Source organism: Antechinus flavipes, chromosome 4 (genome assembly GCF_016432865.1).
Source record: "Antechinus flavipes isolate AdamAnt ecotype Samford, QLD, Australia chromosome 4, AdamAnt_v2, whole genome shotgun sequence".
In the NCBI taxonomy this organism is placed as follows: Eukaryota; Metazoa; Chordata; class Mammalia; order Dasyuromorphia; family Dasyuridae; genus Antechinus; species Antechinus flavipes.
The window spans coordinates 382,365,761-382,429,936 of NC_067401.1; the positions used below are offsets into that span (position 1 = coordinate 382,365,761).

Consider the following 64,176-nt stretch of genomic DNA (forward strand, 5'->3'; position numbering starts at 1 on the left):
CAAATTGTGTGATTATCCCAAATTAAAAGAGGCTTTTAGCAATATCTAAAACCGCTATAATTGTAGGCTCTGTCTTCAATTTAACAAACATTTAAGCACATATGATGTTCAAGTCACTAGAGATACAAAGAAATAATCTTTGTCCTTGAAGAACTTTCATTCTTTAGCGAAGCAAGATTTAGAAACAAAGAATAACAAAAATATGCACAAATAACAGCTAATTTTCTCTGCATTTTTTTGTTCAAAACTAAGCTCTAAAAGCCTAGATATGTCACATTAACCTATTTCATTGTTTTAATTAGTATTCTCATCATAATTGCATTTCTATTAGACCACTTTCAAAGTGTGTTGACATCTTGTGTTTATAGAATGGTGAATTTTTCTTCATTTGGTCAGGGCAAATGAGTCTACTAGACAGTTCCATGTTCTATATGTCACAAAAGTCAGTGGTAAAAAGAAAGTCCAAATATTCACTAAAATATTTATAGCAGTATTTTGGGGAGTAGTAAAGAATTGGAAATAAATAGATGCCCATCGATTAGGAAATACCTAAACAATACATATGCTATGTGATATATGAATGTAATGAAATATTACTTGGCTATAATAAATGATAAATATGATCAATAGAGAAGTTTGGAAAGACATGAACTGATGCAGAGTGAAGTAAGCTGACTCAAGAAAGCAATATTAAGACATGACTGCAACAATAAATGGAAAGAGTAATAACCATAAAACAAATGAAAATTAATATTGTAAACTTACAAAGAACAAGCATAGCGCCAGAGAAATGAGAAGATACTTTCCCCAGTTCCTTTGCAGAAACAAAAGGTCCACCAGTGTTGAATATTTTTAGATTTTTTTTAACACAATGATTTGTTGCCCTTTTTTCTCTTTTTTTCTTTTAAAAATATTCTTATATGGGATTGCTGTCTTGGCGATGGATAAATACAAGGAAAATTTGATATCAACAAACATTTAATTTTAAAATGCAGCTCAATAATCATATTCAAACTGGTAGTATTTTACATATAGGCAACTCTGTGTGTGTGTGTATGTGTGTGTGTGTGTGTGTGTGTGTGTAAGAGAGGGACACAGAAGACAGAAATGTGATATACATCACTAATTGATTTGCACATAAATTGAATTTAAGTGAGGCAGAGTTGGGCAAAGTCACTGACTTTACTCTGTCTTCCAGAGTCATCACAGTCCAGTAACAAGATAAAATTAAGACAACTGGTGATGGCTCAAGTTGTAGTGGATGATCTTGCTATTTTCTATCTAACCAAGTTCTAAGCATTCTACAGCATCTAATTCAGTCACCTTCTTGGCCATTAGAACAAATTGTTCTCATTTGCCCATTCCATCAAAGTGTTCAGATGCTTGAGATATATATCCCCTAACTCACCTAAGGTTTGATGCCTGTCAGTTACCCTGAACCTTGTTTAGTCTGTCAAAAAGGTTTCCTGGAGTATGACCACTGTGCACACTACAGCTTCTTTGAATCACAGGTAAGAAATGGGTAGATCAGGTGGACCAAAAGTGAAGAGCAGTCCTGAGAAGGGCTCAGCAATCCATCACACCAGAAGCGATAATCTTCCCTGAATTCACCTATATCCCACCTCATCTAGTATAGTCAGAGAGGATGAGATTTTAATGTATTAACAAATTGTAACACCTTGTGATCATTTTATGAGGTTCAAACACTTCTGTGAGTTGAATAGAATAATTCAATTGGCTGAAGAAGTAAATTAGCCACATCTTTATGGGTTTTAAATAGCTAAATCCTGAATGAATTTCAGCAGTCTTAGAGCAAAAGAGATTGCAGACTCGGGAGCACTGTATGAAAAAGACCTCTGTAAGAGAAGAGATTGGAATTTCAGGATTTTTCTCTCCTTTTTTCTTCACTTGGTCATGGAGTTTAACAATAGAATGGGAGACACTCAATCAGAAGTTTAAAAATTCAGTGAAAGAATTCAAGACATACCTAAAGAAGCAAAAAACAAGCATTCTAGACAAACAAGCTAGAGGAAGGAGCTTTGAGAAACAGAGCCCCAGCAGTAGAAAAAAAGCTATGAAAAGGAACAAACTCAAAATACTCAGCTAAGCAACACATCCAGCAGAGGCAATGAACCCAAATGGAACTGAATGGAAATTCTATAAAGAGAAAAAAGAATTCAAGGTTTCTGTAATACCAAGATTTGTGAACTGCCTTTGCTTATATGTGTGTTTTGCTACGATTGAACTCAAATTTCAGTCTACTCTTCCCATGGATACCATGTGTATTTTTGAGAGAGTTCCCCATATGCTTATGAGAGAAATATTTTCTATTTTGTTTTTTTCTCACTATGCCAAAAGGCATTTAACAAATGTCTGTGCTAAGAATTATATTATCTTTAAGATGATTGTTAAAGGAAAGCATACTGGTGAGAGCTCGTAAGCTATAATAGTAGGAGTAAAAAAGCCACCTGAAAGAACCTGAAAGTAGGATGAAGGGGAGGAAAAGAAGGAAGAAAAGGAAGAGGAGGGAGAAGTGGAGGAGGAAGAATAGTAATAATGATAGTAGTAACTGTTATAGTCATAGTTGTAGTTGTCATAGTAGTTGTGGTAGTAGTCATAATCATTGTCATTGTCTACCCCCAACCCTGCTTCGCCAACATGGGACTTAACTAACAAGGATAACTGCAAGTTACAGTAGTAACCAAGAGGGAGTGCTATACATGAACCTAAATTATAATGCTAGTTCAACAATGGTCAAGAGAAGTCAGTTAATAGTGGAGATCACACAGGGTTGTATTAATTGAGGAATGACCAAATAAATGTTGATATAATAATGCAATGGAATATTATTGTGAAAGAAGAAATTGTGAAGGAGCTCAGTGAAGCATAAGACTTGTATAAAACGATGTGAAATTCAATAAGAAGAACCAAATGAACAATAACACATAATGACCACAGCAGTATTAATTAGAAGATATCTGAAAGAAAGCTGAACTCTAAGTAACTAAAAACCTAGTAATGGTTCTAGAAAAAAGATCATCAAATGTATCTTCCTTCTTTCAGCAGGGATCAGGAAGAAGGTGGTACAAGAAGAGTAAAATGCAGTATGTGTTGTCAGCAGAATTTTTGCTTAATTTTGTGTCTTTAAATTATTAAAGGGAGCAGGGTAGTACAGTGAATAAACAGCACTCCATTGATTTAGGGAAACCTGGGCTCAAGTCCTGCCTCTGAAACATATTGTCTATATAACTCTGGGCATGTAAATGCACTCCAAAAAAAATTTTAAAAATATTTATCATGATCACTTCAAGGTGAGATGCTCAAGCGATCCATGAAATTATGTTTCTTGTCTTCCAACAGGCAATAAACCACCACCTTTTTGTGAGCCATTCTTCCGATTAGCTTCAATTTCCTAATATTCTTTGTTTTCCTCCATAGCAAGAATCTCAATGTCAACATGATTCATTTCCTCAAGTAGTATTTTGTCTCTGACACTGAAATGATCTCATGTTTAAAGTAAGAATAGCCAAGTTAATGTTTATAGAGAACTGTAAAAAGTCATTCTTAATATATTTTGTTCCCTTATTCATCATGCTACCACCTTTACTGAAGAAACAGAGGGGTCTACAGAGGATAGAGGACCATTTTATATTTTTCTTTGACTCATGGGTTCTATGACAAAGAATTCATCATTAATTGACCAGCCTAGTAAGGCCTATAACTGATCTGGTCCTCGGATATCAGATACATACTCTCGCCCCAGCCACTTTCAAAGCCTTTCTAACATGATAGAACTGTATAGTCTTTGAGGATCCAATGTCACCTCTTTGTCAAGATAAGCAATCCGAATGGGACAAACTATTGATATAGAAAACTTAGAAATGGATAAAATAACAGATTTTAGCAGACTATTAACAGTGTTAATAGGAGTTTAAATGATAGGAAAAAGTTACCATAATAAGAAGATAGAAAGAGCTTAAAAACTGCCTCAGCCAGCAAATGCTTAAAAACTCCTTGGCAGATTTGTTTTATGGCAATCTAAGATATCACTAGATTAGAATGTAAACTCACTTGTAAATGAAACTCACTTATGAAATAAGAGGCTGAAAGAAAGTAGTATTACCTCATGAAACAATGATAAATGAGGTGGGGGGGAATTATTTCCTCTTAGGAAATCCTCTTGGGATCTCACTTAGGATCATCCCAAAATTTTTTCAAGTCAGAACTGGAAGTAGGGCAAGAGAAAAGAGAAAATGGAGGTGGGGGAATATATCCATTGGATATATGCAACAAATTAATTTTTTCCATCAACAACAAAGCAACTATTACATGTAGATTCTAATGTCACAGCCCCTGATGTGCTACATGGGGAAATACAAATGATACTAAAAAAGAAACACTGGAAAATCAGCTGAACTAGACCTAGCATAGACTAAGAGAGATGAATGCTTAAAACAACACATTTTTGAGGATGTTGAGGGTTAATTGAAAGAGGTGTATCTACAGAATTATGGGAGCGGGGAAATAAAGGACATCAATACTATTCAAAAAAGACAAGAAAATACTACATAATTTCTGACCAACAGGACTATGCTTTCATTTCTGTAAAATCTTTATGAGAAGAACTAATAATATGCATCAAAGATGAAAATTTAAGGATTTTTTTTTTACTACCAACTGACTGACAGTTATATAGAGAATACAATGTCTCATTGTGACTATAGTTTGTTGACTATAAAAAAGTATTTGATTTGGTAGCGCAAAATACTATTTTAAAAGTTTTCCTCCAGCAAGGCATATCCTATGAATATGTGGAGATCACACATAATTTTTTGCTAGGCAAAACAATAGAGCTAACTTTGATGACTTTCTAATTACTAATATCAAATAAAACATAAAATAGGGAAGTCTATAATCCATAGGGAGATGTATATTTACAAATGGTGTTTGCTATCATCATGGAGAATTCCAGTAAAGAGTACAAATGGAAGAGAGATTCCCTACAGATAGTGAAATTCTCCAGAGGCTTCTCTTTGCCAATCACATTGTGCTAATTATATTGAACTTTGGAACACTGTAAAATCTCCTAAATGAGAACCATAATACCACAAAAGTCTTTGGCCTAACAATGCATATGGGAAGAACCAAATGCCTATAATCCAAACTATAACAATTAAATGAATAGCAAAAGACTGATCTACAAGTATATATGTATAAAATCTTAGCAATCTATTTGTTTAAGCTAAGAATTAAACAGGAGGAGTGGTCTGGATTTCATTTGGAAAGTGGTACTTTTTAAATTTAATTTTAAAAAATATATGGGATGTTTAAAATGATTGTACATCTATAACCTATATCAGATTGCTTGCTGCCTTGGTGAGAAGATAAGTATGGGAGGCAGGGGGAAAATTAGAACTCAAAATCTTACAAAAATGAATGTTGAAAACTATCCACGTAATTGGAAAAATATAATACTATTGAAAAGAAAAGCTGTTGTTTGGAAAAATCTGGCTTTCATTAAAGGAATATTATAGAACTTATAAATACATGCAAGAAATTGCATAAAAGATATCACCAAAGAAATACACATCTAAAAAAGGAAAAGGGCCAGTCATGTATTGAAAATGTTGAATATAAAAGCCAAGTAGCAACTCTTTTTTTTGAGGAATGGTTAAATAAATTATGATACATGATTATAATGGAATATTACATGATATATGAAATTACAAATAGGATAAACACCACGAACATAGAAGGTTTACACAATCTGATTCATAATGAAATAAGTAGATCAAAAAATATTTTTGAAAAAATATTTACAACTACAAAATATAAATGGAAAGAATTATAAAACAATTAAAAAGTGAATGTTATAAAATTAACAAAAAGCAGAAATGGTTCCAAAGAATATAAGAAGACATTCCCAGCAGGGGCATGTTAGAACCACCTCCCACAAGCGTGGCTGTGTATTGTTAAATTTTCAGTGTAAGGATTTATACTTTGAGAGTCATTAAATGCTATAAATAGGGCTTGATTTATTGTTAATTGTTAAGAAAATCTTAATACAGGTTAAATCTAAAAGTGTGGTATATATGTGTGTATTTTTCTGTGTGTGTATTTGGGAGCTATTGTTAAATATTTATCAATACTATGAAATCTTTTTTGCAAAAGAGGCGAGTCCACAGTGTGATTCATTGTATACATATATTTTCCAAAATTTTTAATGTATTGATTGATCTTGATCTTTTTTCTTCTTTCTCTTTTTCCTTTTTCCTTAAAAACATTATTTTTTGCATCATTTGGCAATAATGGCAAAGGGTGACAAAGGGGAAGAATAATGGGAGAAATTCTGGTAAGAAAAAGCAAAGATATGAATAAAATACATTGTAAAAGTGAATTTTTAAAAGAAATAGAAAATTAGGTAAAGCAGATGAAAAACATTTTTTGGAAGTAACCTAGAATACTGGAGAGACCCCATCTGCACGATATATATGAAAGATATGAATTAGAATCATACTTTTGTATGGGTTGGATTGTGGGTATGGATGGGTTGCTCTTTGTACCAGTGAATGGAACACATATTACTGTGACAGGATAAAGATATATTATAGAAGGAAGATGACAGAGAAGTTTAGCTTTCATCCTTTGAGTGACAGGGAGACATTATAGATTGTTGAGCAAAGAGTTGTAAAATAAAAATGGAGTTTATGGACTACATGTCTGACTTCCCTCATCACAGTAAGAAGTAGGAGGCTGTGGATGCAAGATGAAGTATTCATTGTCAATTGTTATTTTATTTTTCTTAACTTTACTTTTTTGTTAAAAGAGAAAATTTCTATTGGGTTTCTATTGGTAATATTGAAATTTTTTCAATTCTCTAAAACTTCACTAAAACATCAAAATTGTTTTTAAGGGAGTGTGTGTGTGTGTGTGTGTGTGTGTGTGTGTGTGTGTGTCTCATCCTAAAAAAAAGTCAGATTGGAGGGAAGAGAGACAACAATTAACCCTTTGGAGGTCCTCTAGGACCCAATTTTTAAAACTGTAGTTTGTGACCCCATAGGAGGTCACATGCAGGAATCATGAAATTAGGATTTATTATCAGTAATTTTTGATTTGTATATCTATTTTAGATACCTATATATCCAGGGTCACATAAAAATTTCTCAAGGAAAAAAGGGTTGCAAATAGAAAAAGTTTAAGATGCCCTGCTCTAAAATATGGAACTATGCCCAAACGGCTATCAAACTGGGCATTTTTTTTTTGATCCAGCAGCGTCTCTACTGGATCTGTATCCCAAAGAGATCAGAAAAAAGGAAAAGGACCCACATGTGCAAAAATGTTGGTAGCATCCCTTTTTGTAATGGCAAGGAACTGGAACCTGAGTGGATGCCCATCATTTGGGGAATAACAGAATAAGTTATAGTATATGAATGTAGTGGAATATTATTGTCCTATAAGAAATTATCAGCAGGATGATTTCAAAGAGGTCTGGACTCATAAGAACTTATGCTAAGTGAAATGAACAGAATCAGAAGAACATTGTATAACAGCAACAAGAAGATTATACAATGACACAGCAACATCAATATTATATATGACAATCAATTCTGATGAATGTGGCTCTTTCCGATAATGAGATGACTGATGACAGTTCCAATGATCTTGTGATGAAAAGAACCATCTACACCCAGAGAGAGGACTGTTGGAACTGAATGTGGATCACAACATAACATTCTCACTTTTTTTGTTGTTGTTCACTTGCATTTTGTTTTCTTACTCGTTTACTTTTTTTATCTGATTTTTCTTGTGCAGCAAAAAAAATGTATAAATATGTTTATACATATTGGATTTAACATATATTTTAACATGTTTAACATGTATTGGATTGCTTGCCATCTAGGGGAGGGAATGGGGGAAAAGAGGAGAAAGTCTGAAACACAAGGCTATGCAAGGGTCAGTGTTATAAATTATTCATGCATATGTTTTGAAAATAAAAGCTTTATTTTAAAAAAAAAAGATTATACAATGATCAGTTCTGATGGACATAGCTCTTTTCAATGAGATGATTGAACCACAGTTCCAATGGATTTGTGATGGAGAAAGCCATCTGCACCCAGAGAATCAACTGTGGGGACTGAATATGGATCTCAACATAGTATTTTCACCTTTTGTTGTTGTTTACTTGCTTGCATTTTGTTTTCTCATTTTTTTTCCTTTTTGATATGTTTTTTTGTGCAGCAAGATAATTGAATAAAAATGTATAGAAGAATTGCACATTTTTCATATATTGAATTATTTGCCGTCTAGGGGAAGAGGTAGAGGAAGAGAGGGAGATAAAAACAATTTGGAACACAAGGCTTTGCAAGAGTCAATGTTGAAAACTATCTATTCATGTTTTGAAAATAAAAAGCTTTATAAAAATGAAATAAAAAATAAGCTCTGCTCTAGGAGGACTTGAGAGAAAGTAGAAATTAAGTAATAAGAACTTAGATTAAGGTAGTGATATGGGTTGTGTTTTATCTAAACTTTCTTTCTCCTCCAAAGCCTGGCACAAGAAATGAACTCTACTCACAACAGAAACTTAATGTTGATTGGTTGACAATACATAAAACACACTTCCAGTTAACACAGGACAATGTGATAAACAGATTGGATACAGAAGATGAGAGGGATAAGTAGATGATGACTTCACAGTTTCAAGTCTGAGTAACTGTGATGATATCTCCTTTTCTCTGTTTGCAGCAACAGGGAAGCTGGGAATAGGGGCAACCTGTTTGGGAGGAATGTTGATCTCAGCTTGGGACTTGCTGAATTGTCATTAGAATACAACTCTGAGTTTCATATGCAGTTTGACTTCCTTCCTTCCAAACTAAACCAACCTACTAGGTTCAGCCCTGGGAGAGCTTTAGATTTTTAAAACTTGACTGTCCATGGCTAAAGGAACCCAGTCCCAAGTTGATTATCTTCCCTTGCCTTGAAAAAAAGGAACTAGTTTCTTTGAAGATTCCTGCTGCTGTCAGTGTTGACTTTATAAATGGAGGAGGAAGGAAATAGAGTCTGAGATTCAGAATCAGGAGATCTAAGTTCAAATTCCAACTGTGCTTTCTGCCCTATGACAATAAGAAGGTCATTTGACATCTCTGATCTTCAGTTTACCTATTTATAAAATGCAACTAGATAATTTCTAAGATCTGTTCCAATTCTAAATCTCATGATTCTGTAAAGAAAATATAGTATGGTGAGTTCTGTGAAGTGATTGTATTATTAAGATTAGCCTTATATATGTCCATCGGATTGGAACTAATGACTACATTTTGTTGCTGTTGTACCAATCATGTTTCAGTTCTATCCAACTGTTTGTGACTCCATTTGGGATTTTCTTGGCAAAGATACTGGAGTGGTTTACCATTTCCTTTTTTCATTAACTTTACAGATGAGGAAACTGAGGCAAATTGGTTAAGTGACTTGCCTAGGGTCATATACTTAGTAAGTTTTGAAGTCAGAATTGAGCTCAGGAAAATGAATTTTCCTAACTTTAAGCTGGCACTCTATCCACAGCACCACTTAGCTGCTCCTGACTATATTTTACATATTTTTATAACTTCAAATAATGAAACTTCACAGGAGTCCTTGTTCAAACCCATCTATAACTGGGATGGAGGGATGTACATGCATCCTTGGTATTTAAAATCTTCTACATGATTATTTTCCAGTCTTGTTTAATATTACTCCTCTCAGCACACTCTTCTTTCCAGTTTCATTGTCCACTAAACTAATCACTTAACAGGAATTCTAGCTCCTGTCTCCATATTTCTGCCCAAGAAGTCTTCCATCCCTCTAATCCACTGTTAAAATCCTCACCTTCCTTCAAAGCTTAATCTTGATGGGAGTTTACACAAGATCTTTCCTAGTCCCCCAGTTGTTAATCCTCTTGAAGTAATTTATAGAAATTATATATACTTTATCTTCCCTCAGGATTTCCTTGACTATAAAATGAGGTTATTTTGCTGAATTACTTCTGATGTTCCTTCTGGCCCTAAATCCATAATCCTATGATCTTTGCACATGTTAAGTCCCAGGAAAATTTAAGAGCTTTGAGAGCTGGAGCTATTTTTTATCTTTTGTCCTCGGGTCTACATTATTTAGCTTCATTCGTGTTGTATGAAGCAGAAAAATGAAAAATGCTAGATTTAAAATAGTCCTTGGAGAGACAAATTTTTGATTTGAAGCTTAAACCCCTCTTTGCAGAATGTGGCTCTATTTCTGACTCTGACCCTTAAACAAGATTGATCCAAAGCCTTTGTATCAAAAGTACCTTCCCATTTCTGATTTTTGTTCATTGGATAGATGTCTCAGCTGTCCTTAGCAATCCTAGAGAATCTAAAATGCCCACAGCCTGAAAAGCAGGAAATGGCCCTTCGGAAACTGCTATCCCCAAGGGTGCTAGGATGGATGGTCCAGGTGTTGAGGGAGAGGGTAGCCTCTGGCTTGGTGTTCCTGTAGTAGAAGAGAGGAGAGTTTCCAGTATAGACACTCCCCTCCCCCGCTCCCAAAACAGAATGAATCATGGCCATCCACAGCAGGGAGAGGATGTCCCCTCAACTCTGGCCAGCAGGAAGGAAGTTGACCTTTGGGAGGGTGATAGTATGGGAGGGTTCACTGTGAGGGGAAAAATAAAAGAGGGCATCAATTCTCCTCCTCATAAACAAAAGATAGAATATTTCCCCCTGGTATCAAGCCTATCCTATAAAAAAATTGTACATGCTGATCAAGGAATAGGGACTCATCTTCAAAGCAATTAGCTTTTTTTATATTCATTTCCAAGGCTAATGTATCAGCCATAAGAATGGGCATTGCTGGGCAGCAACTGGATATCTAAGAAGGCAGTGAAGACCACAAAGTACTTTGCATTTCCCTTTCCTTCTGGAGAAGTCCAGACAGGATAGGTGCTCCCACTGAATTTTCTGAAGATTTTGGCTGAAGGAACTCACTCCTCAGTAAGAACCAGAAGAATGTATGCTTCCCAGTTCAAACTTAGATTCACATTCTAAGGCCTTTTCTGAGCTCTGAAGTTAAACAGGAAGAATAAGAGGATGCAGAGGATAAACACCATGATGGAGGAAAATTCTAAAGAATTACACAGCCGGCATGAAAAGCAAAGATAAAAATTATTGATCCCAGAGAATTGAAGGCTAGAGTGACACAACAGTCTTTCAATCTCAAAAAAGATTGTGATATGTTATTCTCCATCTTTACTAAGGGCAGAACAAGAGGAAAGCAATTATGAAGGATTTAGGTTAACTGTAAAGTACTTTCATACACAAGGATATATGCATGATACCTGATACATAGTAGGTATTCAAGTATTTTTGGATGAATGAAAGATTAAGCCACCAGAACATATCTGTCTCTCTCTCTCTCTCTCTCTTTCTCTCTCTCTTTCTCTCTCTGGTTCAGCTCTTTCAGTATGTAGTTAGAATCAAGGTCATGGCAGTCAAGTGCTTACCATATGTCAGTCACTTGTTAAGTACAGAAAATTTTAGAAAGGGGAAAAAAAATAAAATATAACTCCAAAAGCAAAACCCCAGGCCCTGCTTTAAGGATTTCACTATCTAATGGGGGAAAGCAACATGGAAATAAGAAGGTATATAAAAGATATATACAGAGTAGCTGAAAAGTAATCTCATAAGGAAAGGCACTAGCACCTAAGGGAACCTCTTACAGAAGGTCTAACTGAGCTTGGAGAGTGCTGTCCCCTTTGAGGATTCCATAGCCCATGTTCCACACTGGCATTCCCAGAGTCTTCAGATTTTATCAGTGATACCCAAAGAATACAAACACACACACACACACACACACACATCTCTTTGCTATTACTTTCTGAAGTAAAATTATTTCTGAAGAAAAGTGGAGGGTGGGATATTGGAAGGGGAAAACTTCTTTCTGAAGTCTGAATGGGCTAACAAGAAACAAGGTCCCATCCACTCTTCTTAGTATCTGATTCCAGATGAATCTCAGTGGGTCAGAGATTTAATGTGCTCAATCTTCCTCCAGAAAAAGTTACTGTCTTTGACTTACCCCAGAGACAACAATGGGAAGAACTTACTAGCTCAGCACTTCTAAATAGGTAAAAGATAATTAAATTTATATAGTGCTTCAAATGTTTAGAAAATGATTTCTACGCTATGATGTCAGGAATGCACATTTTATTATTCCCATTTTGCAGGTAAGTAATGAGGTTTAGAGGAGTGATTTGCACTAATGGGTATCTAGTGACACAAGCAGGATTTGAATTCAGGTCTTATAAAACCTTATAAAAACGTTTTGTTTTTCCATTAATACCTTACTCGGATTGCAAGTGGTTTGGGAGAGGAAATATGGGGATTAGTGAATGGATTAATAAAAGAAATGGGGCAGTGAAGTATTGGGACATTAGTTTTTCTTTCGAGAAGCATGAAGACTTGATCCCCATTTCTCTCCCATTCCCCACATCTCTGCTAAAATACTCCCATTTCCATTCAGAGTGTTTGGGATTGAGAGCCACAGGTGACATTGCTGGTCGTTGTGCTGAAATCCAGGGGTGTGCCTTTGTTTGCGTATGATGTAGTGAGATATTATGGGGAAAATGCTTTGCAAACCTTAAAAACTACGTTTAAGCTATTTTACGGTTTTTGTTCCTGTGGGTGTTTCCACAGGTGCCTAAATCATCTCCAGTCTTGTCCAACAGCATTTACCAGGTCCAAACTGCTTATCTCACTGTGCGCCCATCCACACACTTCGAGGGTTTGGCAAGCTAGGCCCTGTCCACACAGGGCTAGAGTGATGTCATGGCTGGTTGCCCTCCCAGAGCCACTTCCTAAGAGTAAAGGGAAAAAAAGGGAAGGAAGGAAGTGCCCATCAATGGTTCCATTGAGGAAAATAGAGAAAGGCAGGGATGGAAGGTGGGGTGGGGATAAGGGTGGGTCAAAAACATCCTAAAAAAGAAGAGGCAGTGGTGGGTTTGGGTGTGTGGGCGGAAGAGAAGGGATTGGAGCACGGAAAATCACGAGGCCCCCCAGGGATCACGATCCTACTAAAAAGGTGCGTCAGGGAAAGTAATATGAAATGTATCCCTGGCTGTATCCCCGACCAGGACCAGTAGTCATCAAAGAGGTCCAGCCCAGTACAGGCAGGCGTCCCACCCTGTTCCTCCCCGTTCCCGCTCAGGTGCTGAGTCCGGGACCCGAGCCACGAGTTTGACCTGGTCTTCCACTTCAGTTCTGCTGCCATTGCCTCCTTCTCCTAGCCCGGGGCTTTATTAAGGCGGGCGTAAGCCAGCTCTGAGCCACTCGCCCAGAGAGATACCGGCCTTTCAGCAAAGGGGACGGCGCAGCAGGGGCCGAAGGCGAGGGTGACAGTCGGAAGGCAGAGCCAAAGACCAGGTATCTTCTTTGGCTCCCGGGCTGGGGGGGAACAAGGGAGAAGACGGCCAGAACTGCGCCCCTGCCTCCCGGGTTGGGTTCGAAAGGTTACGTTTGGACGAGTCTGGGTGGCCTCTAACAGTGTAGGAAGACAGCCCAGCGGGAGGGGACGAGCTGGGCCGGGAGAAGCCGAACTCGCACGCCAGGAGGACGCGAGGGCCAGGCCGGGGCACCGATTTGCTGGGAGGCCTGGGGCGCGAGCGGGGAAGATGAGGGACGGGACCCCAGCGGGCACCCGCCACGAAGTGCCGATTTCCCCTCTCCGCCTCTCCGCAGCTCCGGTCCCTCCTCCCTGGCCGCGTCTCATAAAGCACAAAAGCTAGGAGAGGGGCGGGGCTGCCCTCCGCCCCGCCCCCTCCCCAGCCTCGGGTTGGCTGTTACAACTGTCCGTCCGTTTTCTATTTTTGGTAGGGTGGGGAGGCCGGGCCGCCCTAGATCACGTTTGCCACCGGCAGCCAACCAGTCTGGGCCGGGACTGCGGGTGGAGCTGCTATTGGGGGCTAGTGAGCTCAGCCCCCCCTCTCCCACCCTTCCAGCCTGGGTCCCCCACCCCCCCACGCCCGGCTCGGGGAGGTATATCCTGCCTGCTCCACCTCCCCAGCGTGGAAGCGGAGCGGCGGCCTCCGTGTAACGCGGGGGCGAGATGTAGCGAGCCCGGCGCCGTGGCTGGACACTCGCCTTGGCGGGCGGGTGGGGGGCGCGGGGGGCCCGCGGAGGACAACGACCACGAAGGAGGAGGAGTGATGAGAAGAGGGGGTACCCTGCACCCCCCCAAGACCGCCAGCCCCAGGTGCCCATCCTCTTCTTCCAGGGCCGAGGGTGGGGGGCAGATAACAACTGTTAAGTCTAGGGGCTGGGGGGCGGGAGGGCGATTTGCAACAATGTATCCAGTTTGCTGGAGAGTTTAAGTGGTGGTGCGAAAGGAGGGACTTTACTGTTTGCTTCCTCCCTACTTAGATCTGGGCCCCGGTGGTCCACATCCCTCCCCCTCCCCATTTCAGCCCTTTTCTTCTACCCTCAGGCCCCCTCTTCTACTCCTGGGCTGGCAGGCAAGATAGACGAGTTAAAGGGAGATTTCGTTCGCAGTGCTGTTAGCCCGGTTATCTGAGTTTGCTCCATCCATCTCCCCACAAACTAGAGTTGAGGCAGTGATTCTGTTTGGGGTTGTTAGGGACAATTAAAACTGCCTCACACGCATACACCCACACCCACACATACAAACAGTAGAGTCTCATTGAATTGGAGGTTTCTGATGGGAGCTCTCTCCAAGACCAACTAGGCAAGAAACCCCAAGAGTTACAAAGAGATGCTTCGTGTGTGTGTGTGTGTGTGTGTGTGTATGTGTGTGTGTTTATTTGTATATTTCTCTGTGCTTGATCAGTTTCCAGTAATCAGCATGGACCCCCTGGAGCTTCTTCTCTTAGATGCTACAAAATAAAAAAAAGTGGGGGGTTAGGGCGAATCCTTGGAGAATCCACACTAAAGAGAATCTCAGGACTGGAGAGTTGATTGTACTTTTCTTTGCAACTCTGTTGATTCTCAAGGACAAGAGTGGGCAGAGTTGGACCTGTTCACAGAGCCCGTCTCTTGGCTTTGAGACTGACAGACAGCCTTGCCCTTTTCTCTCATGGCCTCCTCTAACCTTTGCTATTTATGTGGCCAGGGTCTTAGAGGGGCCCCAGAGTCCCTTTTGGAAACTCCTGAGGAGAACACCATGCCCTCCATTATTGAAGTCTTCCTGTTCTTTTGTCTTAAATGTCTCATGGAAGCCAAATTATCTCACACTGCCATGTGGGTGGTGGAAGCTGCTGCCCCTTTTCCACCCATTGGGTGGCTATAGTATAGGGTGGGTGAAACACATCCATTTTGAGAGTAAAGATTTCTAGTACCTTGAATCACCAGTAAACAGTGAGGGGGGGCTCTTTGAATTTGTTCCAGCCCACCTCTGGTTGGTTGCTAAGAAGGAAGTTCAGAGGATTCTGAACTGTCTATACAGCCAAAAGCTGAGTTCAGCTCTACAGGTCAGGGCTAGGAACCCAGCAGGCCTTATTAGCTACTATTTGGGGAGATAAAAAGGGTACATCCCTAAATTTTTATTCAGAAGAAGTACAGAATTAGGGTACTTAAATAATCAGAGGGAGGGAAATAAGCCAGCTAGCCACTGAACCTACTATGGAGAGAAAATTCCCATGAATGTTTTGGTTTTTTTCTCTCCTCTCCTTCCTCCTTAAGGTGTTCAGCGTAGGTTCCTGTGACTTTAAATAATAATCAGAGATTTTGGAAAGGTGCAAAGTCTTCCTACGAAAGTAAGGGGACAGCCAGAAGGCAGAGCAGAGCCAGGAGGAAGCTGTGATCCTGCCCCGGGACCCGTGTATAACTTCAACAACTTCAGAAATCTGAATGTGCCATCAGCAAGAAGAGATTGGAGGAGCCAGATCCCAGGCTGAGCCTGTGTTTTAAAAGACTCAAATCCAAGCTGCTTTCCTAAAAGAATATCCACTGGGATTCCCTCGCAGGACAGCCTCCAGTTTGGTTAGGTTCTCCTAGTGCTGATGTCTGCCTGGTTCTAAGTGAATCAAGTGATGTGGGGTGAGTGCACCTGCTGAGAACCAAAGTAGATAAGGAACAGTGGTTGTCCCCCACCCCCGGGCAAGGAGGGGACTAGACCGCTCTTCCAGTTTGGAAATAAGGCATTCACACCCCTAGTGGTTGGCTGCTCAGTCCAGTGGGGTGTGTTCCTTGTTTTCCTTCCCGATTGTGGCCTCAGTGCTTGATGGGGCTGCCTGTTGGTGGAACAATCTTAACAGCATCTGGCGGGAGCAAAGAACTGTGGGAGACGGCCAATGAGCCTGGGCTCTCCCTGAGACTGAGGTCTCTCCGGAGTTAAAAGGGAGAGAGAAAGAGAGAGAGAGAGAGAGATTGCCACTCTCCCCTGTCATGTCCTCCAAGCCAGAGCCAAAAGACGTCCACCAGCTGAATGGGACTGGCCCTCCCGAGGTGCCCTGCCCCGCAGATCTCCCTGGCCGGGAGCCACTAGCCAGCACCACAGAGTTCCTGGGTCCAGATGGGGCAGGCGTAGAGGTGGTTGTGATTGAGTCGCGGGCCAACGCCAAAGGGGTCCGAGAGGAGGACGCCCTCCTAGAGAACGGGAGCCAGAGCAATGAGAGTGACGATGTCAGCACCGACCGTGGCCCCGAGCCGGCCTCTCCCCTCAAGGAGACCTCCTTCTCCATCGGGCTCCAGGTGCTTTTCCCATTTCTCCTGGCTGGCTTTGGGACCGTTGCCGCAGGCATGGTGCTGGACATTGTACAGGTAGGAGTGCTGGGGGATACAGGGGCTGGTTGCCTTGTGCTTTTAGGGAAGAACTGGCCATTCTAGTTTGCCTTCCAGCATCCATGGCAGGGGCATTCACGCCCAGAAGCAGCGTCTTCCCAGAAAGATTGTTTCCCCCTTGGACGGGATTCTTCACTCTCAAACTCATTTTTTTGGCTCCAAACCATTTTCTTGAGAAGACTCTGGGAAGGGAGGTGGCTGTGTGGAACCAGGGTGAGGGTAATAATTGCCTGCCCCGCAGAGGCTATGGTCTAGTGCCCTGGTGTGGAAAGAAGTTGAGGGGCTGTTGCTGCCCCTCAGGGGATCCCTGTACAGGCCCCAACTTGGCTGGTTATGTTTGGCCTGTTCTACCAACCTTCTTATCCATTCATCTGGGCCTTCAGGGGGTCTCAGCAGAGAGCTCAGTCTTAAGCCCTCCTTGCTGGGCAGGGATTTGGCCGGCTGACAAGGTGGGGAGGAGACTTTGTTTGAAGTGCCTAGGAAGGGTCATGAAATGCTTTCTTACCTGCCTGTCATCTTGGCGCACAGTCCATTTAATATTATGCAGCACAGGCTGGGGTATACATTGTGACAGGACAGTTATCAGCACTAATTATTTTGAAGCAAAGGAAAACAAAAGCTGACCAGACCCGAGAAGCACTGAGACAACAAATGTCAAGAGAAGTGACTCTTACACTTGCCTTGGACCAGTGACTTGTCATTGGGGTGGGAACTGGAGTCACAGATTTAGAACAGAAAAGGTCTTTAGGAGCTATCCAGTACAGGTCCCTCATTTTATAGATGAAGAAAGTCAGACCCAGAGAGAGTAAGTGACTTTGTTCCAGGTGAGGAAAGGGCTAGAGCAGCGATTCAGACACCAGATCTCTGCCTAAAGCTAGCGTCCATTCCATTGTAGAAAGCCTTAAACGAGCTTGGAACTTTCTCAGGGTATGTCACAGTAATGTGGTACAGGACGTGTCAGGGAGACTGTACTACGGGTGTCCTCAAAGGGTAGGATATATTCTGAGCTTCTTGAAGGCACTGAGATCTGAGTTAATCAACAGCACATATCAAGTTCCTGCTGTGTGCTGAGCTCCTGTACTATAAGAAGGTACAAAGGAAGGAATCCAGGCCGTGTTCCTGGAAGCTTAGTCTCATAGTGGAGATATCGGCCCTCCCCCAAAACCTCTTGGGCTGATGGAGGGAGACACGTAGTCCCCACTCTGGAAAAACTGCCAGCCTATTGGGGCAGACATGGTTTGTACCTTTAGGGAGCTCTCAATCTATATGATTTTGACCATGAAATATCTCTTTGCAATGTCCAAGAGAGGAAGGGATTCTGGGAATACTAAACTCATTGGAAGGAGTAGATCTGCAGCAAACAGAGGGCATCCCCTTTCCCCCCTTAGTCCCACAGAGGACATGGGAAATAAAAAACTGGTTCCTGCTTGCCCCAGGGATATTGCTCGTCCCTCAAGCAATGCCCACTGGCATCTCCTTTGGCTCATACCCCAATGGGACCATGGAGCCGATGGTTCCAGATAGTTCCGGCTAAATCCAGCCAGCATACCCACTGCCCACCCCCTACCACCTTGACTCGTGCCCTTCATAAGGAACTCTGCAGCTGCTGCTCCATGGCTGGGTGTTTACAAGGAAGCCATGTGTTCCCCACCCCCACCATCCTGAGATTTGTTACCGGAAAGGGAAAGCCAACTTTGTGAAGGTAGGAGAACTGAGCGATGGGATTCACCTAGAGCAGTTATGCTCCCTGCCCTGCACTGGGCCAGGCCCTGTCCTAGGCTGCGGAGATCCATCAGAGAAGGAAGCAGTGGTCCTGGTTTGTGAACCTCAGCCTTTCCTGAGAGTCTGACCGATCATCACTGGTCCACATGCTTTCTCCATGATTATACTTTATCCTATTGTAGTTTGCTATCACTAGTCCCACAACCTCCCTCAGGTGGGCATTCTGTAGGAAGGGAAGGGGGTATCTTTTGATGTTTGCTTTGTACCATGTCCCTAGGACTTTACAAGAATGGCCATCCAATTCTTGGTCCTAATTTGAAGCCTACTCCAGGGTGAATGATCTCAAAATCTCCCAACTTGTCTTCTCTTCAGAGAAGCCTACAGTACTCTTCTTTATGGCCCTAATCAGAGTAAAACAGAATTGGGAAATACTTATTAGAATAAATAAAAATACTGAGAAACAGATAATATGGATATGTGGCTTTCTAAGTCTGTGAGTGGCAGGATCCTTCTGTACGATTTAATGGCCCCCATATCTATTTGAATTTGACACCATTGATTTGAAACATGAAGCTGATGGAACTTTTGGCATTCTAGGAGCAAGAGTTGCCATCATTTCTTTGAATTTAGGAGAATAGGGCCACTTAAATATTGTGGTCTGGGATTCTCAAAGGATTTTCTGTCTTCCTTTTGGCAATCTCCTCTAAGTCAGAGGATTCTAAAGCTAGAAGAGGCCTCTGGTCTAACTCTCTGCCATACACTTCAGAACCCAAGAGAATGAGCTAATTGAACTGTGGAGAGGTAGGAGGTGAAGGGGTGTTAGCCCTGCTAGAGAATGAATGAATATCTGTAAAAGTATACTTTTCTCTATTTTGATAACTTCGCTAAGCGTCATGTATTTTCTGTGGATGAAGGGAGTTCGGGAAAAAAAAACTTTTAAATCATAGAGAATGAACTGCCTCAGCATGGAGGCTTCATTGTCCCTGCTGCCTTCTACCCACCTCTATCTGGGGAGCTAAGCTGACTTACCAGGCAATGGCCACTGTCACAAGAAAGAATTGGTGATGTGTGATACAGGGGAAGGTAGGAACATGTGGAGGACCATAGATGCTATGACTTCATTTGGGGCCATGGGGACTGTGACAGATTTCTAAGGATTTTGGAATCACAGAATGAGAGGGGTGGAAGGAGCCTCAGTGGCCATCTAGTACGATCCTTCCTCCCACCCCCAGTGAGTCCTCACAGTAACATGCCGTGTTACCACTGGCCAGCCTCTGCTTGGAAGGAGGCATGCTTTCTCTCTCTGGAGGTCACCGATTCCCTTTTGGAGAACTCATTGTTACAAATGTTTTCCCGACACATCAAGCCCAAATTTGCTTCTTGTAGCAAACACCCATTGCTACTGGAACAACCAGACTGACATTTTGAATGTCTTTTCGATAGGACAGCCTTCCAGATGCTTAAAAAACTGTGTCTTCCTGTTTACCTGAAGCCTTCTCCTCTCTAGGCTGAACCCTCCCAATAACCTCCAGCCATTCCTTTTTTGACATTACTGAAGACCTTCCTTTTCTGACTACTCTCCACTTAATCATTAATATCCTTTTAAAACTGTGACACCCCAAACTGAAGACGGTATCTTCAAATATAGTCTGACTAGGGCAGAGTGGGAAAAAAATCTTCTTATTCTTGATTTGGGCTTATCTTTTTCCTCCCTTCCTTCTAAAACAGAACTAGCCTTCCTCTTTATTTCTCCTGGTTTGAGAAATTGGAGAATGGAAGAATTCTTTCTGGGCCAGGCCTGGGGGAGCTAGACAATTAGACGTAGCACCCCCGGGGGCTTTGCCCAAGTGAGTAGTAGTCTAGAGCAGCCCCTGAGCATTTGGTGGATGTGATGGAAGATGGGGAAAGGTGGGTTTGCCCGTGGGAAACCAAGCTTTCCACAGCTTTAACTTCCCAGCTACTGAACGGGCTGCCTGTGATCCCACCAAGGGGGTACTTGTAATTCCCTCTTATCTGTCATCCTCTTCACTCAGCTGCTCCAGCCTAGCAGCTGGAGTGAGATAAGGATAAGGCCTGAAGGCTGGCTGTCAGAAAGGGAAGGAACAAACAAGGGAGCTATGTGCCCTGAGCCTCGTTGGTGCTGAGGAGGGGAGGCTGCCCCCGAGCCAAGGCTGGCTGAATCCTGGGGGTGGGCAGGAAGCAGGGGAGGTGTTCTGGGAGCAACCTTGGATCCTGTAAACACTCCCTGGCTACAGGGCTCAGTTCCCCCTAGAAATAACCCCGGGCGGACACTAGCTTCTCTCCTGCTGGCCAAGGTGGTCCTACTGCTGCTGCAGCTACTGTTCAGGAGCTGTGCTCTCTCATCAGTACCTGTTAGTCAGTCAGCAGGCATTTATTAAGCACCAGCTTTGTACCAAGCTCTGTCCTAAACCCTGGGGATACAAAGAAAACAAAACTACAAACCAGCCGTCTTCTCAAAGTGCTCCCAGTCTAATGAAGCAAATAAGATAGATAAACAAATAATGCAAATACACATATAGACTTATAAGTGTGATCCATAATCTTAAAATTAGATATATAAGATATAGATTTATATCTTATACAGTACATAAGACATATATGACGTACTATATGTTTATTTTATAGCTTAAATAAGTTAAAACGTTTTTCATTTAAAATAGACATTCCAGTTATAGTCATGTGCGTATTGCTACATAGTTGTTGCATGTTGATATATAATGTTGCTTGCATATTGTCTCATATATATATATATATATATATATATGTGTGTGTGTGTGTGTGTGTGTGTATATATATATATCTATATCTATATGGAGATATATAAATCTGTACACACATACATTACAAGTAGTTAGGTGGTTTGGTTGTTAGAGCATTGGGCCTTAAATTAGACCTGAATTCAAGTCCTTCCTCCAAATCTTAATAGCTGTGTAATTCTAGGCAAGTCAATCTCAGTTGCCTTCTAGTAAGATAAAAACAGCACTATCTCTCAGAATAATTGTGGGGATAAAATTAGAAAAAAAAATTTATAAAGTGCTTTGCAAATCTAAAAAGTGTTTTATTAATGTCAACCATTATTTTTATTACTATTATTATTATTACAGAATAAATAGGAGATCATCAACAGAGGCAAAGCACTAACTAGGATTAGAGAAGAATGGGGGAAAGGTTTTTATAGACGATAGGACTCCATCTGGGACAAGGAGGAAGCCCAGAGATAGAGAAGAGGAAGGAGAAAATTCCAGGCATAGGGCACAATCACTGAAAATGCTTAAGATGGGAAATGGAATGTCATGTTCAAAGGACAACAAGGAAATCAGTCATTAAACCCAGAATACCTGGTTAGGAAGTAAGGTGTGAAGAAGCCTGGAAAGGTAGGAAGCGCAATGTATTGAATGGTAAACTGAGGATTTTATACTTGATCCAGGAAGTGATAGGGAATCACTAGAGTTTATTGAATAGGGAGGTGTCATGGTTAGACCTGCATTTTAGGAAGATCAGTGGACATGAACCCAGGACCTCCTTGAAGCAGGGAAACTAGCCAGCAGATTGTAATAGTCCAAGCATGAGCTGATGAAGGCCTGAACCAGAATGTAGTTAGTATTGGAGAAGAAAAAGGGAGAATATTAAAATATCACAGATATTAAGGGGGGATTTTAAGATATCAGATTGGATATTATGGATGAAAGAGAGTGAAAAGTTGAAGATATCATCTAGGTTGATAATCTGAGTAACTGGAAGGGTATGATGCACTCCTCAGGAAAAGGAAAGTTAGAAAAAAGGGAAGGTTTGAAGAGGAAGGACTAGGAACAGAAGGGGGAATTGAACTAGCATTTATTAATCACCTATTCTGTGCTAGATACCATGCTAAACACACTTACAGATTTTATCTCATTAGACAGATAATGAGTTCAGTTAGGACATAGTGAGTTTCTGATATCTCTGGAGCATCCAGTTCCAGGTATTCAATAGGCAATTGGAGATCTGAATCTGTAGGATAAGGAACAAGTCAGAAATGGATAAGTAGATTTGGGAATCATTTATACACACACACACACACACACACACACACACACACACACATATATATCATAGAGATTATAATTGACTCCATGGGAAGTTTTACAAGATCACTGAGTGAAAAGTAGCCAGAGAGAAGAAAAAGATTTTCCCAAAAACAAAACTTTGAGAAATAGCCATGGTTAGTGGGTGTGACCTGGGTGAAGTTCCAGGAAGGAAGACAGTAGTAATCAGAATAGGAAGAGAACCAGATCAGAGCAGTGTCAACAAAACTAAAGAGAAGGTGATTGACCATCAGACACTGCAGAAAGGTCAAGAAGGATGAGGGTTGATTTTGAGAGAGCAGTTTTCAGTTGAAGAGGTTAAAAGTTAGATTGCCAAAAGTTAAGAAAATAAGAAGGAAAAAGTGGAGACACATATTGTAGATGGCCTACAAGTTTAGTCACAAAAGGGAAGAAAGATGTAAGCAGGGATGGAGGGCAGAAGAGATGGAAATGTGGGATGAGGGAAATGTGAATGTGTTTGTAGGAAGAAAAGAAGCAGCCTATTTGGGCATTCTCTCTGAAGATACACATCACAGTTGACCCATGCCTGCCTATTCTGGGTCTCAAGCAAATCCCACCCTGGTACTTTACTTAATATGGGGGCAACCACCCTCGACTCCCAAAGGCTACAAGCTCTGGCAGGTTCTGTCATGCTAGTATGGTCCAGTCTGACTTAGTCTGGAGTTCTGTCCCAGTGGACTGATCATTTGGTGATGAATTCTTTGGTCCTAGCAGCCAGCCCCCAGGAGATGTGATGGGTATATATTTATCTTTTGTATGTGTTTCAGGCTTACAAAATGTCTTGATCACATTTATTGAAAGGCTTTATTTCATTTAAACTTTATGGCATCCTTATGTAGATAAGGACTTGTAGATACTCTTGCCCCATTTTACATAAGAATGAGTCTGATTAATTTCAACTAAGCACCTCCAAAAGGCTAGTGTGGATTCCCAAAGAAAAATGAGCTGTTCGTTGGTTTGGTTGTTAGAGCATTGGGCCTTAAATTAGACCTGAATTCAAGTTCTTCTTCCGAAACTTAATAGCTGCCCTCAAGAAACAACTGGTACAAAGGGGTATACATATGATAGCTAGGGGAGGGGGAGTAACATACTATTACAGTTTCTTCCTCTGAAGTTCGCGATCAGTCAGCATTTACCTAGTGCTGATTGAGAGCAGTCTTTTGTGCCAGACTTGGGAGAAGATTAAAAAAAAAATTAGATTAGGCCTAATTTCTATCTTCATCTGTGATCTTAATCTTAAATCTTAAAGGTTCTTTTAACCTTATTTTTCAATTATTTCACTATCCTTCCAACTGACCTCTCTAACTGGAGGCTGTCTTTCTTCACCCCAGTCTGATCTATTGAGAAGCATATAACCCTTTTGGTGTGTGTGTGTGTGTGTGTGTGTGTGTGTGTGTGTGTGTGTCAATATTTTATTGATATTTTTGAAGTGTTGTTACTGTTCTTTTCTTTTTAAATTTAAACTGTTGATCCCAATAATTACGCCCAACAGAGCCTGCTCTTTGACAGAGTTCAGCTAATCAAAATAAACCACTGTGTCTGGCATTGTATAACTTGTTCCATAGATAAAGTCCTCCCTCCCTTAAGCTGTGAACACACATGTGTGTGTCCGTACACACACAATCACACACTCATTGACAGAGAAGGGAGATCCAATACATTTTTCTTAAATATCTCCTTTGTTGTACCAATCATGGGTTCAGAATTTTGTACTGGATTCCTATCACCTAAAGCCTTGGGGGAACAGAGATCAAGAAATGTCTCATGTGTGAGGAGGTCAGCAAGAATACCTTTCCACCATAGATGAGAATCTGTCCAAAATGGACATAAAAAATTTACAACCATCAAACCAGTTTGACCTGAATTGGGGAGATGGGAGGTGAAATTTGTGAACGGTAGAAAATGTGAAATTAGCCAGAGGGACTTAGAATGTGAAAAGGGTTTAGGCATTGAACATAGAATTTTGCATGGAGAGAGGAGGAATCCTGCCTTAAGACAACCAGATAGTGCAGTAGTTAGAGATGGAACTAAAGTTAGGACCTGAGTGTAAATATTGCTTCAGACACTTACTAGCTATATGACCCTGGGGTAGGTCACTGAATTGTTTGCTTCAGTTTCCTCAACTGTAAAATGAAGATATATTCCTACCTGCTTCTCAGATTTGTGGTGAGAATCAAATCCTGCCTTAAGGCAACCAGATAGTGCAGTAGTTAGAGATGGAACTAAAGTTAGGAGGACCTGAGTGTAAATATTGCTTCAGACACTTACTAGCTGTATGACCCTGGGGTAGGTCACTGAATTGTTTGCTTCAGTTTCCTCAACTGTAAAATGAAGATATATTCCTACCTGCTTCTCAGATTTGTGGTGAGAATCAGATGAGATATTTGTTAAAACAAAAAATACCATAGCACAGTAAGTCACATATAGTAAGCACTGATAAAAATGCTGATTCCATATCCTTTCTCCTGGTGACCTTTTCAGAAATATAGAATTTAGGAAGAGGAAAATCATGGGGAAAGATAATTAGTTTGGTTTTAGATATTTTGAGTCTGAAATGACTTGAACTCAGTTGATGATATGGAGCTAGCTCTCAGGAGTGAAATGAGAACTTGTTGGGTATATTTATAAGTCAGAGAGATAAGGGATAATCCTATCACAGCAGATGAAATCACCAATAGAGGGAAGAATGATCAATGACCTATCCCTGGGGTTCAGCCACACCCAAGAGGGAGGAAACTTAGGAAAGGGATAGTATCACAAAAACCCTCGCAGAAATTATACAGAAAGGAAGAGTTTGGCAGGATCAGCAATTCTAAATTCTGCAGAAAGGCCATGTAAGATGGGAAAATGGGAAGAAGTCTGTCATTTAGCAGAGTCTGAGATCCTTTTAGTCACTTATCTACTAAATGTTGGTTGTGATCAAAATCTTGATTTCCAAGTTCAATATTCTATAAAATGGGAAAGGATGAAAAAGAGAGAAGAGATAATTCCTTACTCCTTCTATCCTACCTTTGCCTCTTGATGAGGACTACCCAGATGAATTAAAACTGGTAGAATCATGTGGAGGAGAATAAAGAGCTCCAGTTGTCCCCATTCTAGCAGGTCCATTGGACCATAGCAGTGAGAGCTTTAAGAGACTCTAAAGGTCATTTTATTCATCCCACCTCCCTCATTTTACAGATAAGGAAATTGAAGACAAAAAGGGTTTTAAGTAGTTTGTCCACCATCACACAGGAAACAGGTGACAACCTGGATTCAAATCCAGGTCCCCTAATTCCAGATGGAGCATTCTTTTCACTGGATGCTGCTACCTCAAGTTTATCCCCATTTCTCTGGCTTTGATGGAGAGAAGGGGAGAATGGCCTGTGTGTCTGTCCAACTGTTGCCCCCCAAAAGGTGAAAGATGGTAATGGAAGTTGAGAAGGTGGATCCAGGAAGGAGCACCCCTGACACACAGGGAGTGGAATTCTACTGAGGCTTTTGTCCCCCCAAAGCAGAGGCTCAGAGACTCATTTGGCTGCACCCTTGTGCTCCTCCTCCCTTTGGGGCACGCCTGCTGTTAAGGGCTTTGTTTGTTTTGGGCTTACCTCTTGCCTTCTCCCCTCAGCTGTGGGTCTCAAGCTGTGCTTGTGCTGCCTGGCCCCTTACCCCAGCTCCTAGAGAATTCCTCAGGGGGTGGAGAACTCCAGTCTGAGGAGCAGAACACTCCGATCTGAGCCGAAGAGTGAGCTCCTGAGGGAAGAGGGTAGAGAGCTCATTACTCCTCACCTCCTCCCTATCTGATCATCCGAGCTTAGAGTGGAAATCCTGGGACCTCTTCCTGCCCTCCAGCTCTTCCTTCCCCTGCCATGGATAATAAGGAACTGCTTTTTTTCTCCTTGACTCTTGGGCCATCTCCTCCTAGAGTGGTGGAATGTTCAGACATCTGAAAAGCTGAGGGTCAGAAAGATATTTAGGGAAATACAGAGCGTATAGTTGGAAGGAAGGGAAATACAGAGAGTATAGTTGGAAGGAAGAGAAATACAGAGAGTATAATTGGAAGGAAGAAAGGGAGGGGGTGGGACGTGAGGGAAGCTGCTGATTAAATTTTTCTCCCAGAGAGAGGCTCAGAGTCAGTCTCTCCCCTACCTTTGAAGGGCTCAAAGGTTTAAGGCTTAGAAAATTGTCAAAGAGGAATGGGGAAATGTGTACATTACCCACATGGGTGAAAAGGACTCTTCAGATGTGCCAGAGGCAGCACACGGGTGTCCATGTTCCAGGAACAGAGCAAAGCTTCCTAGAACTTAGACTTTTCCATCTATAGAAAGAGCAGGAAGACATGGTGAGGTGGCTTGGCTTCCTGGCTCCAAGTCATGGGCAGCAGCTGGCATTTGAACCAGTTTTTTTCTAGCTGAGCAGGGTGGATCTGAACTAGACCTCCGGGAAAAGAAAAGCCACTATCTGACTTTTGCAATTTTCCAGCTCATTCTTTAGCTCTAGAGCCCTGCCCCTTATAGCCTAAATCTAAGCTCCCTGTTTCTTCCTTTTCCCTTAGAAGATAAAGTTTTTTGGCCTCAGGTGACTGATTGCCTTCTGAACTGCCAGGCTGGGGGTAGTGGAACAACATTGGTACCTGGAGGATAAATGTATACTTAAGGTGGGAGGAGGAACAGAGGATTGTACATTGTTGGGCAGAGGCTGAGGGAATTTCTGTCTTTGAAGGGCCAGACTATTCCCAAGGAATCGGGACAGCCAAGAAAACATGTCTCTTCTGGCCCAAAGGTCTGAGCTTGAGTCTGCGGTTAAGTGTTGGATATTCACCACTGGTAGTTACTGATTTGGAAAAGCAGCAGGGTCTAGAAAAAGAACAGGGATTGCGTCAAGAGAAACAAATTCAAATTCTGCCTTGACATTTGTTAGCTATGGGACCAAAGCTACTGAGCTTTACTAAAACGAATTGGGTAGTCCTATCATGCAGCTGATTGTTTGGACGATCCAGTGAGATAATGCATGTAAAATGCAATGTCAATAATAGTGAATGTTAGAGTTAAGGCATATTCTTAGGTGAATAAATTTATGTAGATGTGAGGTACAAAATAGTTGACATGAAGATAGCATTTTAAGGTTTGCAAGCCTGTATGCATACATTGAGTCTCACAACACACCTGTCATTATCGTTAACTGAATAAGACTTAAAATTTGCTGTGTACTTTATGCATAATACCTCGTTTCATCCTCAAAACAACACTAGAACATAGGGGCTGTTATTATTACGGTTTTACAAATAAACAGGCAGATTAAGGAAAAGTGAGGTACTCAGAGTCACACAACTAGTATGTGGGATACAAATACAGGTCTTCCCAAATCAAAGGGCAGGTTCTTCTTGGTACACCATCACTACAGTTCAAAGAAGGAAGAACTTTTTCTGGTGAAAGGATTAAGAAAAGGTTGATAAATGTGTGATTTGTGCCTGAGCCTTGCAAAATAACATAGTGTTTCAACTGTTAGAAAAGAAAAACATGAGGGCATTGAAGGAATAGGAACTAATATAAGCAAAGTTGTGAAAGTGGAAAAGAACAAAGAATTGTTTAAGAAACTGTTGGTTAGAGTGCCGGGTAATCAAATAAAAGCACCAGTAAAATAAGGCTGAAAAGATTGGCTGGGACCAGGGTTCGAAGAGCCTTGAGTGCTAGAGCAAAAATGTCCCTCTAAGTGAATGCAAGTCCTACTCCTGGGCTTGCTACCCCCCCCCCCATAAGCCTTAAATATCCCCCAGCAGGAGATACGGGCCAGGGTGGGTGGGGGGAGGTTCCATATGTCTTTGACAGTAGAGAGGGGACCAGAAATAAACGATCTTAAAGGAGGGGAATAGATCTTTTAGAATGAGAAGGAGTTGAGGTTAAAGGAAAGTTCTGAATCCAGAAAGACAGCTTATTATGATGGGGAAAGTGCTGGACTTAGGAACAGAAGACTTGTGTGAATTTTATCACTGACACAAGTGACCTCAAGCGGATCATTTAGATTCTCTGAGTCTCAGTTTCTTTATCTGTAAAATAGAAAAGCTCAACCAGATGGCCTCTTATCATTTTCCTTCCTGTTCTGCATCTATGATCCTTTGATTGATAGTTCCCAATGTCAGGAAGGAGTTCACTGTGAAAAAGTAGGGCTGACATCATTCCCGGTGAGGGGGAGGCGGATAGAAGGGGGAAGAATGATGGGAGGTGTTTTTCTCCCCCACCCTCGCCAGAACTGGCTTATCTACTTTGGAAGCCGTAGGAGGAGGGGAACTAGAGGCCCGGTGGCAGGAAACTAGAACACCAGTGGTATGTGCTGATTGTGTCCAAGAGCAATAGTTCCTCCGAGGCAGGTGGTAAAGCCTCTCCAACTGAGGCAGACCATGATTAGCTTTTTTTTTCCTCTTTGACATAGCTCTTTAAGCTAAAGAGGGGCTCGTGTTTCTCTACTTTGGGAAAGGTGTTCTAATTAGGGGGCAGTAAGGGGGCAATGGGGATGGGAAGCTAGGGGTATGTGCGCACTCCCCTGAATGCCTGTGTTAAGGGTGACCAGGAAATGAGTGAGATCTAACACTAATGAAATAGTGCCATCCCCCTTTAGTCTTTTAAGTTCCTAGTTATGTTTTCCTATGGGGGAAGGGAGTGTCTCAAAATGGGGAAAACTCTCACCCCCTTCAGTCTTTCTCCATCCTGACTCTAATCCTTAATTCAAAGGGTTCTGAGAGGAAAGGAGGTATATGGAAGTCACCAGAACCGTACTGAGAAGAGAGATCCAGATTGCTGTTTAATCTTAATCCTCCACCTTTTACAGGTGAGGAAATTAAGATAAAGAACTGGCTAGTGGCCAGACTTAAGTTTAGAATCCAGGTTTTGTTCTTGGCATTTTTTCCTAGACCTTGGTTGCTCATCCTGACTGGCCAGCCCTCGCCCCAGAGCCTGGCCTTTGAAATAGTATTTAGGAAAGTGTTCTCCCTGAACACCGTTCCGGTGGCAGTGGGGGGCTGGGGCTCCAGGTTAATGTGCAGGGGCTCTAGATTGTAGTGGCTTCCTGAATCTGCCTGCCCCTCCATCTCTGAAATCTTGGCTTCAGATCCACAGGGAAACAGGCAAGAGGATAAGGAATGTCAAGAGGGAAGGGAGTCCCATAAGCCCGAGAGAACATCAGGAATGGCGGGAGCCCTGACCGCGACACTTGTGGACTGTGTCCTCCCCTGTAACGTGCCGGGGTTGTTCTTCAAACCCCTCATCCCATGAACCCAGGATTCCTTATGCCCAGATCCATGGTTCTTTCCCCTATCCCAGACTGCGTTTCCTAGTGAGAGCAGAAGGAGGGAAAGGAAGGCCCTTAGAGGACGGATCCTTGGGGGTCTGAGGCCTTCCCTGCTGGCCCTTGGTCCTGAAGGGGTGTTTCTGCAGCAGAGGGGAGAGAAAGCAAACAAAGCCTGTAATCTGCTCAGCGCCAGATCTGAAGGGCCCAGCACAGAGCAGCTGAAACAATAATGTTCAGGGACAGGGCCAGGAGAAATGGGACTAAAGGCAAACCGGGCCGGTGTGAGGGGGTTGCTCGGCAGATTGCACAGACATTGGGATGCCCTGGTCCCCCGGAGCCCTGCCCTCGGGGAGTTTTCTTTCCCTGGGCTGTGAGGAGGGAGCAAAGCACAGCCTGGGCCCAGAGAAGTCGCTGCAGGGAGCTGAACGCGGGAGGGCTCGGGGAGTCTCAGAGGAGACGCATTCGGAGAGGAGTCTGGAAGCTAAAAGTTGTAAGAGACGGGCACGAGGCGGGCGTACCCGCCGAGCTGGGGAGGCGGCCCCAGAGGGCCCGGACAAGTAGGTGAGCGGCTGGGGCACCGAGGGCCTGGTGGGCTGGGCTGGCTGAGCACAAACTGAGGCAGGAAAGGCCAGCGTGAGGAAGGCTGCGCTGAGCCGAGGTGAGAAACTTTATCCCACAGTCAGCAGCAGGTCGAGTCACTCAGGATTGCTAAGCAGGAGAGACAGTCACGTCTAAGTCTTGGGAAAACTAGCCAGGCCTGCGCCAAGCAGGGACCGCCGGCTTTCCCGCTCTTCCCCGTCCCCCACGCGCCGACCTCGGGCCCGCCCGGGCCCTGGCCCCAGGGTCCCACCGTCATGGGCGCCGTCCCAAGAGCTGTGACGCGTCTCCCCCAGACGCCTTCCCGGCCCCTGCGCCGAGCTCCTCTTGCAGTGGCTGCAGATGCTTTTCTTGGTGGTTTGCATTTACTCATCCCGTGTCTTCGCTGCCCAGTAAAATCTCCTTTGAGTTCTAGGGCTGGGTTTTCCTTTGTGCCTTTGCAGCGGCCGGCTCGTACAAAGCAGGCCCGATGGGAGCCTGGCTCCCTGGCAGCCGACGGGCTGGCCCTGCTGCCAGAGGCGGGCGGGGGCCTCAGGAGGACATCGGCCGGGCGGGGGCGGGGGTCTCGGGGAGGATGTGTTCTCTGCCATGCTGACTGCCCCCCTCCTCTTGGGCTCGGACCCTCTTCCCGCCTTGCAGCACTGGGAAGTCTTCAAGGATGTAACTGAAGTCTTTATCCTGGTACCTGCACTCCTGGGGCTCAAGGGGAACCTGGAGATGACCCTGGCATCAAGACTGTCAACAGCTGTGAGTATCCGGGGTGGTGAGGGGGCTGCGGGGGGCCTGACTCCATGCAAGGCCTCAGGAAGGCCCTGAGCAGTGTCCCAGCCTGGAGGGCGGCTGAGAGGGAAGGGAAACACCACAGTGGAAGGAGACTGAAGGTGGAGGGCTTTCCTGCGGGAGCTCCCTGCTTCCAAGCATCGCCTGTCCTTCCGACAGCCCGTCCGGCCCTGCTCCTGCCCCCCCCCCCCACTCTCTGGGGCCACCTTATGACTGTTTGTGCAGCTTTGCCTGGATGGCACCGTGCTGGTTCCTTCCCCTCCCCTCCTGCCCTGCACAGACGGGGGCCTCCTCTGATCTCCAGCCCCACTCTGCAGCTGGGACTGGAGGAGAGCCAGTCCCGTCCAGCCCCCTTCCCAGCCCCCTTCCCCTTCCCTCCCCTGCCCCTGAATGAGTTCTTCTGACTGTTTATTAAGACACAGGAACAAGGATGAACTGAGGGGAGGGGGCTCCCTTCCAGGGGCTTTCTGTCTCCTGGGACGCGCTTGGAGGACAAGAACTGCACTGTTGAAGTTTCTGCTGAGGGTGGTGGGAGACAGGAAGGACTGGCACTGCCTCCTGGATCAGCAAAAGGGCCACGTCCCCTTTGCACAAAAAGGAGAGAAACGAGGTTGACCTATCTTAAACTAGCCCAGGGCAGCCCGTATCTGCTTCTGGTCCAGGGTTACTCCTCCTCATCAGGCCCTCTGCCAGGACAGTGGGAACTCACCTCCTGCTGGGCTCTGGATGCCTACCCCTCGCTTATCAAGGGCTGGGGGGGGGGACTTCAAAGGCAAGTATTGAGGCCATCCTAACCTCGTCTGGGAACACAAGGCCAGAGCTCAGAGGAAGGTGAGTCATCTCATCTGGGCTCCCTGAATCTGCAGAGCTAGGAGCAGAATGGAAATTCCTTCACCTTAAGAACCCAAAAGCACATTAGCTAAAGCACTGAAAATAGTAGCTTTCATTTATATAGTTTGCCGTTGATATGTGATGTAATAGATATTGTATATAATTTACCACTTATATTATTACATAGAGCTTAACACAGTATACCCAGAATATTGTAGGTGTTTAATAAATATTTGTTAGGGGCAGCTATAGGTGGCGCAGTGGATAGAGCCCCAGCCCTGAAGTCAGGAGGACCTGAGTTCAAATCTGGCCTCAGATGCTTAATACTTCTAGCTTTGTGACCCTGGGCAAGTCATGTAACCCCAATTGCCTCAGCAAAAATAAATATTTGTTGACTCCCTTGTAAAGCATTTTAAATCTACTGTCTCATTTGAACCTTATTAGAATCCTGTGAAGTAAGTAGGTGAGCACTTTTTGCTACAATAATATTGAAAATAGCCTATATTTATATAGCTTACCTTTATGTGGTAATAAATATTATAATTTGCCATTATAGCACAGTATTTGGCACATTGTAGGTGTTTAATAAAATTTTTGATCTATTGTTTCATTTGGGCTTTGTAGCAGCCTTATGAAGTAGGTAGTTTAGTTATTACCTTTGACACTAAACATTTTTTACTATAATCATATTGAAAATAACTATATTTATATAGCTTGCCATTTATTACATAATAGATATTATAATTTCCCAATATAGCACAGCACCTGGTACATTGTAGGTGTTTAATGAATATTTGTTGGCTTTTAAAGTTCTTTAGATCTGTTATCTCACTTGGGCCTCCTTATAACCTTGTAAAATAGGTCATTCAGCTATGATTGTCCCCAGTTTATAGAGGTTCAGAGAAAGTAAGTTAGTTGCCTGAGGTCATATAGTAGAAAGTAGGTGGGGAAAAGGACTCAAACCCAACCTTTTTGCACAATTGTGCCTTCTCCAAACCCAGTTCTCTTACTGAAGATTAAAGAGTGTCTCCCCCACACTGATGAAACTCTGGCAACACAAGTTCTAGCTGTGGATTCCCCTCCTCTGCCCAGTGCCCTTTGGCCAGGAACTGAAGGGTTTCTGACAGACTTGGAAGGTCTCTTAGAGGCTTCTCATGTGCCCCCCCCCCTCCTGGATGACAGTTGTTTGTCTCCCTCTGAACCTCTGCCCTTTCCCCTGCCAGGCCAACATCGGGCACATGGACACACCAAAGGAGCTTTGGAAGATGATCACTGGAAACATGGCCCTTATCCAGGTGAGTGTGCACACCGAACCCCCCGGCCCAGGGGAAGAGCTCCCTGAGGAAATGCTGGGCCCTGCGAGAGGGAGTGCCTCGGCCCAGAACAAGAGGCCCTGGACATAATCGAGGGTCTCTAGAGAAGGATATGGTTCCTGGAGTGACTTCCATTGCCTCGCTGACTTGGCTTCCACCCAAAACTGCATTGGATGGTAACTAGGTTACCCAGGAAAACAGCCAAAGCAGGAGAGCTTGAGGGATGGCAGCCTTTCCCCGGGGGGTCTGTTCCCCAGGGCCATCCTGAAGGCAGGAGGACAGCGTGATAACAAGGAGCTGCAGGAGAGGGGCTGCTCAGACAGCCTCTGCCTGTGTCATTGCCAAGCCGCAGAGCCTTGTGGACGTGGGGCTGGGACTGCACACCCCTGAGTGCTTCCCCTCAGAGGGTCTCAGCCGCATCCTGGAGAGAGACTCCGTTAGTCAATGACACAGGGCCTGAGTGTCTGACCGAAAGAACCTTAGCGATCATCGGCCAGAGGTAGGAAGGGCCGTTTGGATATTGATCGTTTCATTGGTGGCCACACAAAATCACCAACTTGTAGCGTCCAAATGGTGGGGGTTGTCTTACCTAGCTTTCAGTTCATCATCACCTGCAGTTGCCTTAGCAGATGACTTCGCCAAACTCAGCTTCCATGGGCTGGACATTTCCCACCCCTGACCTAAGTCAACCCCCAAACTCACATAGGAGATAGAAGACCACAATTCAGTGCCATGTCTTAGGCATCTGCCAAGTGAGGAGCTCTGGGTTAGTTGCCAGCAGGGAACCAGTTGTTTTTTGTTTGTTTTTTTAAAAGAATATCTCCTAATTTAATTCAGTCTGTTAAACTTTTATTATTAAGCACCTTCTGTTTAGCCCTTCTATGAGTATTGAGAAACAACCAAAGTTCAGCAAAGATCCATTCCCTGCTCTCAAAAAGTTTTCAGTCTCAAAAGGTTATCATTATAGATAACTATAATGAAAAAAAAATTTTAAAGTCCATGAGAGGGGCAGCTAGGTGGTGCAGTGAATAGAGCACTAGCCCTAAAGTCAGGAGGACTTGAGTTAAAATCTGATCTCAGATACTTAACACTTCCCAGCTGGACAAGTCACTTAACCCTAATTGCCTCAGAAAAAAAAAAAAAAAAAGTCCATTAGAGAGGTCCTAAGAAAAATATTTTATGAATGGGCCACTGATACTAGCATGGGATAAGGGGACACTTTCTTGAGGAAGCAATAGTTAATTTTTTTTTAAATTTTTAATAGCTTTTTATTTATAAGTTATATGTATGGGTAATTTTACAGCACTGACAATTGCCAAACCTTTTGTTCCAATTTTTCCCCTCCTTCCCTCCACCCTTTCCCCTAGATGGCAGGTTGACCAATACATGTTAAATATGTTAAAGTATAAATGAAATACAATATAAGTATACATGTCCTAACAGTTATTTTGCTGTACAAAAAGAGTCAGACTCTGAAATATTATATAATTAGCCTGTGAAAGAAATAAAAAATGCAGACGGACAAAAATATAGGGATTGGGAATTCAATGTAAGGTTCTTAGTCATCTCCCAAAGTTCTTTCGCTGGGTGTAGCTGGTGCTGTTCATTACTGCTCCCTTTGGTTCATCTCAAGCAATAGTTAAATTTTAAAGGCTAGGAAATAATACAGCAGGCCAGAAGGAGGAAGAAAACATTCAGGCACAAACACAAGCAGTGTCAGGAAAATGAAGGTTGTTTTCTTGTCCACAGAGCAGCCCCATTTGTCTAGAACAGAGTGAGCAGTGAGAATACATTTGGAAAGATAGGGATGTGCCACATCTTGGAGGACCTTGAATCTCACACAAAGGAGTCGAGCTTTAGTCCTTGGGGAGTAAAAGGGGAGTGAAACTGAAAAGATTTATACATAAGGAATTTATGGCCTTATGAAGTATGGGCAAAGACCAATTAAGAGGCTGCAGCAAAAGCCCAGGTGGGTGGCAATGGGTTTGCCTGTGCTGGTAAAGCGGTTGAGAGAATGAAGGGAAGAGGATGGTCACAAGAGGTTTTGCAGAAGGTCGTAGGTTGTAGAACTGATTGGATGTGAGAAATGAGGAAGAGCAATAGTAAAGAATAACTTCAAAGTTTCAAACATGGAAGACTGAGTGGTAGACTCAGAAAGTGAAACTTTGTTTGGGGCATGTTGAGTCTGAAGTGCCAGCATCAACTAGTTCTGAGAAGTCAAGGCGAATGAAGACTTGGGCAGGGCCGTTGAATTTGGGAAAGCCGGTCACCTATGGCATTTAAGAGAGGAATTCTGTAAAGCAAATGGATTGCCCGGAGGAGGCCTGTAGTGGGGAAGTTGAGGCGTCGGGTATAGACGGCTTTCTCAAAGAAGTTTAGCAGGGAAGGGGAGAGGAGAGATGGAACCCTCACTGGCTTAGGGTGAAAGACCAGTGGACAGCTCCTAGGCAGGCAGTCACTCGACACTCGTTTCTTGGGCCCTTACAAGGTGCCAGTACCATGAGCTTCCATTCTCTCAGGAGACAACGTGCATATATTTCAGTACAGAGATAGGGCCTGGACTTGTGATTATCGGGAACTCTGACACGAAGATCCTTCTATGTCTGCAGTTGGCGCTTTCTCAGCAACCTAGGCCTACAGGGGATTTTAACATTTTTATGTGTGCCAAGAATCGTGTTCTTAAAAATCCATACAATTGCAAAGAACATCTGCTCTATTGAAATAAAGAAGTCATTTTTATCCCCAGGTGTCTTAGAAAGCCTCTAAGAGCAGTGACTTTCCCAGAGTTCTCCTAATGGTATGTGACAGGGACAGACCTAGAACCAAGGCCATCCTTCTGCCTACTACAGCATGATATACCTCTTTCCGTTTTATATATACATGTATATATTCATAATTGTACATAAATGTGTATGTGTGTATAACAAGAATAAATGCAAGCTTAGACTGCTTAATTAGGTACTCCTCTAGCAACTGGAGGACTCAGGAATGTCAGGAGAAATTGGGCCTTGTGCTAAACCATGAAAAAAAGAGAGGAATTGTATTTGGAGGAGGCTGGGATTTATCTTTTGTCCCCAAAAAAGACCATGACATCAGGGAGGTGATGCCTGCCATGATGTGCAAATATAGTGGATTTAAGTGCAAAGCCACCGGCTTCACTTTTTCCTCTAGAGTTATCTGGGCCGGTGGCAAGATACCTGGAGATGGCCCTGGATGCTGTGGGAGACTTGGCCTTTTAAACTAAGGTCTTTAACTGGTGTTAAACTGAGGCAACTAACCATTTAGTGATTAAGAATAGGTAAGAATTGAGGCAAAAAATGATCTCATTTACCTAGCCACAAATAAATCCTCTCTAGGAGAAATCCTCAGGGTTTCTGGCTAAAACTGAAACAATCACTGTTTACTTTTCCTGGGAGTCAGTAAGGGCCCAAACAATGGCCATTTGGGAGCCGGTGTAGGATCTATTTTTGGCCAGTCCAGGAGAGTCAGAGTAATTTGGATTTTAAGGCATGGTTCTTAAGAAAGAAATTTAACTGGTAAACCCCAAAATTTCTTGAGAGGGTTCAACAGTTGAAAAAAAATTACATTCCCTTGGGCAGAGCACCTGAAGGTTAGGGTATGATGAGATAGGGGTAAGAAGAGAGCAAATTCTGTGTCTGAACCGGCTGAGGGAATGATGTCTGGACACGCTCTGGAGGAAGCCAGAAGGAATGGTCCCTTGGGCACTGGTAGAGAAATCAGTTGTGTTGAGGATTGGTCAAGAATGGCATTTGAGAGAGAAGTTCTAGTAAAGCAGGAGCAGAAGGCCGATTGCCAGGGGGGCACTTCTGGAACCAAAGGAAGGGATAATGGAGGAGCTTACATCAAAATTACCTCAATCTCAGGAAGAAAAGTTAAATCCGTGTTTAACATATGTTGGATTTCTTGCCCTCTAGGGGAGGGGGGTGGGGGGAAATTTGGAATACGAGGTTTAGCAAGGTCAGTGTTGAAAATTATCCATGCATGCATATAGAAAGCTTTCAGAACAAGAGAGGTTAAATCTTCTGGAGGGGGAGTTTGAGCGGAAGATGGTTAGAGACTGAGCGAGGACGAAAGGAAATAGCGCAGTGCGCTGAGGGAGAAGGGGGCTCCTGGGCGTGGTGGGTGGGAGATCGCTGAGAGGCGCAGGGAGACGCCAGAGAAGCCGCTTCTCTTCTGCGCGCACTCACCTGTGCCCCCGCCCCGCCAGGTGCAGGCCACTGTCGTGGGCTTCCTGGCCTCCATCGCAGCGGTCATCTTCGGCTGGATCCCCGACGGCCACTTCAGCATCCGCCACGCCGTGCTGCTGTGTGCCAGCAGCGTGTCCACAGCCTTCATCGCCTCCCTGGTGCTGGGTAAGGAGCCCCCGGCCCGGGCCCTCGGACTCACCCCTGGCCCGTCCATGCCCCGGCCTGAGTCTCGCTCCTCTCCCGCCCCCCAGGTATGATTATGATCGGAGTCATCATCGGCTCCAGGAAGATTGGGATCAACCCCGACAACGTGGCCACGCCCATCGCCGCCAGTCTGGGGGACCTCATCACCCTGGCCCTGCTCTCGGGCATCAGCTGGGGGCTCTACCTGGAACTGGGTGAGCCTCTGCCCTCGGGGAGGGGCCGGGAACGGGAAGGAGAGGGGGCTGAGGTGTCCGGGTGCCGGCTGGCGGGGTCCCCTGCGCCAGGAGCGGGCACCGTGCCAGGGGTTCTGGGAATGGGCGCGCACTTCTCCTGTTCACAAAAGCTCGGTTTGAAAGCCGTTTTTAGTGTCCCTAATCCTAGAGAGTCAGTCACAGAATCACGAGCATTACTGTGCAGTAGCTGCCCTGGGCCCGGCACGGTGGGGTCGGGGGAGGGTAAGCCCGAGGCCCCGGCGGGGGGTGCCCAGGAAGGGTCTCCTGCAGGGAGGAGCCTTAAAGGAAACCAGAGCCGCCTTAAGCCACGAAGGCATTTCAGGGCGAGGGGCCATAGCCAGTGCAGGGGCGAGACGGAAGGTGGCTTGGGAACAACAGCCCGGAGAGGACTCTTCTGTGGGCGAGGGGAGCACTGGGAGGACGCTGGATTCCTAGAGAAGCAGGCTCCGAACCCCGATTGTGCGGAAGGGCCCCTCACTTTGGGCAGGTCTCGGTTTCCTCATGTAAAACAGGAGGAAGGGTTAAAGTTGGGCCCTGACTGTGATCTTGCTGCAGCTTAGGAGGGCTTAGAGTTGACCCTGAGCCAGGGATAGAGAAGGAAGTTTATCACTGCCCTTGAATAGAGGAACAAAAAGAGGATGTTCTTAGAGCAGGGGGAGGAGCAGGACCTTGAGAGCCTGTAGGAGCCAGAGATCAGGGTGATGGTGGCTCGCCCTCCCCTCTCCTCCTTCATGGTCGCATGTTCTTAGAGCAGGACCTTGAGAGCCTGTAGGCCCGAGGAGCCAGAGAGCAGGGTGATGGTGGCTGGCCCTCCCCTCTCCTCCTTCATGGTCGCTTATTTGTAAAAGGAGGGGATGCTGCCTGCCTTACCCGGGTCTGGATGGAACGAGGTGACGCAGGTGAGCCTCGCCGCGCTGTCGGTGGGAGCGCTGACGGTGCTGATGATGATCACAGGGTTCCAAGAAGAAACTTGGTTGGAAGTGCACTAAAAGTATAAAAGACCAAGTAGACACAGAATACTGTTATGATTGTTATTGTTATTAACTTGAAGAAGTGATGACAGTCGGATTCAAACTAGAAAATAAAACCGAGCCACCTGGAATAATTGATCCCTCTCCTGGCTGTCTTTGGGCCCTCTCTCCGAACTGCTTCGTTCTGAGTTTCAGAGAATAGCTGTAGGAGCTATAGGGGGAGGAGGGCCGTGGGACGGGGAGTGGGATGAAGGAGGGATCGGGGCGAGTCCCTCAGAAGATGCTGGCCGGGTCCGGAGTGACTTTGTGCTTCTTCCAGAGGGCCGGCCATACATCAACCCCTTGGTGTGTGCCTTCTTTGTGGCTCTGCTGCCTGTGTGGGTGGTGCTAGCCAAGAGGAGCCCAGCCACTCGGGAGGTGCTGTACTCCGGCTGGGAGCCAGTCATCATTGCCATGGCCATCAGCAGGTAGGGTCCCAGGACAGGCCTCCGTTACCTTTCTGCGTAAGCCCTAGAAAGTGGGGGGAGCACAGGAGACTAAGGCAGTAGCAGTCGGTACTCGAGGGGCGGGGGGAAGGAAGGGCCTGGAGGAAGGCTGGCCCAGCAGAGGTGTGATCCCCTTGTTCCCTGGGTGCCATGATGAAACAAGATCTAGAGGAAGGAAGCCTTGTCTGAGCTGGAGATGGTGACTGAAAGATGAGGGGCTCTAGGGAACTTCCAGTCTTCTGAAATTAAGGGGGTACTTCCCAGAGGCCAGAGTAAGGGTTTCAAACGTTCTTCTCCCATGTCCCCAGTGTTGGAGGCCTCATCCTAGACAAGACTGTGTCGGACCCCAACTTTGCCGGTATGGCCGTCTTCACTCCAGTGATTAATGGTGAGCTCCTAACATCAACTGCTTTGAGGGAAAGGACCAAGTGGTTTAAAAAAAAAAAAAACCATGATTTAGATAAACTTATCAAGGTTTGTTTCCTGGAAGAGACCCTTAGTTCTTAGTTCTAGATCTCAGACTGATCTGTGTTGGCAAACTATGGTCCTCAAACCAGCTTCCTACTTTCATATGTCTCTTGAGCTAAAAATGGTTCTTACATCTAAAACATTTTTTTAAATTTAATTTTAGTTTTAATTCAATAATTTTTTATTTTTCCCCAGTTACATATCAAGAAAACTTTTTAAATTATTGAATTTAAAAATGTAAAAACCATTCATAGCTTTTGGGAACAGAAATTTGGCCCTGGAGCCATTAGTTTGTTGACTCCTGGTTTGGAACATAGACATAGGGCCTTGCTCTGTGCCTGGTATCTCTCAGAACATTATTTTTTCTATTTCTGTCTTTATACTTAACACTATTTTTTCTATTTATTACTACTTTTAAGCTATAGAAGATCAGAGGTTAATAATTCTGAGATCTTACAGGGCCTATTCATGTGTCTTAAGACTGAGGGACAACACTAATAGGGAAATTTGCAATGTGTCTGTATCCTTTGGAAACTTGCCTGTCTGCGCAGGGGTACATGAGCGTGCAGACATAGTGTATGGCCAAAGACATGGAAGGGGCGGGGGGGGGGTCTACTTGGGGAATGAATCAGCCTTGAAGTCTTCCTGGAAGTGAGGGACAAGGTCTCCATTTCCTTTCATAATTACTTTTTTTCTGATTACCTTATTATCTGAGGTTAGTCTAGAGTGCTGCCCCTGGCCCAGTGAAGGATGCCCTTGGTATGGGATGCTGAGAAGTCAGAGACTTGGGCCCCTTTGCCTCCCTGACCCCCAAACCCCTCTCTGTGTCTGCAGGTGTTGGAGGCAATCTGGTGGCGGTCCAGGCCAGCCGAATCTCCACTTACCTGCACATGAACGGGATGCCGGGGGAAAGCTCAGAGCCAGCGCCCCGGCGCTGCCCTAGCCCTTGCACCACTTTCTTTAGTCCTGGTAAAGCTCATTCCTCTGGCTCTCCCCCCCCCCCAAACGACGAATCTCATTGACTTGTATCCCCTACAAGTGCTTGTCCAGCCTGTTAGAAGACCCTCCTTCCAGTGATGGGGAACTCGCCATCCTGAAGGCAGCCATTCTGTTTTCACACCTCTCTCAGTGTCAGAAAGATTTCCCTTATGATAAGGACAGTCTTTAGTCCTGAGAGAACTAGTTTATTGGTAGACGCCTCTCTGGGGGAGCAGGTTGAGCCAAAGTGCCAGAGGGTTAGGAGGAGCCCTGCGTTGTGTGCCCCAGGATACCTGAGGACCTGAGGCTGCTGGAGTGTAGAGAAAGAGATGCTGAGGTCTCTGGCTGAGAGCCGCTCACCGGGTGGGGCCAGGGCTGGCCCCAGCTCAGGCTTTGCCCTTCTTCGGGGAAAGAGCCTCACAGGAAGGTTTCCTGCCCATCCAGCTTCGTCTTCTCCCTTGTTCCCCAGAAGTGAATTCACGCTCGGCCCGGGTCCTTTTCCTCCTCGTGGTACCTGGACACCTGGTGTTCCTCTATACCATCAGCTGCATGCAAGGTGGGCACACCACCCTCACCCTCATCTTCATCATCTTCTACATGACGGCTGCGCTGCTCCAGGTACGGGGGGAGGCGGGAGGGGGGCTTTAGAGTGTGGGACAAAGTGCAGGCTGCCCCCTGCTTCCCCACTGGCCCGAGGCCTTCTCTGGGGCTGAAGAGCTCTCCAGTAAGAACCAAGCTTTGCCTTCCTAGAGTGTGCTACTCCTTAGAAGCCCTGCACAGAACCACACAGAAAAACAGAGAGAGAGAGAGAGAGAGAGAGAGAGAGAGAGAGAGAGAGAGAGAAAAGAAGGGGAAGGTAGGAGGAAGGGAGAGAGACAGAGAGATAGAGAGAAAGAGGGGAGAAAAAGAGAAAGGGAAGGAGAGAGGGAGAGAAAGAAACAGAGGAGAAAGAAAGAGAGTGAAGGGGAGAGGGAGAGAGAGAGCAAGAGACAGAGGAGTGAGAGGAGAAAGAAAAAGAGACAGGAAGGAGAAGAGAGGGAAAGAAACAGAGGAGAAAGAAAGAGACAGAAAATGAAGGGGGGAGGGAGAGAGAGAGAGACAGAGGAGAGAGAGAGAAGGAGAAAGAAAAAGAGACAGGGAAAGAGAAGAGAGGGAGAGAAAGAAACAGAGAGGAGAAAGAGACAGAGACAAAGAAAGTGAAGGGGGAGAGAGAGAAGGAGAAAGAAAGAGAGACAGGAAAGAAGAGAGAGGGAGAGATGGAAAAAGAGGCAAAAATAAGCCAGGTATCCTGACTCCTAAAACATTTTCATTCCCTACTTCCTTTCACCTGGGCTGGGATAATGAAGCCCCTACCCTGTTGGGACCCTCTTGAGGAGACTGACCTCTTTGTATCTCAGTAGGCGGTTGGGCAGCCAGATGCTGCAGAGGATAGAGCATTTAGGCTTAGAATCTGGAAGACCCGAGTTCAAATCCAGCCTCAGATACTTATTCTCTGTGTGATCCTGGCCAAGCCACTTGACCCCTATTTGGGTCAGTCCCTCAATTCTAAAATGGGGACACCTTGAAAAGGAAAGGGCAGTTTCTTTGCCAAGAAAATCCCATGAACACAAGTCCACGGGTCACGCAGAGTTGGACAGGACGGATGATGGAGCAGCAGCAGTGCGGGGGAGTAGGGACAGGGTGCTAATTCCCCAGGGCCCTTGTTGCCTTCTTCCCTGGGTGGCTCCTTCCTGGGGACTGGCCCTGTGCTCTTGAAGGGACACGAGCCCCTGGCTGGAATGTGGGAACAGCTGTTTTCCCTTCCCCAGGGAGACACGGTCCTCCCGCTCTCCAGCCCCTCGCTTTATATGGGTTTCCTCTGCAGCTGTCCAGAAGGGTGTGGGGTTACAAGCGGCTGGCCAGGGACAGCACAGAGGGCTGAGCAACAGACTGCTCTCCTGGCTTCCAGGGAGAGAGGGCAAGGGCAGGGTTAGCCTTAAAACAAGTAGCAGCTCCCGCTGAGGGCCTGAGGGGACATTTTCATGCTACGGTATTTACTAAAGCTCTCTCTAGCCACTGAACTTCAGCCCAGGGGCGTAAAACCCACCCAGTTCTTACCCTGATGCTCATAGGCAAAATTCAAAACACAAAAGGGATACAAGCCTTGTCAGTTAGGTACAGAGTCGTGGGGAGAGGCAGGAACATCAATCTTAGCATTTGTACCTAAGTGGGATCTTCAAGACCACCGAGCCCACCCCCTCATTTCACAGAAAAGGAAACAAATACAGATGCGCAAAGGACTTAAGCAATCCAGAGCAACAAGTAACCAGATATAACTTGCTTTTTGCACCAGTAGGCCATAATTTTGTAGCTATCTTCACTTCCTAATCCTATTTTGCTACAGCAAATGTTAAAAATAAGTTCTCATTTCCTGAACCCATGGGGGAAGGAAGCTCCGACTAATCAGATGTTGATGACTCTGAGTGGTGACCACAGCAGCTTGGTGATGGTAATTCTTCCACTGCTGCTAGTGAGAATCTTGAATAGCAGGTTGGTGACCTCTCCCTTCTTCTCTCCCTCTTTCTATGAGAAAAAAGAGGTGTCTAAGGCCACCTGAGAAGACCGCTCTCCTCTAGATGGCAGTCACAAGAAACCCAAATCTGTGGGGGCCTTGGGAGTTGCAGCAAGAGGGATTTAAGTTAGGATAAGAGATTTAATAAGGAGACTTACAGTTTATCAAGTCCAGTCCCCTCGATTTACAGATGAGGAACCTCAGGCCCAGAATAGTGAAATGATTTGCCTAAACATGTAGTAATAAAAGATTTGAACCCCCTCTAGCCATCTTTCTCTGCAGAGAGAAAGAGGAAAAAAAAAAGTTTACATTTATATAGGGCAAGGAGATGGCACAGTGTGGGTCCTAGAGTTGGGAAGATTCATCTTCATGTGTTCACATCTGAACTCAGACACTTTCCTTGCTTTGTAACTTTGGGCAAGTCACTTCACTGTTTGCCTCAGTTTCCTTATCTGTAAAATGAGCTGGAGAAGGAAATGGCAAAACAGTACAATATGTTTGCCAAGAAAAACCTATGTGGGGTCATAAAAAAGCCAGATGTGACTAAATAACAGCAGCATTTATTTAGCTCCTTAAAGTTTGCACAGCACTTTACAATATCCCATTGGATAATAAAAATAAAAACGTCCAGAGTTTAGGTCCAAAATGACTTTGGAATGACAATTCTTTCTTCAACAGCATTTGAGAGAAGAGGGTTTATGTCTCTCTGTGTGTCTCTTCTAGTCACTTTTAAACTCTGTCCCTTAATGTTACCCGTACCTTCTTCTACCTCCACTCTGGAGTACTACTTGTTCCTTCTCTGTCCTTCTTCCTGATAACATACAATAGGTTGTTCTCTATTGTATTGTTCTCTATGGCTCCTCTTGCTATGGTCTTCTGCCCTTCCTGGCCATTGATCTTCGAGTACTAGAAGCAAAGTATCTGAAGTAAGGACAGAAAAGGTCTGCTTAATCATAAAAAATAGAACCAGAGTGGGCAAGAGCCCTTAAGATCTCAAGGCAGATAAGATGGCATCAGCAGAAAGCCCCTGGGTTGGAATCTAAGATCTGCCACTTAAAGCTACTGCCAGAAAGACCCTTCCATCTCTCTTAGCTTTATTTCTGAGAGATCCCTTCCAGCTCTAGAATCTCATCGTCTAAGGGTCATGGGAGTCTTCCCTTCCAAGGCTAGCACTCTAGCCACTAAGGCATGTTTTCTGTGTTGTCCAGGGTCCTCATTTTACTAAGGAGGAAATGGAGGCTCAGAATGGCAAGTGTCACTCAGGATGACATAACTACTAATTAGGAGAGCCTAGATTAAGCCCCTGCTCTTCTCATCAAAATCTAAGCTCAGGGGCAGCTAGTTGATGTAGTGGGTAGAGTCAGGAAGACCTGAGTTCAAATCTGGTCTCAGACACTTAACACTTCCTGGCTATGTGACCTTGGGCAAGTCACTTAACCCCAATTGCCTCAGCAAAAAAAGAAAAGAAAAGAAAGTCTAAGCTCGTTGTGTTGCCTATGGGATCTTCCTTGTCTTCCTCAAGGAAAAATTTTCTCTTCCCTCCTCAGATTTCTCCTCTGCATTTATTTCACCATTTCTTGTGTCAGAGATTGTAAGCTCCTTGAGAAGTAAGGTCTTTGTGGTATCCCTATTTGTATCATCAGCTCATGGCCTGGAGCTTTGTATGTACTTTATTGATGGACTTTCCCTCAAGTGGATAAAATCATGAAAAATACTTAGGATCCCTATTGCTCCAAGCCCAGGGGATCCATACAAATTATAGTTTTTATCAGACTCCTTCTAGGAGTGGGTCTTGGAGGAATGCCCCACCACCAGAGTACCAAAACTGAGTCTTGCGCTGAATATGAGCTTCCTAGGACAGAAGAAATAACAAGTTCCAGCAAGTATCTACCATGTGCTTGGAACTAGAGACACAAAACCAAAAGTGAAGCCATTTTCATCCTCAAGGAGTTTTTAAAACCTACCAGACAAAACAAATCTGTATTTTTATAGGTATGTACAAAATTAATGAAGAGTTGGAAGTTTTGAAGGAGGAATTCGCAAGGATGCGAGTGAGGAGAGGGGAATCAGAAAAGGCCTCATGTGGAACGTGGAAGTTAAGCTGAGTCTTAAAGGGAACTAGGGCCAGGAGGAGGAAGTGCCTTCTAGGCAGTGGGATAGATAATGCCTGAGTGAAGGGAGCATCCAGAGATGGATGACTCATGTGTGGCGAGGCGGGACAGGTCCGTTTGGAGCCAGGTTGTGAGGAGCTGGCAGGTGCCAAACTGAGGCTGTGATCCTGTTTGTGAGCCTAGGATGATAGGACCCGAAGTAGAATCATGCCTTTGTGAGTGGAAAAAAAAAGGGGAGGGGGGGCTGTTTGGTAGTCATTGAACGGGCTTTGAGGACAGGGGTTGAGATGGTCCGGGCTGGCCCTGCTCTGCCAGGAGCATGGCTGTCCAGCAGAAGCTGGACTTTCCTTTCTAGTAAATGCTTGAAGGGAACCTTAGGAAGACCCATTATGAGGGGTTGGGTGACATTCTAGTACTTGGCTATGTATTTCACAAGAAAAGAAAAATAAACATCTGGACTCTTTTCAGAGGGATCTTTACAGGAATGTGATGCTGTAGAATTATGGGAAACGGTCTCTCTAAGCAGGTAAATGGTACAGTGGATAGAGCACTGAGCTTGGAATCAAGAAGATTCATCTTCATAAGTTCAGATGCAGTCCCAGATGCTAGCTGGATGATGCAGGGCAAATCGCTTACCTCAATTTGCCTCAGTTTCCTCAGCTGTAAAATGAGCTGGAGAAATCGCAAGCCAGTCCAGGATCTTTGCCAAGAAAACCCCAAAATGGGGTCATGAAGTGTCAGAAATGACTGATATTTACAACAAAGATCTTCCTGGGTTTTCCAGCCTCCAAACCATTACCTCTCAATTGTAGTATGGGAAAGATGTATAGGTCCTAGATTTGCAGGGAACTGAGAAGAGACCTCAAAAGGTTCCTACTCAAATCCCAGGAAATAAACTAAGGACAGGCATTCAAATGAAGAAATGAACTCTTGGGAAGATACAGACTCACATGGGGCAACTTACAAAATATTCTTAAAGAATGGATTGCAAAAATGAAAGAAAAGTAAAGAATTATCAGTGAAGCCCAGAAAAAGTGATTTTGGAGAAATCCTTTTCTGAAAGAAACATTCCAACCAAGTGATTGAAAATTGGCAAAAGAAAATTGGCAGAGGAAAAAGGGACCAGGATTATAACAAATATAGGAGAAACTTGGGTATGACCTCAAGTCTTGTAATGTATCAGAGAGAGAAAAGGAAGAAGAGATCCCCATAAGCATGTTATCTATGCCAAAAACTCCCTGAACAATGAAGTTCAGATGGAATACAGAGGAACTCACAATGGGGAAAAAAACCTTATATATAACAAATGTGGGAAAAGCTTTAGATGCAATTAGCTATTTAGCCAACATCAGACCTCCATATTGGAGAAAAATCCTATAAATGTAATGAATATGAAAGAATTTCATTTGGAGCTCCCAAATTAGTTAGCATCAGAAAATTCATACAGGAGAAAAACCCAATGGATGTGAAAAATAAGAGAAATCTTTCAGTCTGTGCTCATCCTTAGGCAGCATCAGAAAATTCACATGGGAGAGAAACCATACAAGTGCACTGAATGTGGGAAAAGCTTCAATCAGAGCTCATTACTTATTCGACAGAATAGAATTCACACTGAGCAGAGACAGTTTTAAGTGTCAGGGATGTGAAAAAACCTTCAGTCAATGCTCCCAATTTAGTAAGCATCACTGAACTCATTCTAGACAGACACTTGCAAATGTGATGAATGTAAAACAGCAAGTTTTCACAAATAATTCAGTTAAACAAAGGTATCTTATTAAATTCCCCATATTAATCATCAGCAATGTGCAAGTCACTGTGGTGAGAGGAATAAAGGGATATACAGTAATAATTTTGTTTCAAAGCTAGGCAAAATGTGAGAAATTTGAAGAGAAAAAGATAATTTTCATTTGCCTAAGACACAGCTCCTACTTTTTAGTTATTTATAGTCAAGTGGAAAAGCTAAGAAACAAATACAGATATCTATAATACAAGGCAGTGTGTTAGAAGTCTCCTGTGCGTGAATTGAATTCCATTATTGGAGTGTAAAGTAAGGAGGGATGTTTTCAGTTGAGGTCATCAGGAAAGGGACCTTGAAGTAAGTAACATCTGAGCCAGAGCTTGAAGGATAGCCAGAATTTTGTTTTGTGATAATAATAGTTCCTACCTCCCAGCCTAGTTGTGAAGATCAAATTAAACAGTAATTTAAAAGCACTTAATTCAGTACCTGGCACGCAGTGAGCACTATAGAAATGTTAGCTAATATTTTTATTGTTGTTACATTTAGGTAAGACTTCTCTTTCATAATTGCAAAAGTAGCTTGTTCACCTCCCCTCGTCTCCTGTCCTTGAACAGGAATGGTCTTTTCAGACCAGTAACAAACAAATGGTGTGACAAATATGAAGTTCTCCCTTTTTTTTTCTTGTATCAGTCCTTCCTTCCACTGTGAAAGATGTTATTTATTTATTCTAAATTGCCTCAAAATGCTGCTGACTGACTTTGTGCTGTAAAGAGATCTGAAATGTATTTTTAAAACCTAGCTCTGTACCCTAGAAAGTGGAGGGGGGGAGGAAGTTATTGTAGAAGTAGAAATAACAAGATTAGGAAACTTACTGGATAGATGGGGTGAGAAAACCAAGGTTAATGAACCTGAATAGAATAACAGGAAGGATGTTATGATAGCAAAAAGAATGTGTTCTATTTTGGACAGGTTGATTTTGAGATGCCTTTAGGACATTCAGTTCATAACATCCAATATCTAATTGGTGAAGCAGGTCTGCAGCCTAGGGGAAAGCTAACTAAAGCTGCAGGATGTAGGAAGCTCGGAATAATCTATGCAGAAATGGTCATTGGACGCATGGCAGAATGCAGAGAGAGGACCAGGCCTTCAGGCACACTAACAGGCAGGGGGCATTTTGATCTGGCAAAAAGACTGGCCGGCCTCCAAGGCTGAGAACGAGGAGAGAGTGTCAGGGAAAGCCGGGAGAGGAGACAGAATCCCCAGGAAGGTGGCCAGTGGGATTCAGCGAGGACCCCGGAGGAGGAGGACTGAAAGGGGCCCTGGAGGTTCAGCAGCGAAGGGAGCACTGGCTAACGGTGGAGAGGGCAGGATCAGTTGAGTGATGAGGTCAGGAGCCAGACTGCAGAGGGCTGGGAAGGGAGTGAGTGCAGCGACAGGTGTAGACAGCTGTTTTCAGAGAGGAAGGACAAAGAATGATGGTCAGAGGGAATGAGACCATTTCCTGAGATTTCTAGGTTGGGGGGAGATTTGGGCACATGGGTATGTTGGGGAGGGGGAGAGCTGGGCTGAGGGTGATTATTTAAGCAGGATTCATTAATTGATTAGTACCTGTTAATTTCTTCCATAACAGCTGGGTCCCAATACTAAACTTCCTCTTTCCATCTTCAGGACAGTGACCTAAACAGCCGCCGTTTTTAACATAAGATGCCTTTGACATTTCTGTTTTAGACTAGTTCCCGATTGTTGTTGGTGCTTTTTGTTCGTAGTGTTGGGGGAAGGGAGCGGGGTTGGGGGAAGGGTTCTGGAGAGGTAAAGGATCGGACCAGATGGTCTGTGGCCAAAGGTGCTCTGAGGCCCCAGTTGTGGGCCTGAAGGCCTGGCCTTTGTTCCACCGTCTCGTGCAGCTGGGCCTTCCTTCTCTTCCCAGGTGCTGATCCTCTTATACATCGCAGACTGGATGGTGCACTGGATGTGGGGCCGGGGCCTGGACCCAGATAACTTCTCCATCCCATACTTGACAGCCTTGGGTGACCTACTAGGCACCGGACTCCTGGCCCTCAGCTTCCACGTTCTCTGGCTCATCGGGGACCGAGACACAGATGTCGGGGACTAGCTTCCACCTCTCCACCTCCATTGCCTTGTATTTGATTTTTTTTCTTTTTGGTTTTCTCCCCATCCTCCTTTCTAGGACTTCACTTTGATATTGAATTCTCATTATTTTAAATGGGAATTTTTAATACGTCGAGCCGAGTTTGTACAGTGAGTATTTAGGAAGGCTAGATTGACTGAAACAAAACAGCATGAGTCAATTTTGAGACAATCACCAAGTGCAATTTCATGGTGGGTGCCTCCAAGCAGAACAGGGAGGGGACATCTTTCTAGGGAATAGGGACAGGGAGTCTGACCTCAGCAACCTACGTATTTGACTAATAGGGGAGCCCTTTTTGTGGGTAGGCGCTGGGTTTTGGGTTTTTTTTTTTTTTGGTTGACTGGTGGGAATAATAAAATCATCCCCTTATTTCCTTGAAAATGGATCATAAAAAAGGAGCTGAGCGGGGACACAGCTGGTCCCTAGCCCTGTTTTCTTCTGCTGAAATCTAGCCGGCCCCTAAAGAGAGTGACATGGGTTAACTGTTCCCGTTCCGGCACGTCCCTCATGTTAGGTACCACCAGTAAGCTATCCCACTGTTCTCTAATTGCCTAACACTCCCTGGAAGAAGCAGACAGTGGCTTGGCCACCCTTTGCCACACATTCTTCCACTCCTTCAAATACCCACATCCTCTCAGGGCTCAAACAACAGGCAGCACGCCCCTCCCTCTCTCTCTCCCATCCATTCCTGTCCCTGTTTGAGCATGCTCTGCCCCTGAGTGAGCCCAGGGGCTGGGTCAGGATCTGGTTCTGTGGCCGGAGAAAGTTCTGCTTCCCCTCTGTGCTTAAAATCACATGGAGAGTCAAGTAAAGGCTCTGTGGTTTCTTAAGCATTTCCTCCCCCTGCCCCATTCCATTCCCGTCATTTTACTTCTCAGCTTCTGTCTTGGAGCATTCCTTCATTTATTCATTTATCCAACAAATATTTATTTATTGAGTACTTACTATGTACAAAACCTGGAAGATCCACTTCCTCCAAGGACCCCACCCACCCAGGAAGTTGATTTTTGCCCCCCACATCATCTCTTTGCTATTTTCCCACTTCCTTTGGTCTCACAGACGGCACCTGCCTTTGAACTTGGTGGTGAGAGATCTTCTTCACCAAACTTAGTCTTCCCTTTTTTTCCATGTTTGGCTCCTACCTCCTCCAAGCCCTGAGCACAACCCCGGTGCCCAACCTGCTTCCTCCATCAAGGTTTCTTGACTTTCTCCTGGGTCATGCCCATGGTAGCCAGCAAGAGCCTGCCTGTCCCTCCTAACACTCCCATCCCTCAATTCTTAGAACCCTGCCCACTGGGCTCCTAAGAGTACCAGAATTGCTAGTCTGGACCTTCCCCAGTTGCTGCTGTTTTTCTCTGGAAGGAAACTGGGTTTCTCAGCATCTCCACCATGTATTGCTCTGGACCAGATCAGGAATCCGGGGAAAACACAATATACACTACTCATGCATGTATGGATCTGGGCGTTTGGATGCAGGTGTTGCTCAGTTGCTTTGCTCTAGGGACACTCCACAAAATCTTCCTAGCCAAGAGGATGGTGGGTAAGAGAGAGACGAGTCTCATCTCTACCCTCAACTTCTCCTACCCTCGTCTCCTAGATTTTTTTCTTAGGGGCTGCTCAGGCTGGAGCCCCAATCTCTTACTGATACCACTCATCACTAGGACCTTCCACTAAATTTTCTGGAGTAAGCCTCTCTCTTTACTCCAAATCTTTCATCCTAAAATCAGACTCCTAGTGATCTCATGGTCATCTGTCTCCCCTGGGCTGTGTCCAGCAAAGCTAATCATCACTGCTTGGACTTGTCTGCTCCGCTTCCCCTGCCTGATCCCTATCACTCTTTTGCTATCCTCTTCCTCTCTTCTCCACACAGACAGCAACACAAACCCTCCCCAGAGGTCCTCCCTTCCCAGTTTAGCCAATTGGCCCAACTCATCTTTCCTTCATCCACAGAGTCCTGTTTGGGCCAGTGAGTAAACCCCCTGCCCCTTCAGGTTCTGGATATGTGGCCTCCTATGAGAGGGGAAGAAAGAGGGACTGTGGAGAGAGAGAATATCACTGAACGTGCAAATGCATCCAAGATTTGTTTCCCCAACTGTGCATGTACTTTAGACCTGGCTGCAAGGAGCAATGTTGGTTTACTCTTGTATTCTTAAAAAGTTCCAGAATTGTGTCTTAAGAGAATTATTTATAGTTGCTATAACTGAATTGACAAATGTCAACTTAACTGATAAATTATATTTGGTAAAATAAAGAGAACATTTATTTAGGTTGTGGGTGATTTACTTGTGTCTTAACCAAGTAGAGGGGACTTTTGTTCTGAGAAGGAAAGAAGCAAAATTAACATCGAGTATGATGAAATGTCAAATAATAGACCAGTCCTTCAGGGAGGGGGCTTGCACTGCTAACACAGATAGCAAGAAGGAATTATTTTCTCCATTTTACAAATATGAAAAAATATCCAGAAAAGGAACTTGCTTAAAAAATGTTAAGGTAGGTATTTGACATCAAGTCTTCTGACTCCCAAGTGGAAATAGTCTTTGTAATGCAAATCAACAGAACCTAAAGTTCACCGGACACCAGGAATTCCAAAAAACTGTTAGTTCTATGACATTACTTAAGGAAAGAACATAACTGGTTGATGGGATCTCCTAAAGCTGTTAACTTGGACTCGAGTCTATCAGCCCTGCTTTTTAGGAGCTGGAAATCTGAGTCCAGAAGCTAGCACTCAGAGGAGCTAAATGATTTGCCCCCAGGAAACACCCCAAGGAACAAATTCATGATGGTGGAACAGATGAGAATCAGGGAATTCTGATGTCAGAACCTTGGAGGTATAAGGAGTGGAGTGAGAGCTGTCACCTTGTCCTGCTGTGGAAGAAGGAAATCGCCTCCCAAGTTAGAAACAAATCATGTCTGGCCTTCCCCACTCCCCAGCCCCTTCCAATTAAATAGATAGCTAATCTCTATAAGGGCCAGAGCAGGTTACCTGACTCCTCAGGCTTACGAGAAGCAGTCCCCTCCATAAATCCAAATACATCAATATGCTCATTTATTTTAAGACACCGCCATTTGTTATCTTGGAGAAATGGGGTGGTCACTGTTTTGTCAGATTAAAGATCTCTCTCTGTGGCTGTTCCGAGTCTCAGAAATTTAAATTGAGCGGTGATGCTACTGCTAGAAATTCTCCCCATTTTCTCTTCAATAGGAGGAATTTTCTCATTTACAACCTTTTTTTTGCCCCAAGAAATTTTAAAACAACCCCACACATCCTTCTGCTGACTTTCCATTGTGTCAGCTAACCTGTCTGGCCCTCCCTTTCCTTCTCTGAGATAAGGATGAGATTTCCTGCTTCTATTGACTTCTTAGTATGCTGTACACTAAAAAATGGCCATCATAAGATACCCTCATGTAGCCCATATCACTGCTAAGTGCTGTCCAAACCGGGTCAAGATGTAATTGGAAAATATTTTATAAAATAAAATTACAATAAACCATAAAATAATGTTAGATTTTAAAACCAAGTCAATATGTGGCCCACAGATCCTTATATAGAGATTAGTTGCCCCTGTTTCTATTATAGAATTTAACATGACTGCTGGACATAAAGAGACTCACTCTGTCCAAGGAAGGCTCGACAAATTATAGTTGGGAGACTTAACAGTGGTACTGGCCATGCTAAATTGGTCCTGCCAGAGCAGGAAAAAAAACCCAAAACAATAAATATACCTAAAAATAAAAATACCTAAGACAAGGTATAAAAACTACAACCCTTTCTGTCCTCTGGAACTGAATCATCATATTCTCTGAAGAGTGAGGTTTTCTGCCATTAAAAATAGCATTTATAGGAAGTGATAGTCAATGAGTTAACAGCCTCGGAGCCACTAAGATTTGACTCCTACTCCTGACCCATACTAGCTGTGTGAACTTGCATTTGAACTTTCACTGCCCTAAACAACTTTTGAAAATGCCAGGATGATGAATGTGAACTATTTGCATTTTTGATTTTCTTCCCGAGTTATTTTTACCTTCTGAATCCAATTCTCCCTGTGCAACAAGAGAACTGTTTGGTTCTGCAAATATGTATTGTATCTAGGATATACTGCAACATGTTTAGCATATATAGGACTGCTTGCCATCCTGGGGGGGGGGGGAGGAGGGAGGGAGGGGGAAAAAACGAAACATAAGTGATTGCAAGGGATAATGTCGTGTAGAAATTATCCTGGCATGGATTCTGTCAATGCGAAGTTATTATTAAATAAAATAAAATTTATTATTAAAAAAAAAAAAAAAAAAAAAAAAAAAAAAAAAAAAAAAAAAAAAGAAAATGCCAGGATGCCAGCCTGCATTGGTAAAGGAAGTTTTCTCACCCAAGAGTTCCTGTACTAAAGAAATCACCTATCCAGTCTCTATCCCCACTTGCTAACACTTAATCGCTCCCCTTCTGACCTTGTATTAGTGCCATGAGTTTAAAAACACAACACAAAACAAGAACTAAAGAACCCAGTTCAAGGACAAAAAAAAAAAAAAAAATTGGCAGGTGTTGCTGAGACTGGCTGGGCTAAAGATAAAACTGGAAATGTGCATCTTATTCAAAAAAATGGGTGAGGGGTGCTAAAAAGTAAAGTGGTGAGGTGGCTGAGTATCATTGTATATTAAGAAGTGATACCCATGAGGAAATACAGGAGCTAGAAGAAAGAATATTAAAGGGAAAAGCATCAGAGACAGAAATAGTATTCACATGGTTTTTAGCATGTTCTAGAACAGGACTTCTAAAGTTTTCCCACTGGCAACCCCTTTTTGCCCCAAAAGTTTTAACACGACTCCAGATACATATAGATATGTGAATCAAACATTTTCTGATAATAAATCATAATTTCACAACTTCTGCATTCAGTTCTGTGACCCCCATAGGAGGTCACGATCCACAGTTTAAGAAACTGTCCTAGAGAATACCTGGAATAGAAAATAAGTTAGAGAATGACAATTCCCCTGCCCATCAAGGAACTGTGTCAGTGAGGGGGTACTGCAATCAGGCAGGCTAGAGCTGTCCCTCTGCCCAAAGCAAGTAAGTTAATAACTCCCTGACATGTCTTAATGACAATTTCTTCTTTAAAAGATGAAAGGAATAATAGAAGGAATTTCAAAGAACTTTAGGGTTGGAAGAACTTTCAGAGCTCATCTAATCTGGTCTCTCCCTCAGTTTCTTCATTTGTAAAGAGAAAACAATAGCTCCTACCTCCCCAAGTTATAAAGATGAAATTATATATATACACACACACATAAAGTACTTTGCAAACGTTAAGGTACTATTTAAATACTGGTTATTATTTCTATTATTATTGCTAGTCCCTACTATCCTGAACAAGAATCTACCACCAATATTCAAGCAATATTCTTTGCTTGAAGACCTCTTCGAGGAAGGACCCTCTTCTAAGTAGCCCATCCCACTTTGGGATATCTGATAGAAAATTTTCTCCCTGGAACTCAAATTCATATCTTTGTAACTCCCTTTAGGACCAAGAAGATTAAACCTAATCCTTCCACATGACATCTCTTCAGATACTTGAAGAAAGCAATTATATGCTCCCTAAGGATAAACATCCTCAGTTCTTGTAATTGATCCTCATAAAACAAACTCAATCCCTTCACCATTCTGATGACACTTCTAAAGCTTATCATTCATTGTCCTTCCTACAATATGACACTCAGAAATGACCACAATACTTTAGACATCATCTAATCAGAGCACAGTAGAATGGGATGGTCCCCTCCTAGATTTTAATATTAACACTTTCTGTAAAAAAAGTAATGTTAAAGGATTTCTTTTGCCTTTATATCACTTTTATTTCAAAACATATCCTACTCGGTGAACATCTCTTGTAACAAAGAAGAAAAAAAGGAAGGAAGGAAAGAAAGAAAAATCAATAAAACTAACTATATATCAACCAAGTATGATACCTAGAGTCTTCTACATCTGCAAAGAAGGGAGGAAGATGCATTTCTCTTTTTTGTGGGGGGGACAAGCTTAGTCAATGAATGTCTGTCTGTCTTAATGAAGCCTAAGATCACATTAGTTTCTTTGTCAACTATATCACACACTGGGCTATTTTGAGTTTATAGTGCACCAAAAACTACAGAACTTTCGGAGACAAATTTCTTTCTGGCCATGCTTCCCCCACCTTGCACTTCTCAAGTTGGTTATTCGATGCAGGTGTTAAATTTTCATTTCTTAGATTTTAGCAAAATATTCTAGCTTACAGAACTCTTTTTGAATTCTGCACCATTCCCTTCCAGCTTTGATAAGCTTGCCATCTATAAATCTTCCAATTTCTAGTATGGATCTAATTCTCACCAACAAAGTCCTTTAGTAGAGTGAAAATAATAAGAATCCTGAAAATAAGTTAGCATCTTAGAATGTGTGATCTAACATTGTACACGCCAAATACAAGATTATACAGTTCTGATGGATGTGGCTCTTTTCAACAATGAGATGATTCAGGCTAGTTCCAATGATCTTGTGATGAAGAGAGCCATCTACACCTAGAAAGAGGACCGTGGTAACTGAGCGTGGATCACAATATAGCATTTTCACTCTTTTTGTTGTGGTTTACTTGCATTTTATTTTCTTTCTCACTTTTTTCCTTTTTGATCTGATTTTTCTTATGCAGCAAAATATTGTATAAATATGTATGCCTATATTGCATGTATACATATATTTTTATATTTTTACCATGTTTGATATATATTGTATTATTTGCCATCTAGGGAAGGGGACGGGAAAAGGGGGAAAATTTAGAACACAAGATTTTTCAAGGGTTAATGTTAAAAAATTATCCATGCATATTTTTGAAAATAAAAAAAAACTTTAAAAAAGAATTTGTAATCTAAAAAGAAAGGAAAGTATAGACTGATATACACAGTAGATTTTTAGGAAAGCAACAAGCAACCTTCAGAGCATTACAAAGAATTATAAATTCCCACAGCCTAACATTCTTCTGGGGAAGTCAATCCAGAAAATGGTAAGCTCTCAAGAATTTTCATTCTAAAGATACAAAAATTGACAATTACAAAAAGAATGGAGAGGGGGAATTGTCTAAAGAGACTTCTTTAGATAGATTCAGAGAAATGTAGAGTGAGGGAAAAAAATTTGCATCCATATCACTGATGAAAGTCTAATATAACTAACATAGAATTGACATATATAAGACCAAGAATTCTCCAGTACAGAAATGCTCAAAAGATAATGAACAGTTTTAAAAAGATTAGCAAATTGTAAATGACCTCATGAAAACTTGCTTCAAATAATTAATAAGAAAAGTACAAATTAAAATAACTGAAGATTTTACCTCATTTCATTCATCTTTGGCAAAAAAATAAAAGATGACAACAGTTAATGCTGGTGAAACTATGGGAAGACATACTCTCTCACTCTAGTTGGTGGATCTGTGGAATGACTCAACTATTTTGAATTTCAATTTGGAATGATGCAAAAAAAAAAGTAATTAAACTTCATACCCTTTGATCCAGCAACCACTATATTAGGCAATATAGCCATAAGGACTATACTTTCTAATGGGAGAAACCATATACAACATAAATAAAAAGTATATAGAAGGTAATCTCAGAGAGAAAGGCAGTAGTATCTGAGGAGACTAGGAAAGACAAACATACCCACTCTCAAAGAGCTTACTTTCTAACTGAAACAACACAAATTTTTTTAATGTTATTGAAAAAAAAAATAGTGAATATTTGGAAAAAAAAACAAAAACATTGATTACCAAGAACTAACATATCTACCTCAGGAGCAAATAATGTCAGACCAACCTAATTTCCCTCTTTTTACAAGGTCACTAAATTGTCAGACCAGAGAAATACTAGGAGTATGATTTACATAGATTTGTTTAAAAACAAATTTTCATTTCTATATTTTGCTTTTATTACATCATTTCTCAATACATCCTTCTCTCCTCTCCTACCCAGTGGCCTAGCACTTTTGACAAAGAAATTTTTTTAATAGGAAAAAAGTCGTTCAGCAAAGTTAACCAATATATCAGCCATGTCTGATAGCATATACAATATTTCATACCCATAATCTCTATCTTTTCAAAAAAGAAAGTAGTACTTTTTTTTTTCATTTCTTCTTAGGGGCTAAACTTGATCATCACATTTACATGGTATTCAGGGTTGGTGGACTGATTGGTCATTCCTTCCATTTATATTGTTGTAATCATTTTATACATTATTTTACTGGTTCTGCTTTCTTCATTTTGTATCAATTAATGTAAGTCTTCCCATGCTTCTTGGAATACTTCATATTAATGATTTTTTGACTGAAATAATAGCCCATGTCATTCATGTTTACCTGGATCTTGTCAGAGCATAAAATGCTCTGACATAAAATACTTTCATGCTATTTCTTTTAATTATAGATTCTTATTTACAAGATAGATGCATAGGTAATTTTTCTGCATTGACAATTGCAATACTTTTTGTTCCACTTTTTCCCCTCTTTCCCCCCACCCCCTACCCCAGATGGCAGGTTGACCAATACATGTTAAATATGTTAAAGTATATGTTAAATACAATATATGTATACATGTCCATACAGTTATTTTGCTACACGAGAAGAATCAGACTTTGAAATAGTGTACAATTAACCTGTGAAGGAAATCAAAAATGCAGGCAGACAAAAATAGAAGGATTGGGACTTCAATGTAATGGTTCATAGTCATCTCCCAGAGTTCTTTCCCTGGGTGTAGCTGATTCAGTTCATGACTGCTTTATTGGAGCTGATTTGGTTCATCTCATTGCTGAAGAGGGCCACGTCCATCAGAATTGATCATCATATAGTCTTCTTGTTGACATATGTAATGATCTCCTGTCCTGCACATTTCACTAAGCATCAGTTCGTGTAGGTCTCTCCAAGCCTTTCTGAAATCATCCCACTGGTCATTTCTTACAGAACAATAATATTCCATAATATTCATATACCACAATTTATTCAGCCATTCTCCAATTGATGGGCATCCACTCAGTTTCCAGTTTCTGGCCACTACAAAGAGGGCTGCCACAAACATTCTCTTTCATGCTATTTTTATGGAAAAGATGAGACTCATAAAAAAAAATTGGGTGTTGGAGATAACATGGTTAAATAACTAACTATAAACAAAATGAAGAGCTTGACCCATTAATGTTGTAAGATCCTAAAAGTTTTTTTCTTAACACTGTGTGATATTAGTGGTAAAATAAAAGGAATATTAGATTCATATCAGAGGATCTGGATTCAAATCCTAACTTGTTACTTGATACTATGTAACTTTGAACAATCTTTTAATCTCTCTAGGCTTCAGTTTTGCCATCTATAAAATAAGCAGATTGGATTAGATTATTTCTAAAGTTCCTTCCAGCTTTAAATATATGATCGTGTGGTCTTTATCATTGATTTAAACAAAGGCATAGAGAGTTTGGGATCTGAAAGAAGAATACCAAATTATGCATTGCAAACCCTGTCCTAAAAGTGTGCTTGAGAAACAAAGGCATATTTGAATATAGTACATTTTTTCTGCATCTTGCAGATTTTTTTTTCCAAAGTAAGTGACTCACTTATCACTCTTATGTTAAGGTTTTGGATGACCTGTAAAATCTCTCATTCTTCCCGGATGTTGTATTCTAGGCTTGCCCTCTCCCCACACTGACCGAAGCCAGTAAAATATGCAGACTAGGTTTGGCCTAGGCCCTACCACATTCAACTGCAGGCCTAGGCCTGTCACTTGGCTTGAGGCATTAGTCAGGAGGGAAGTCCTTGGCTGAAAGCTCTATGAATCTGCCAGCCTCCCTCTAAGGAAGGTTTCTGGGGCTTCTTGCTAGAAATTGCACCACTAGGCCCTTGACACTTAACCAAGCTGCCTTCCCCTCCCCAAAAGTCCCACATATTCCAGAGCTTGGTTACCGGCTCTTGGAAGGGCCTCAGTCAGCCTGGTTCTGCTCTGGGGCCCTCCCTTCTTGCTCCTACTTCTAAGCTGCAAGGCTGGCTAACTGAAGACCACAAGACCCCTTGTCAATCATTTCTAAAAGAGTTCATCTGCTTTGTAATCAGTATTTCACTGAAGGGATGGACTAGGATGGGATAAGGCAGGAAGGATGAGTCCAAAGGGCTTCCTGAGACCATACCCTGTTCCCTACAGTAATTAATTCACTGGGGGTTGGAACTCTGTCCAAACATTATCTGGCATGGATGTGGTTGTAGTCAAGACAAACAATGAAGGAAAAGCCAAGAAGCTGGCTAGAATTAATGAAAAACTTATTGGTGAGTGATTTACCGAAAGGCAGAACAAGAATGTACTACCCTAAAGAATTCATTTTGTACGGGTGAAAGGAGTATTCGCTCGAATGAAATTGTGGATCTAGCCAACACTTACTCCTGCAGCTCTGGAAAATCAAGTTTCTAGAGGGGCAACTACTATCATCTCAAGTGCTAGTGATCTCCTCTGCGTGTGATTATGCTCGGTACTTTTTGACACTTACCAAAAACTACCAAGCACAACCTGAACAACGTAGCTGACAAATTCTCAATGATGTATTTTGCTATTAACAATTAGTAAATACAATTAGCTCTTAGAAAATGAATTTAATAAAAATGAAAAGAAGAAAAGAAATTTATTCAATTGTCATAGAGAGATACATAGTGGATATAAAGGCATATTTTACAAATAGCCACAGAATCCTCGGGAGGGAAAGAGGGAGTTACAAATTTACACTGGTAGCAAGATATCTGAAAGGGGAATATATGTGGTCAACAACTCATAATTATGGAACTGCAGGAGTATGTAGTCCTTTCTCCCTCCAGAGAAAGCTCACAAAGTTTGGTGCGGGACATGGGATGGACTGTGATTTATCTGGCCCTGTTCCTCACAGGGAATAGCATCCCTGCAGGATGAGTCTGCTGCTGGGCTAAACCAGAAAGGTCTTACCACTCCTGGGCTGGCTCCTTACACAGTGTGACATCAGTGACACGTTGATTCAACTGGACTCCACAGACTCACTCTTTGATAAAAAACGATAATATCCCATCACATCCAGCCTTGGCTCAGCTGGAGTCCTACTGTGTTCTTTCAGAAAGAGCAGGAATTCTTTGTGTAGGATTATCAGAAGCCTTTCCAGTCCTGCTCCCTTAGGGCCTCAGCTCTGACGGTTTGACACCTCCCAGGCAGGGGGTAAGAGATAGAAAGCTTTTCATCTTTTTAACAATTCTTCCTGATTCAGGGCTGGGGAGGGAACTCATCCTAACTGAAGATAATGACACCAGCACATTTCTCCCATTCCTGTCTGATCTTACATAAGTAAGTTGGCTGAAGACAAAGGTAATGAGCGTTCCTTGGAGAAGAGGAGACTAAGTTCATTGTCTGTGCTGTTCTTTTTAAAAAAGAAATTGTATATTTATTTATTTAACATTTTTATTTTCCCCAGTTACATGTAAAACAATTTTTTAACATTTGTTTTTAAAACTTTGAGTTCCGGATTCTCTATCTTCCTCCCCTCCTCCCACCCCCCACTGACAAGGCACATGTGAAGTTACCCAAAACATTTCTATAAAAGTCATATTATGAAAGAAAACATAGATTTTCTCCCCTCCCCCAAAAAAACCCTCAAGAAAAAGAAAGTTTGTTTTTTTTTAAACTATGCTTCAATCTGTATTCAGATACAAAGAGTTCTTTCTCTGGATATGCAGAACATTTATCATCATTAAGTCCTTCAGAGTAACCTTGGCTCATTGTATTGCTAAGAATGGCAAAGTCATTGACAACTGATCATTCCACAACATTACTATTACTTGGTACATAATATGTTTCACTTTGCTTGAGGTCAGTGGATTTTCCAGATTTTTCTGAGAGCATCTTGCTCATTATTTCTCAAAGAACAATAATATTCCATCATAATCACATATTACAATTTATTCAGCCATTCCCCAATCGATGAGTATCCCTCAATCTCCAGTTCTTTGCCCTGAGAAAAAAAGTTGCTGTCTCTTTTTTATGAGCTCATCAAAGACTCAGACACACAGATCTGATTTATACCAAAATGGCATCATGCTAATATTTCTTTTTGTCAATAATTTTTAAAAATTTTTATTATTATTCTGAACTTGACAAATTATACAGACCATTTCAGTGTACAAAGATGAATAGAAAAAGAGGAGTGTAAGGGAAATCATCTTTCATTGTCACTATCTTTATCCTTTATGATACTCAATTCCGCTCAAATCTAAAGGGAGCACACTCCTACCAGAGTGACAAGAGTTAGTTGGAAGAGATATTATGAATTCCATTTGGGAAATGTTAAGTTTTAGTTTATGGTAGAACATTCAAGTGGAGATATCCCATAGACAGTTGGAGATATAGAACTTGAAGATTTATATTTAATGAGAAGAACTCTTTCCACTGATGATCAGAATCCATTCAAAACTTAATCTCGATCATGACTATGTATGTAGCAAAAATCAAAGTTGCAACTGAAATCCAAATCTTCCCAACACTGCTCTCTTAATGTTATAGGGTCTCTCTCAGACTGGTCACACTTCATTGCTCTCTTGGCTATGCTTTTTATTCTCTGGATTTGTCACCTTCCAGGTGGTGTGAACCTTTGTGGTTACATTCGGTTTCCCTCTGCTTTTCAGCTACCTTTTATATGTTGACTTCCCCCAACAGAACAACCATGAACTGGATCTAGCAATGAATAATGCAAAGGAAGCAGATCAGATTGGATTTGAGAAATAAGAAGCTGGTATGGTAGTGAGTTGTTGTATGGTGAGAAGGCCCCTGAGAAAATTCTACTTATAGAATGTATGTTTTATTTATTTATGATTATGATTTATTCTCCTACTAGATGTGTGCTCCTTGAAAATAAAAATTATATTATCTAATTTTTGCTTTTTTCTCATGCTTAGCACAATATTCTGTACACTGATCATATGTGATAAAGGCTTAATAAACAAATGAATGAACAAATTTAGCCTGGGCCAAAGACAAAATTGGTTTCCTCAGCTCTGGACCAGGGACAATGGTGGCTAAAGAGATTGCATTAGCTTGAGATTTAATGTGATGAATGCAAGAAAGAAACTGTCAAAGCAGATGTTATGTGTAGTTTCCATATTAGTGGGCCAGAGAGAATGATAAAGGGAAAATATATTTATTCTGGAATGAATTTTTAAATCTTTAATATTATTTCCATGTCTGCTGTTAATAAAGTTTTTAATAATGAAATGTTATTAGAATGTTTTATTAAGAAATCAAAGTTCAATAGTAAATCAAAAATCAAGTGATATCATGACCACAGAGTTAGTAAGTGCAGAACCAGGATTCAATCCTAAAGTTTTCTGACCCATAACCAGAATTCTTCACTCTCTGCTCTGAGAGAGGAATAAACAGTCCCTGTCCTCAAGGACTTTTTTTCTTTTTTCTTTTTTTCTTCCTTCCTTTTTTTTTTGTTTCAGATTACTGTATCACTGAGAATATTTGGTCTCTTTCTTAACATGCTCTCTATTATTCCCATCTTTGGTAGATAGCCTACAAATTCTTTACTATCCAAACAAAATGGTAGTTTTTTCCTTTAAATTTTCCTCAAAGTGGGTTTCCGAGTTGTGTATTTTCTTTGTGTCACTCATATAATCATATGCTACTTTGTGTTTTATATATTTGTGGATTTATCAAGATTATAAGCATTGTGAGCAAGAACTAGTCTAGGCCATAGGTGCTATTTTCTTATCTAGCCTTAATCACTGAATGGGTGGTTGCCTCAGCCAAATTGAGACCTATGAAAGACCTTAACTTAAAACAAGTCTCTCACTGTATCCAGGGCCATCTCCAATCGTCCTGATCTATCTGGACCCGGGACCCAGATGGCTCTGGAGGGGAAAGGGAAGCAGATGACCCTGCACAACTCACCCTCACTTAAATCCAGTTCAGTGGCATGTCACCTCCCTTATTCGATGGTAATCATTGAGAATGAAAAAAAAAACAACAACAACGATGCCATGGGGCATCTCAACAATAAAACCAATTCACATGGAGGTGACTGTGGAAACTGTGGGACTTGGTTCAGTTCACTAAGGATACTCATAATCAGGAGATTGGATGAGCAAGAGAAAACGAAGAGAAAGGAACAATCGGAAGGCAGAAAGGATAGTCATGGAAGGCAAGAGAAAAAGGTTTCCAGGGTGGATGGTCAAGGTATCAAATATCTAAGAAAGGTCAAGGAGAATGAGCGCTGAAAAAAGCCATTTGAAAGGGAAGTGGATGACATAGCTATCTAATTTAAGGAGTTGACTCAGGGCAGACTTACCCAGAGTAAATAGTAATTTAGGCCAAGTAGGCTGTAGAAAACAATGATTATCTTTAGAGTCGGTTTAACCATGGCTTTGGAGCTCACATCCTCTAAGCAGAATCCATTCAGTCATTTCTACTGGAAAAAATGTGTAAATGTATAAAATGTATAAAAAGAAGAGATGATTTTACACGCTCCCCAGACAAATATCCCGTTTCCTTTGGGGCCTCCAAGGTGGGTGAATATAACTATTCTGGCAGAAGAAAAAGTACCTTTGGCAGACGACAAAAGAAAAACATTGATCTTACAAATGAAGAGAGAGTGTGATGATGAATGACCAATAGCCGCCCCACCCCCCC

General features: G+C 42.8%; 1 protein-coding gene across 1 annotated transcript; it reads left to right on the forward strand.

The window, feature by feature from the left end:
* The first annotated feature begins 13,878 nt into the window (after positions 1-13,878).
* Positions 13,879-51,767, forward strand: SLC41A1 (solute carrier family 41 member 1). Its single transcript, XM_051998522.1, has 11 exons — positions 13,879-14,250; positions 15,693-16,772; positions 31,121-31,228; positions 33,316-33,387; positions 37,634-37,778; positions 37,865-38,011; positions 39,341-39,488; positions 39,815-39,894; positions 40,809-40,943; positions 41,422-41,570; positions 49,280-51,767. The coding sequence occupies exons 2-11, from the start codon at positions 16,398-16,400 to the stop codon at positions 49,463-49,465; spliced, it is 1,545 nt and encodes a 514-aa protein (XP_051854482.1). The 5' UTR covers positions 13,879-14,250; positions 15,693-16,397; the 3' UTR covers positions 49,466-51,767.
* Positions 51,768-64,176: the final 12,409 nt, after the last annotated feature.

Excerpts from the sequence above, each read along its gene's own strand:
- SLC41A1 (XM_051998522.1), top strand. The coding sequence starts at position 16,398 with ATGTCCTCCAAGCCAGAGCCAAAAGACGTCCACCAGCTGAATGGGACT. Across the intron at positions 16,773-31,120 it reads TGGTGCTGGACATTGTACAG|CACTGGGAAGTCTTCAAGGA; the intron begins GTAGGAGTGCTG and ends CCCGCCTTGCAG. Across the intron at positions 41,571-49,279 it reads TGACGGCTGCGCTGCTCCAG|GTGCTGATCCTCTTATACAT; the intron begins GTACGGGGGGAG and ends TTCTCTTCCCAG.